Here is a 62,484-nt window from a genome sequence, read left to right as displayed (position 1 = left end):
CTATTTTGACAGAGAAACTTGCAGAGGCCAACAAGCTTGCCGACACTCTTGCTCAAAAACTGGAGCAAAGTGAAGCGGCCCGCAAGAAAGCCGAACTTGTTGCTAGCGAAGCCAAAGCAGAGGCTGATGAAGCCAAGGCAAAAGCTGCTAGTGTCGACGAGCTGCAGAAGAGACTTGAGGATGCTGAAGCTGCATTAAATGAGCACAAAACCGCACAGGCTGCTCGTGAATAGGGAATCCTCAAGCTCTTGAATTCGCAAAATCGGCGCTTCAAAGGTAATGATATCGATCCCTTCTATTTTTTATAGGACCTGCTTTTTCTTGCTTTTGACCAACGTTTATTTCCTGTGGCAGGCCAAACAAACCAAGAGTTTGATCTGGAGAATCCCGACAATGATCCTCTCCTTGACGCACTTTCTTATCTGGAGTTTCATGGATCCGAAATTCGTGAAGGCGTGGTGAATGCTGACGCGGGATTGTCAAAGCTATTCCCCTACTTCTTCCCGAAGAAAGAGGAGCCCAAGACTTTCCTTGCACTTGCCCAGAGCTTCAATCCATCAGAGGACCTTGGGCTGAAAATGCGCCAGGAGAACATGAAGATTGCTGTCGACAGCACTGTTGCCTTGGTCGCTGACAGCCAACAAACTGTTGACTGGATGAAGGTTGGCGACACCGATCAGATAGAGCAAACAAAATGGCGGTCTTTGATCAAGGCAGCCAAGCCCAATACGAAGAGAATTCTGGCCTATCTCGGGATCAAGCCATCTTCAACTCCTAGCTCATCGAGGCCGGAGGTCTAGTTGCATGCCTCTTTTTTTCTTTGCTTTCTCTCTCTCTTTTGTCCTTGTCGCCAATTTAGTTGTGGCGACAATTATCCTGGTAGTCCTTTTGGAGAACTTCATTTGTAATGTCTATGTAAATTTTTCTAGAAATCAATGAAATTTCTTCTGGCACTATCATTGATCCTGTCGCTTTCTTTTCCAGTTAATATTTGATAACTATTCGACCAATCCTTGCTCTGCCGATGCTTCACCTGCTTCTTCCTTCTCGAAGAAAATACTAGTCGATGATAATCTCCTCGAAGGTTCTTCAAGCAAACATTTGTCGGAAGATTTGCAAGAACTTCGACAACAACTTCAATCCATGAAGAAACAGACTCTGGCAATGATGGAACAATCTCGAAAAGCATCTGAAGGAGAGAAAATTGCTCTTCAACAGGCAAAGGAAGCCATCGCTGTGAAGGATGCTGCTATTGCTGAGGCTGCTGAAACTTCTTCTCGCGAGAATTATATGCTTCAGCTAATGACTGACGCTAGTTTGGATATGACAGGTATGTTTCCTGCTCATGACCGTGTTGGATGTTGTTCTTTTTTATTCGTTCCTTGATATTTTGTTTACTGTGCCAGGCTCGTTTCTGGATACTGCTGCCGAAGATCAACGTGTTGAAGCTCGAACATTTGTTTCTTTGAGGCGGCTGCGCAACATGGGTCTAACTTTTGGGTTACTCCTGAGCGTACTCGCCAAATCGTTAGATTTCAAGATCGCGCGGCTCAGGTCCGTGACTTCCTTGACTTCTGTACGAAAACTTTATTCTTAGTTTATGGGACCATGTTCCCTCGGAATAAGATGCCAGAGACCCTTCCAGCTTTAATGGAAAAATTTCGAGATGCTCCTCGAATCCATGGTTTTGTGCGGGCTCAACTTTCTGCTGGCGCTAGATTTGCCATGATGATGATAAAGATTTGTCATCCAAAATTGCCCATAGATCAAATTGTTCCTACTTGTCTGGCAAAAATGGCAAAGAAAAAGAGAAATATGGGCAAGATTGATGATTTGGTTACTCCTGTTGCCGAAGATATGATGGATGAACTTCTTCGGATGGATTCTGAATTCTTTGTGAAGGGAAGCTATGCTGAGCATAGTACTCGTCCTTCTACTGAGCGAATAACCATAGACCATGTGCTAGGTTTCCCTTGAATACTTTTTCCTCTTCTTGCTGTATTTCCATCATTGATACATTCTTGTTTATTTGTAAACACAATCTATATTGCAAAGCTGTTAACTCTGTATGCTTCCTATTTTAAATCACCGAGCCCCCGAGCCTTTGGCTGGAGTCTATACTGTTTCGAAGATTTTCCCTTCTGTTGTAATAAGACATCGGATTGCAAGCCCTCAAGTATCTTAATGTCGAAGTTCTATATTTTTGTTGCGAGGTTCTTGGACCAAAGCAATAAGATTTTTGACGTGTATACTATATTTATAATTGTTAGCTTCCGATTTTTATATTTGGCGAGGTATTTAATGTACCAAGGCGAAATATTTTGGTGAGTCTGGTTTGTCTATATTGTACGCATTTTGAGACTTGAAGGCGTTGAGCCCCGATCGTGTCGAAGAATAAGAAATATATCTCCACTATCTTTATTATATTGCAGCACCGCGAGTCCGCCTCATTAAAAACCTTTTCGGCCCCACTCGGTGCCCCGAAAAGGAAAAGAGTGCGTCTGAAAACTCGCGGGCGTTTCAGTACATTGTATTTTTCACAGAGAAGGACTATATTTCGATTCTAGGCGTAGAACACTTTGAGCTGTGCTACGTTCCGGGGGTTTTCTCTGAGCCCCGTCTTCTTGTCCTTGATCCTGTATGCGCCTCCGTCGATGACTTCCGTGACGACGTAAGTCCCCAACCATGGTGATTCGAGCTTCTCAGTACTTTTTTGATTTAACCGCAAGACCAAATCCCCGACCTGAAAGGACCTTGGCCTTAACCGTCGACTGTGGTAGTTTTTGAGGTCTTGCTGGTATTTGGTGACTCGTGAAAGTACTTCATCTCGAGCTTCGTCGAGTGCATCCATATCATCCTCCCGAGCTTTTTGTGATGTTTCTTCGTCATACTCCGTTACTCTTGGAGAATCATGCTCTATTTCAATTGGTAATACCGCTTCGGCTCCGTGGACGAGAAAAAACGGAGTTTCTTGTGTCGCCGTATTTGGTGTTGTTCGGATGCTCCACAAAACATTTGGCAATTCGTCTGGCCAAGTATGTCGAGCTTTTTCAAGTGGCCCTAGCAGGCGCTTCTTGAGGCCGTTGCAGATGATACCATTGGCTTTCTCGACTTGTCCGTTAGTTTGCGGGTGCCCAACTGACGCAAAGTGCAATTTAATGCCTACTTCTGCGCAGTATTCCTTGAATTCCTTGGATGTGAAGTTTGAACCATTATCTGTAACAATGCTATGAGGCACGCCAAACCGAAAAACGAGGCCTTTCACAAACTTTATTGCCGACGCTGCATCTGGTGAATTTATTGGCTTCGCTTCTACCCACTTGGTGAATTTGTCGACAGCGACCAGCAAGTACTCATACCCTCCAGGCGAAGCTTTGTGCAATTTGCTCACCATATCGAGTCCCCATTGGGCAAAGGGCCATGACAATGGTATTGGTGTTAGTTCTGCCGCTGGAGAGTGAGGTTTTGCGGCAAACCTTTGACACGCGTCGCAGGTTCGTACTATTTCCTTGGCGTCCTCGATTGATGTTAACCAATAGAATCCTGCCCGAAAAACCTTGGCTGCAATAGCTCGACTACTTGCGTGGTGGCCACATATTCCTTCATGTACATCCTTCAGAATTATTCTTCCTTCTTCGGGTGTGACACACCTTTGCAGGACGCCTGAAATACTTCGCTTGTATAATTCCTCTTTGATCACCGTGAAAGCTTTGGATCGTCGAATAACTCGCCTTGCCTCAACTGGATCGTCGGGTATTTCTTTCCTGAGGATATATGATATATATGCTTGCATCCAAGGAATTTCTACCATCATCACAAGCTCTTGGTCCTCTTCGTCCTCCGTGGTTTCTTTGAGGGGTGCCGAAGTTTTCTCTTCCTTTGCTTTTTTCTGCACCTTTTTCGGCTTCGTGGATCTCTCCGCTATTTCTTCCCAAAATACTCCTGGCGGGATTGGGAGGCACTGCGACCCGATGTTTGCGAGAACGTCGGCTTCATCATTGCTCAATCTACTGATGTGATTTACCTCGCATCCATCAAACAGCTTCTCGAGCTCATTGTACACCTCCTTGTATGCCATCATGCTATCATTGACTGCATCACATTGGTTCATAACTTGCTGAGCCAACAATTGTGAGTCACCAAAGATTTTTAGTCGAGTTGCACCGCAAGCTTTCGCCATCTTCATCCCATGTATGAGGGCTTCATATTCTGCTTCATTGTTGGATGCGTTAGGGAACGTCATCCGAAGGACGTATTTCAACTTGTCGCCTTCAGGTGATATAAGTACTACTCCTGCGCCAGCTCCTTCTACTCTCTTGGACCCATCGAAGTTCATGGTCCAAGTTCTCGACAAATCTGGGGGTCCCGTGTTTTGTAGCTCCATCCACTCTGCAATGAAATCTAGCAGAACTTGCGACTTGATTGCCTTTCTTTTTTCATACGTGATATCCCGAGGGGAAAGTTCTATTCCCCAAAGGGAGACACGCCCTGTAGCTTCTGGATTGTTCAGTATATTTGAAAGAGGTGCTTCGTTGACTACTATTATCGGGTGTGCCGAAAAATAGTGGTGCAACTTCCTTGCCGTTGCAATTACTCCATATGCTAGTTTCTGGTACTGCGGGTACCACTGTTTGGAAGGCGATAAAACTTCACTGATGAAATATACTGGCCTTTGCACTCCATGGAGTTTTCCTTCCTCTTCTCTTTCAACAACTAGCACCGTGCTAACCACTTGGGGCGTGGCTGCAATATACAACAGGAGAGGTTCCTTTTCCTTCGGCGCCACCAAAATTGGTGGTGTCGAGATTGTGCGCTTCAAATCCTCGAAAGCTCTGTCGGCCTCTTCGTTCCACTGGAATTTCTCTCCTTGCTTTATCAGAGCGTAAAATGGTAACGCTTTTTCTCCCAACTTGGCGACGAATCTGCTCAAAGCTGCGACTGCTTGATTAGCTGCTGTATTTCTTTCAACTTTGTTGGCTTTCTCATTGTTACGATAGCTTGTATTTTGTCGGGATTTGCTTCAATCCCTCTTGCTGAAACTAGAAACCCCAGAAGTTCTCCTGCTGGAACGCCAAAAGAACACTTCGTCGGGTTCAGCTTGAGGCAGAATTTGTCGAGGTTGTGAAAGGTTTCCTTGAGATCCTCGATCAGCGTTGCCCCCTTTTTTGACGTTATGACGACATCGTCGATGTATACTTGCACGTTTTTCCCAATCTGTGTCGCCAAACACTTCTGCATCATCCTCTGATATGTTGCTCCCGCGTTTTTTAGACCAAAGGGCATTGTTCTGTAGCAAAACACGCCGTAAGGTGTTATGAACGCTGTTTTGGCCTCATCATCTTCTTTTAGTCTGATCTGGTTATAACCAGAGTATGCATCCAAGAAGGAAAGACGTTCACATCCTGCCGTGGAGTCGATGATTTGATCGATCCTTGGGAGGGGAAAGTGATCCTTAGGACAATGTTTATTGAGACACGTAAAGTCGACGCACATGCGAAGGACTTTCGTGTGTTTCTTCGGCACCATCACTGGGTTAGCTACCCATGTGGCTTCTGTAGATATCTCTTTGATAAAACCAGCATCCTTAAGTCGATCTATTTACGATAGCATAGCTTTGCGGTTTGGTTCCGAAAAACGCCGCAAGGGTTGTTTGATTGGTCTCGCGAGAGGATCCAAGTTGAGGTGGTGCTCGGCAAGTTCCCTGGGTACTCCTGGCATGTCAGCTGGACACCATGCGAAGATTTTCCAGTTCTCATGGAGGAACTCGACGAGCGCGCTTTCCTATGCGAGGTTCATGTCGTTTGCGATGGACGTCGTCTTTTTCGGGTCTGTCGGGTGAATCTGCACCTCCTTAGAATTTTTCTCGGTGTTGAAAGTTGATTCTTTATTTGGCCTTCCAACGTCTGGCAGCACGTCGTAGTCAGTCATACTCCTTGACGCCAGGTACTCAGCTTGCATCCCGAAAGTTTCTGATATCCGATGAAAATCCTTATCGCACTTATCGGCTAAGGCGAAGCTTCCTTTGACTGTGATTGGTCCCTTCGGTCCAGGCATCCTCCACAACAGGTATGTATAGTGTGGCACCGCCATAAATCTAGCATATGCTGGTCGTCCCAACAGAGCGTGGTACTGCGACGGAAAATCCACAACTTCAAATTCCAGCTTCTCGATTCTATAATTCTCTCGGGTTCCAAACTGAACGTCGAGATTGATCTTCCCCAATGGATAACTTGGTTTCTCCGGTGTGATACCATGGAACCTCGTGTTTGTTGGCTTCAAGTTTGCTAGGGATATGTTCATCTTCCTCAATGTATCTGCATACATAAGGTTTAAGCTGCTGCCGCCGTCTGTGAACACTCGAGAGACATCAAATCCCGCAATAACTGCTGGTAAGATAAGTGCTGACTGCCCTGGTCGAGGAACTTGCTGCGGATGATCTGCTATGGTGAAGCCAATATCTTGCCCTGACCAATTAAGGTACTCAACTGTTGGTGGAGGCATTTTTTCTGCCATGAACACTTGTCGTGAGATTACTTTACGAGCTCTATTGGATGGCCTTCCCTTACGAATCATCGACACCGCTCCGTTGGAGTTAGGATCAACGTAAGGTGGTGGTGGAGGTGCTGCCGCTATTCTGAGCTGATGTCGATTGTCTTCTGTAATCGCGGGAGGAGGTGGCAAGTGAATCTCGCTCCTAGGTTCTCGAGGATTTCTCTGTGCTGCTCGAGCGTTAGCGTGCTCTGCCCACCTTAACATTGCCTGGAAATTGCGACAATCTTTCTGCAGATGTCCTGACTGTCTTTTTCCGTTGCTGTCGAGGAAAAAGTGCATCTGACACGGCTCGTTCATCATCTCTTCGAGAGACACGAAAGGCCTCGGGAACTAGGCCCGCTATTTTGCCTGTTGTTTCGAGAATCGTCTCTATTATCGCTTCGCTGCTCATTGCTTCTCTGATAATCATCTCTGTTGTTTCCTCCTGTGTTTGCCCGAAAACCTGCCGAAATTTGTCCTGGAGCGTCATAGTTCGGGTACTGTCGAGGAAATCGTCGCCTCGGTTGATAATTTCGACCACGGTCCTCCTCTGGCGACCTGTGCCGTTTGTTGTGGACAGCATCTTCTCCATCTGCCCATCTGTTTGCTATTTCCATTAACGCGGATACTGTCTTTGGGTTGGTCCTTCCCAAGTCTTCGACAAAATCTCCACGCCTGATTCCTGCGACAAACGCATCTATCGCTCTCTCGTCAGATATATTTTCTGCCGAGTTTTTGATGATGTTCCACCTTTGGATATATTTTCTCATTGGCTCGTCCGGCTTTTGTCGACATGCTCTCAACTCCTCCAACGACGCAGGTTTTTTGCATGTGGACCGGAAGTTCTTGACGAACACGTCCTCGAAGCTTTCCCAGCTGTCGATAGATCCTGGAGGGAGTTTCTTTATCCAAGATCGTGCGGCTCCACTCAAATGCACCTGGATGCTTTGCATAGTTGTTGCCCTGGTTCCTCCTGTGAGCTTCACCGTCTCGAGATAATCAACTAGCCAGTCCTCTGGATCTTGAAGGCCATCGAATTTCTTGAAGTTGTCAGGTAACTTGAATCCTGAAGGGACTCGAGTTTTTCGGACTCTCCTCGTGAAGCACGGCAAGCCACACATATCCTCGTCGTTAAGCTCTGGGGATTGCCGATGTTCCCTTCTGCTTTGCCGCACTCTGTCGACCCTTGCTTGTGCTGCTGTGTCTCTTGCTCCACTTGGTCCTTCAGGGGCTGCCGCTGCTGCTGTAGGTCGTGGACTATTTTGCCTTGCCGCTCCTTCGGGAGGCGTTGATACAAACGCTGTCCCCATGGCTCCAACTCCTGCTATCGCCATGTTGTACAATGTTTCCCTTGGATCTCCTGGAGGTGGTTTAGATGCGAGGATAAAAGCATGTGTCGCCATATACCCAGCCTCTGGTGTCTTAGGGATGATGTTTCCTCTTGTGTCTATTGACATAAAGGACATGTCGAGGTTTTGGATAAGGTGCTCTCTTTCTGCTTCGGGTATGTGTTGTAACCTTGATCTCGCTCTGTTCCGAGCCTCCCTGTGGTTATCACCCGAAGTTCTAGATTGTCGACTCAGATCTGCTCTTCTCCTGCTGGATGCAGAAGCTGCCTCCTTTCTTCTGTTTAACTCAGCTGTCTGTTTTTCCAATTCCCTTGCCGCTCGTGCGAGCCTATATTGATATGCTTGTAATTCCTCTGGCGTGGCTGTAGTAGCCATTGGTTCTGAGCCGTCCATAGCTCTCGCGGTTCTATCCCACGCTGCTTGCGGGAGTTGAACTTTGTGTCGCGGCTGTGGCCCGACGTATTTATTGCCTAAGCCTCGTCGCAGATCACAGGGATCGACGTATGGATTTCCCAGATCGTCGAAAGCCTCAGATGTTTCCTCTTGGTCATTGCTTGGCTCTCCAATGACATAAATCTGATGATATTTTGTGTTCAGATCTATGTTGGGTTTGGTGACACCATCATTGAGATTGGTGAAGACCTTGCCCACTGTAGTAGATTTATCGATGAAGTCGTAACTGTCGACACTGCTTGAGCCATCGCTTATATATGAGTCCGCAGATAACTCAAACGACATGTCGCTGAAGATCTTGGCGAGTTTCTCTCTTGCCCTGGTGCTGACGTAGCGTGTCGACGAAGTTTCTTCTTCTCCTGATTTGGTTGACGATGTATAGCTTGAAAAATCGGAATCGACCGCCGACGATCCCGACGAAATCGGAATTTCGACACGATACGATCCTTCCTTCTCGACGCGAAAACGAAACCTTCCGAACGTCATCTCCATAGGCTCCGCCAGATACGCATATGCATCCAAACGGGAGGGTGGGTGAGGAACAAAATCGACAGGACCAGCAGCGATCTGTTTACCTCGATCCATTGCGTTGCTTGCGGTTGATGATGTCGAAGATCTTGAACGTGCCATCGAGATCAGATCCTTACGCCTCTAGTCCCCACGGTCGGCGCCAATTGACAAGGTATTAACTTGTCAATGCCTATGGATTGTAGGCTAGGGTTTAGTTGGAAGTAGAGGGCAAGTAGATCTCGAAGGTTTCAGCCGAAAAGTACTCGACGATTATGAAAACTAGGGTTTGTAAACAATGATTCGATGATCTCTGCGTCCCTCGACTCCACCTTATATAGGAGGCGGAGCCGAGGGATTCGTGCTGTACAAGTTACAAAGTCCGGGAAGGTTTCTAACTCATCCCGCAAGATTACAAATAAGACTTTCTATTACAACTCTAGCTTTCCTTAATACTATCTTGGGCTTCCGAATCTTCTTATTCTTCGGGTAGTGGGCCTTCAGTAACCCCGGGTACTATCTTCGGCAGGCCCATTTGGGATGCCTATGTCACCAAGTTCCTCGATTAGTGGTGCCGGGGTGCACAACTCAAGCGGTTATGATGCTAGCAGATGCTGCCGATAAGGCACACCCATCGGCTTTTGGGATGCCATTGCCGGCGGACGAGTTTTCATGGACTTTCCAGCCCTCTAGGCTCTACGCTGCTCTAGCTATCCTAGCAAAATTGTTGATTCCAAACATAAAAGATGTGCCATGGTGGATCGTTCTGGTGTTTCTGCCATGGTGGATCGTTCTAGGAGTAAATTACATGGAACTACCATAATTGGGACAAATTTGACGGATCAGTATCGGTTTTGCTATTTTTTAGTCAGTAAAGCAGGCAGCAACAAATTGAGCAAAACCTTAGTTAACAGTGTTTAACCTTCACAGCCCCACCCTCAGTGATGACGTGGCTGTCCATCAGTGATGACGTGGCTTAACGGCCGTTACCGTAGCCCATTTCTTTTAAAGGAAGGTCTCATATGGCCCACATGTCAATCCCACTTTTTTATTCCCTATTCTTCTCATTCATCTATCTATCTCTTCCGGAACCGGCTTCCTCCCACCTACCACCGGTGATCGGCCATGCTCGTCTCTCCGCCGGAAGAAAATCTTACAAACCTTGGTGTACACTCCGTTCGTTAGACCTACTCGTGAGGCTGACATCTTGCAACGCAAATCTGAAAGCTAACATGTCACTTCTCCCCCAATTCCCAGATAGAATTAGCGCTATCTGTTGATCTTGTCTCAGAGATGATACTGATTTGAAAAAATTAGTAAAACCGGTACTAACCCGTTGAATTCGCCTAAATTGTGGTAGTTTGTTGTAATTTACTCATTGTTCAGGCGTTGGTGCTGCTGTGGCGTTGGACATCGAGACGTTGGCGACTGGTTTCCAAACCTGTCTCTTCAAGCATTATGTGCGCAAGATCAATGCTGCACCTCATGTTTTAGCTTTATAATTCTCAGGCTTCGCTTTGTAATATATCTTTATATAAAAAATGCTGTTCCGGACTGCATCCCGGAAGTGCTCTGTAATGATGTAGACTATGTCAAAGTTCTCTAAAAAAAAAGCCCCAAATGCTGTGGGGTCACGTCATCTAAGTCCGAAAAATTTTGTACTGGAACACAAAAGATCAACAAGTACAATGGGACATCCGAATGGGCAATTGGGCATTCATGTGCAAGCTAGATCAAATACAAATTCAGGGTCTCAGGGGAGAAATATAATGCATGGTGGTATTAATATAAATTTGTATTGATCACTTGAACTTCTTTTCAGAACATCACCAGAGTTCCACTAGATGAGAGCAGACGGTCATCATACATTTAGGGAGTATCCGCCTTTCCAGGCTTCTTCAAGTATGTTTTCTCATTATGGATATGTGAATCCATATCTTGTCCTTAGCGTATAACGTACCCACATCGTTCAGTTCAAAATTTGTGAATAGTACAAACAGATGTTGCAAGTTATTCACAGCTCTCAAGACACCCACAACACTCTACAACCTACAAACAAAATCGGCATTCCCATCAGGTATGGGAATTGTGGTACTTGGTTTGGCTCGGTCTTCCCCTTTCTTTTCTCTGTGTCGCATGCAAAACACAAGACGTTATTGTGTCGGCACCCCAATCTGCCGCAGAGCAGACTTAATGACATCTGTAGTGCAACCCTCGACTTCAATGATATTTGAGCTGTCCAGTGCCACAACATCCTGTAGGGGGTATCTCCTGACCGTGTGGATTCTGTTTGCCGCAATATTGAAGTCGCCCTTCAGGATTATGGTCCTGTGGAGACCCCCTAGCAGTTCTTCGTAATCTGAGTCACCACTTTCACCAACAAGGACTACAATATTCGGCAACTCTATTCCCCAGCGTATAAACAAGTACCTAGTTAAACAAGAAGTTTATCATCAGGACTAACAGTGTACTTTAGTTTACAGGCATGTTCAGGTGGCCATGTATTTATGGAGACAATATACAAACAAGTTTAAAAGATATAATCCGCATTTGCATTGCAAAGACCTACCATTTAGCGTTCTCCTAATATGAATACATGTTTGTCATATTAAGGATAAAAAAGCAATGCTATGCAGTCTAAAAGCTGGACGGCTTGTGTGGTGGCAAGGTAAACTGATAAATGAAGACAACAATCAGCTAAGAGAAGAACAAACCTTATTGCCTGAGAGCGAGACGCATGAATAGGAGTTACAGACAGCCTGGTAGCACTGTGGTTGTAAAGCGCATTACAACGGAGTGACTGGATTCTCATCAACTTCCTCAACTCCTTTAGGGGAGGTAGCTAGATAAGGGAGAAAGAATACCACATTAGAAATTGTGAAGGGAACTACCACAAACTGTTAAGCGCAAATAGGACGCAGCTTCCACAGAGTAAGAGATTTGGGGCAATGGAAGGCTTACATGATTTGGATTGACCACTTCAAATGCAAGACAATAGGTAGAAGAATGTTCAGAATCTTCAAATATCATTTGCCTTTCAATTCTTCCCTTTCTTTCTACCACTGAAGTAGCCCATTTCACTAGATACTTTCTTAGACCTTCTCCTCCCCAACGATACTCAATATGTGATTGGTGATTTTGATCTATTACATGTGTAACCTTTGAACTGCTTGGCGTATTACCAGAATATGAAGGATAATAAATGCTACTCCCACTATTGCAGATGAATGCGTCAAAGCCAGCAGGATGCATGCCTACAGATACTAGCAGTGAGCAAATCTCTGATAATGTAAGTGAAGTTGACAGCACGAAACCAGTTGAAGCCGGCGTGTTCTGTGTATGTGCAGCCTCAATAGCATTTCTGATTATCCGTACTAGATCTTCCTTGTTAACAGAGTCTACAGAAATAATAATTATATGCTTCCTTCCTGATATAGGTGCATTGCTCCTTTCCTCTTTGCTACCTATAGCAGGAGATCTTGCACCAAGAGTCAATATCCTTGACAAGTGATTCTTGCAATGTTCAGGCCATGAAAATTGGTGGATATTTTTTAGCCCATTTTCTCTGCATCTTGACCAGAGTTGCTTCTCAGAAAGAAGTTTATACAGTGCATCTGCAATGGCATTCTGATCATGTGGATCGACAAGGAGACCATTGTTGAGCACCTACATTGAAATCAACCAAAGAGCAGACACGATGATGCCCTCTTGAAATGAGTTTTTACATTAATAGCATGGCATAAGTTGTAAGGCACACATACCTGATTAATTTCAACAGGAGCTCCATTTTTTGTAGCAATAACAGGCAAACCATTCATAGCAGCCTGCTCATGGATATAAAATACCAGTTGTAATTAGGAAATTGAAAAGATAATTGCTGCAAATGGAAAATCAGAGTCTCAAATTCTACCTCTATCAAGGTAACACCAAATTGTTCAAAATAAGCCACATTTACAAAAGCACCCTGAAGAAGAAGAATAAATTATCAGCATCCATGTAAGCAGGACAAGAACAGTTAGGACCAATGAACTATAATATAGTATACCAAAAACAAATAAAACGCTTTCCCCTTATAAAATCAAGAATCAAATCTTCGTCTTATTTGAACATTTTACATTTATTTATATCTATGGATCTTCATTAAAGGGGGAAAAGAAGATAAATGAGTAAAATATTTATGTATATCTGTGGATGTTCATGACAGGGGTGAAAAGAAGATAATAAATGAGTAAAATATAAGTACGTCAACAAAAGGAGTCAAACCAAGGGAACATAAAAGAAACATGAGGAAGCTAGCACAGAGATAATTTATTCTTGTCACCTCATGAAAAACATACCTTTGTTCTTGTGGCCAAACGATAAATGTCAGGGACTTCAGAGTGTTTATGGTGCTTGGGGTATGCCACTTGACCATACAAATCGTATTCATCAATTAGTGTGAGCACTGATGTCAAGACAGAAGCACTCGTGTTATGCATCTTTGAAATAGCCTCACGGTTACCCATGATTAGTGTCTGCAATCCAAAATCAAAAGTTTAGACAACAAAAAGATAGCATCATTCCAGATACTACATATAAGAAAATAAATCACACAAAAGCACGATGGCCAAGCCTACTTACAAGATTCGCAAGCTCTCTTAGTGGGCGACATTCACCAAATGCTTTTACAAGTGATGTGATATTCTTTTCCGGATATGGACGGGCAACAGCCAGAATCATAGGCTTCCTAGGATTCGTAAAGAAGCGCATTATCTGCCATCAGTTGTACATGCAAGGATTATCAGTGCTTAAACTTATAAATATAGGCTTAACAGGGACAAGCAGGCAATTTTCATTAAACTAAATAAGCTATAAACTAGCAAGTGAATTCTTGTATGTAGAAATCTGAAGAAAATGCAGTGACCTGCGACCAGATAGGTGGATCCTCTGATGCTGGGCCATGGTTTTCTTCTTCACCGTCCATATCAAAATCATGAACGACATGGCCAAACTCAACACCAGGAGGAATTATCTGCAGTGCCAGGAATTGGAAAGTAATGGATGTCAAGGAAGTGTAATAGGTGATATGTGCAAACTACAGCCAGCAATATCTGCTTAAACTACAACATAATCTTGCCATAATTGGAAGCTACTACATCATGGGGTAAAGTGTGTATACTCACAACCATACGAGGCATATAACGGCCATAGCAGTTAGCACCACGCTTGACTCTTGCTCGAAGCTTCCTTGCAAGTATGACCTCAAAACCATCATATAAGTTCCACTGCTCTTCAATCTCTTGCCTAGTACTAGCAATAACAATTTCAGATGCATCAAGAGATAATTCCTCCGCCTCAATTCGGCGCATTATTTTGTATGTCATATTTATCTGCTCCCTTGATTGTCGCCCTTGTTTGAGAAGCCCTTCCAATTTATCTTTCCCGAGAAAATGTCCCGTGAATGCCATAGGCAGGTTAAGTGCTCCTGATAACAGGGCAGCAGCTACTCCAGCACTGGCATAATGCCCATGAATCACAGCTGGCCATACTGGATGCCCACAGCCAATTTCTTCACCAATGGTTTTTGACATCCGCAAAATATGGCTGAGTGCACCATCAACAAAATCTTGAATGAAAGGCCACATATGTTCTTTAGCTAAGTACTTGTCTTTTGGACCAAATGGTATCCGAATGATGTATCCACCACTGTTCACTCCCCTTTCATGCTTGGAATTTTTAAAGGTTGTCGAAACCAGCATTTCTTCCGGTTCACCATAACTACGATCGAAATTTGGTGCTACAATTTGTCTTGTGAGCAAATCAACCCGGTAAACGCCAGGAGATGAACTCAGTGCTTTAGCAAACTCAACCACATATTTGACCTAAAATGGTATATGAAATCAATGTTATGCGCCTTCTTACTCTTTGATTGATGGGAAATCTCAGAAGATAAATAAGAAAAGGGAAACATAGATCACTTAATGAAAATGGGATGAGGTTATATATGATGAGAAGGTTAATGCAAGTCTGAATGCTACCAAGAACCTACTTAAACACAACAGGAAAAGAAGGGAAACATCGAGGACCTTATCTACAACTGTAAAACAAGCAACAGATGTTATATAGAACCTATTTAAACACAAAGAACAAGAACGAATCCAAGGCCCAAAAGCAACTCTCCTTAAGATGCACACTAAAGTAAAATTTGAATTGTAAAATGCTAAGAACCTGTGTTATATCGATGTTTCATACTATGTTAAATTTGAGATGCCAGATATTAGAAGACAATGCAGTATACTGGATTGTTTTGTGCAATCATGCAAGCCAATCAATCCAATCATACTTATACTTATTGCTCCCTCCATCCCACGAAGGTTGTCTGAGATTTGTTAAAATTTGGATGTATATATACACAGAGTACTTAAGTGAACCAACATTACCTGGCCACCAGTATCTGAATCTCGGCCTAGCTCCATATTCTCACCACGGACAAGACCATGTAAGCTGCAGTGCAAAGCATTGATGATTAACAAGCAGTACAATCCAACACAAATCTTAGACACGTATGCCACTTCATTTGAAAACTGGCAAGCAATCATCCCACCAATTCTGAGTCCAAAGGATGGATTACAGAATTGTTAAGCTAGATTCATTCTGCCACAGGGTCTGTAGTGTTCTTAAAAGGCTTTTCCAACATGTGGATATGGTGCATTGATAAAGCATTAGTTCTTGCAAGCCTAACTCTAGAGTGAACTGCGTACAACAGTATTCTATAGAGGCAAATTTATAGATTAAAAGCCTGTAGAGTTGCAGAAAAGTCATTGATGGTATGGAGTTTTTAAACCAGAATCATTTGCAGAAACAAAAAAAATTTTTAATCCACTCTATCCTGAAAATGATGACGTGCAAAGTGTACAAAGCACCAAGTGCCAGAAATAGGAAGTGTCATCCCTGGAGACCAGATTAAGCATACCACACAACGTCAGGTTTGTGAATACCTGAAGTGGAGGAGACAGGAATGCAATGCACAGGCAGTACACCTCACCACCTTGATTTAAAGGTAACGTACAGAGGGTATCAAATATCAAAGAAAGATTTCCCTTTGTTTCTTTTCGTGTGATGGTGTTTGGGGACAGGAGTGGTGGCATTTGTGCCATCATAGTTCACCGAATGTCATAATGAAGAGGTATTGCTGTATAGGAATTTCTTTCAGATTATTGTTTTGCTACACGGTGAAAGACTACTTGGTGTGGGTTGTTTTGAAAGTATGAAATAAGAATGTTCTTTCTACTAACTTGTTGACGATCTTCTATCTGGCATATGTCTTACAGTATTAAGAGATTAAAATGTTACCTGCCCCTGCTGTTATGATGAACAACCAGAGAAATAACATTATTTCAAAATATCTAAGTACCTGATCAATACTATGTATAGCTTGTCAACTGAACTGGTCTTAGGTGAGCTCCCTGTGGTGCTGTCACCATATGCAACAGATGGATCACCAGCATCTTCTCCCTTTTCGCCATCAAAGAGATCTTCAGACATATCGGCCGTAGCATCAGTTCGTGTTTTCTCAGTTTCTGGATGCCGTTTCAACAAACGACAGGCTTCTTCTTTCTCTAACTGCATATGAAAACATGTACACGATAAACAGAGGCACGCTACATATATGGAGAATAGATACAGTCCAACATTGGTCTTTTAACAAAAAAAAATAGTGTTTTTTGATATAGAAACGCAATGAGGATGTAGTACAACTAAAAAGCACATTGAGTAGTTATTATTCGAAAAGTAGAAAAAATATGGAACTGAACTGAACTGGGAAACCAGCGGTATACTAAAACATTATGTGCAAAACTACCTACAGATGTGGGGGAAATATCATGGTATTTTATGTCATGGGAATAAACTAACACAAGAGCTTTAGGAATAAACAAAATAGATGTTGAAAAGGGATGTGCAGCATGTTGGCCTGTTGGGTCAACTAGTGTCTATTTGGCAACTCCCTCTGTTAACAGTAAGTCAGTAACTATGAAAATTGTGCAAGCCATTTCCGCATGTGCATGAATCTTATCAATCGACACCATACACAAACTAACTATGAGGCACGGGGCTATGGGCGACATTAAAAAACTAAGGACAATCAAATCATAGTGTAGCATCATAGCTGTAGAAAGGAATATGCTACAGAATATCTTAAAACAGCTCAAGCTTCAATCAGAAAACGTAGCAATCCTACCCACCATTTTTTTGCATGCTACCCACATTTCTAAGCAACTCCAACTGAATATCTTTGCAATTTCATCCAGAATGGCAACAACTCTAAACGCTGTAAAAGAAGGGCAAGTATCTCCTCTGAACAGATCTGACACCTTCTCAATATCACCTGCTACGCCACATCTTTTCATCATTTAGCTCCCCCTGAGCAAAACTAGACCGATCTAACTCGCTGTGGCTAGAGCTTCCATTCTTTGTGCAGAATCGTGGCAAGCAACCCAACCCCATAAAACCTCACAGAGAAAGCTACAAAACAAACAGGGGAGCAAACGGAGAGAGAGCAAACCTCCTTCTTCTTCCTGGCGAGGTTCCAGATCCTCCATGTCATGTTCTCCAGCCGCGTGTTCCTCTCCTGGGGACTCCGCATCGCGTTCGCCTGCGGACAGATCGACCAAGAAATCGTAAGCAGAAGGGGAGAAATCAAAAAAAGTGGGGCGAGGGATTTGGCGTTGGCGTCCAGCACGTACGCGGAGCCATGTCTTGTAGAGGTCGGTCTCGTCGTAGCCGGTGATGACCTCCTCGACGAAGTAGCGGGCCGGGGAGAAGTGGCCGCGCTCGCGGAGGAGCAGGGAGGGGCGGTCGCCGCCGATGGACGACTTGCCGGCGTCGAGGATGGCGTCGAGGTAGCTGTTGATCCAGTTGTCGTTGCCCACCATCGTCGCCGCCGCCGCCGCCGCCGCTCGACGGCGAGATCGGGGGATGGGAAGAGTGGAGGTGAAGCCAAAAGGAAGGAGGGATGGAGGGGGGAAGTGAGGAGAAATGGCCAAGCAAAGGAAAGCGTAGGATTTGCTTATTACTACCCAAAAAAAAATTAAGAGAAAGAAATAAAAGCTGCCTTGTAATAATGGAGCCAGACAGTCTGGTACATTTGGACTTTTGAAGCGGTGTACAGTAGTATAATGGCAGTATGAGATGCTACTTTTAAAATTTTGATTGATTCTGCATAGTTTCCTGAGTTAGAATATTGCATGGACATCAAACCTTCTTTGATCTATTTTTCTTAGAGTCAGTTTATCTGATAAACCAATACTAACTTTTATGGGAAATTCCACCTTTTATGCACTAAGTTCAATTTTTCTCCTAGAATATTTAAACCTGTCTTAAAAAATTAACTTATGAAATCATCATATTTTCAGTTTTGACTAATTTAAAGGTGGTTTTAGCATATGGGAAGCCCTGATGTATAAGTTACGTATATGTTGCCTCACCTAATGCTACTCGAGGTTGCTTTCCAACCACTTGCATCAGCCTCCTTGATATAATTAGCATTGTGTTTTCACATTCCATGACAACGACCAAGTATCATCGCTATCCCATCTCCATGAGCCATGAGGTCCAAGGAAATCCTACCCGCTTTAGCATTTACTCCAAATCATAAATACTTAGGTGGATTTTCTTTGATATTGTCTTGGTCGACAACTCATCATTGGCATTATCAACTATCGGTGGAAATCCATGAGTGCCCCCCCCCCCCCCCCGGCCGCCACACACACAAACACACAATTGATTTCGTAGTTTTGTATTAGTTACCACCTCTTTGTTCATGTCTCCAACGTTATGGCAAACACATTATTCACCTATGTCAAGCTAAAGGGGGGTTGTCAGTGTAGTGTCATGGACATATAGTAGAGAGCTAAGGGACAGTAAACAAAACAAAAAAAACTACAGGTAGACCATACTTTTTATCGAAGGAACATGCATGTCATCGGTTATTACATGTAGAAACGAACGACATATGGACGTCATGTGATTTTTAAGGCGTTAAAGCACCTCAAAGCATTTTAAGGCATTTTAGCCATGCTCTGACGCGAGGTGAATGTCTAAAGAGTGCTAAATTCCAAGGCGTTCAGACGTTGTATCGCCTAATCGCCGCCTTAGAAACACCCCATGATGTCATGTTAGGCAAGAAATGTTTTTAAATAATAAAGTGTAAAAATAGATATCTTTTGTAAGTTTAAAATTTGTTCACACGGTTCTATAGTTATGATACGAAGAGTGGACTTCATGGATAGTAAGTATAAGATGGAAATATAGGATCGCGAAGGGGGTAAGTGATGTATTTAAGTCAAGACCTTGAGTCTAGAAAAAACAACAACATATATATTTCATTGGGAGGGAAGATCAACACATGGGATGACAAAAGTCGACAAGTACATCGCTAGTCTTTTTTCGCGGGCATTGTATTGTGCATCCACCGATGATCTGATTTCACTACAATAACATGGTAAACTTGAGAGCTTAACTATATTTATGTTAATATAATGGCCAAGGCCACTTAGAAAATACTTGTTTCAAATATTGACGATACTTCGGTTAACATTTCATAAACAATGAAGTACACACTTGACTTATACTAAGAAATATGTAGCTATTATTTAAACTTCACTGAAAAATAACATGAAAGCCAAAACAATAACATCGTCGTGGCACATACATTCGTTCTTGGAGTGCATAAAAGTTTAACAACTACGACAAACAATATCACAGAGCATGGTGGTTGTAGCCTACATCCAACATATTTGGGTCAACGGTTATCTTCAGCATAGGGCATGGCACAACAACATTTTAAGCAATGCAAAATATTAGTACCTTGATGGAAACATATATGAGTTTTTCACATTATAATTTTCTGCGATATAGAGCTTTACTAAGTATGCTAATGTTATTTTTTCACAAATACTTTGAAGGAACTGATTAATACAAAACAGAGTCATAAAGGCCAAACAAGACAATGCATAGTTCATTTTTTCTAACAAGCTAAAGTGTTAGCTACGTCCGATAACCTCTCTCTCTCTTCCAAACCATGTGGTTCACTAGAACCCCATGTAGAAATTATGTAGCAACATTCACTTGCAAGAAGGTGATGTGCTCTACTTGCCAATTAACTGCTGCCATTAGTATAGGTCGAACAATAATTAATTAGTCACTTTTTAAGGGTCATTGTATGAGGAACCATTACTCGCACATGTGGAGGTCTCTCATATATTCAAGAAGTTGTGCTTCTTCTACACAAGATGCAATTGACAAGAACTTGTTCGAAGAGAGAAGAGCATGCCCGCTTCGTCCCCCGTCAGTGATCCCCACATTTGTAATATCATGGATGCACAATAGTTTGCATTTCTACCCAATTTGGTCTGACGGCCATTTGTGCACTCTATCGCTCCACCTACAATAAAATCGGGGGGTTGTGTATGCATATTATTGATGATCTAAAATGCATACATGAAACTTTGTAGTTTATTGCCACATATTCCTTCATATTTGCATTTCATATAAGGTTATATCAATGTTTTATATTGTTTTTGGGGATTTCCTAATGATCTCCATTATTTTGGTTATAACTTTGCATAATAGGAATCTCTTGTTTTTGTGTATTTTTTAACTTTTATGGACCTATACGCAATCAAATGGACCTAAGATTTTTCAAGAATCGGTATCTTACGAAAACTGATGATATGAAGCTTTAAATCGCATAGACGGAGCACGAAGGCCAAAAAGCCTACAGGTGGTGCGGCCCCCACCCCAGGCCGCGCCACCCGTAGGATTGGGTGCCTCGAATGTCCTCAGCTTTCCATCAAGAGCCCCAAATGATGGTCTTGACCTAAAAAACCCTATACAAAGAACCTCCGCCGCGTATTGGAGAGGAGGCGGAGCATAGATCAGAAACACCAAAATAGTTAGTATCGGCAAAGATTGGAGGGGGCCTCTGTTGGAGCCTCCGCCAGAGAGATCTCCTACCCTTTTAAGATCTACCTCAACACCACCATGATGACAAGGAAGTAGTCCACCTCTGGACTACGGGTTTGTGGCAGTAGCTTATTCTCTCGCTCTCTCTCTCTCTCTCTCTCTCTCTCTCTCTCTCTCTCTCTCTCTTGTTCTATCATTGTATTAGCACCATATGATATGAGCTTCCCAACATAATTATGGTCATCTATATAACCCTTTTGCGGTGGATCTCTTTTCTACGAGTTGATATTTGAGATTGGAATCCGCTCTTGTGTGAGATGTATAAGTAGATGCATATTATGTACTCCTTCTTAATTACTTTGTTTTGATCGAACTTTTATGAGAGAAGATTTGTGGGGAACATGTGTGACGAGGTTGTACCCTCCGCAATGTCCAAAGTTATGGACCTAGGTTTAGGGGAAGGCGACGATTAGAGATTCCGGGAGCGATAGTAGGTACGATGTACCCAGGTTCACCTCCCCTCCATGGAGGATCGCTACATCCTGCTAGAAAACTAGTATATATGATAGATGTGTTTACAGGGTGCCGCCGTTGGTGGAGTTGTGTCTAGACTAGTATTGCGTCTATGCTATGCGATGATCTAAGGGGCGCCCCTGCCCGGCCTTATATATGTGACCATGCTAAGAATATGCAAAAATCATAGAAGGGAAGGGAGAGGAAGCAAGCTCAAGAAGATCAACAATGGTGGTAAAAAACGTGTCTAAGAACCCTAAGAACAATGGAAAAGAAACCCCTTTTATAGTCCCTAAAAAATGTAACCGTTTGGGCCAAAATCGAGCCTGAACCTGGCAGAACCAGAATTTTCGGTATCCAACCCGGCATGCCGGGCCAGGTTTCGGGCTGCCTGGCAGCAGCACTCAGCATGCCGCCACACGCCAAAAACGCGATAACTTTTGCATCCGGACTCCGATTTCGATGACCTTGGGCTCGTTGGAATCACGACAACGAGCTCTAAAACATTATGCACAAAAACATCATAGTCCAACCATTGAGTAAGAAAAATAATATAAAAGATTTGGCATATCTATAAAACATCAAACCGGTAAAACCTTCAAACATGAAAACACGATAGAAGATGCATGCGGATTCCGTTTTCGATGAACTTGGGCTTGTTGAAAAGCTAGCTACAAGTTCAAGAACCTCACATAGAGAAACACCAAGAAGAAACAATATTTATGGAATGCAAAGCATGCAAAGGGTTGAGGTCCTAAGACGATGTGATCAAGTTACCCAACCGAAAGCCCCTCTTCATGGTGCGGCTATCTATCCTATAACTCGGTCTCCCAACAACCACCTTGAGACCGGTAAAAGGAAAACCTAGCAAGGCCATACCTTTATCTTGCGCATCCCGCTTGATCTTGATGATAACTCTTCAAGCTCCACTCAAACCGGAATGCCTCACTTCATCATTGTTGCTTCGTGAAGAATCACACATGCTCCCCCATACACCATGATGGGATAGCTCCATTGAAGCACATCTTCACATGTCCATTATCACCAAATGGACGGCAAGCTTCAAGCATATGATCCACTTGAGATGCTCAACTTGAACTTGCCCAACTCAAGCTTGATGATGATCACCACTTGATGTTATCCTCTCATGGGCTATATGAGATCTCACTTTTGATGCATGCCCATGGAATAGATACCTAACCCACATAGACAACACAAAGGCACATATATGATGGGTTAGTTCATGAAGTATAATTGACAAGGCTTACCATACCACATGACTTCACGTGGCACATTCTTCATGCTCCATGTGTTGACCAAACTTGAATCTATTCTTCACTCTTTGTATTGGTCAACCTTGTATCTTCTCATGCTCTATCATATTATCTTGAGGTGTATAAAGAACTCTTCATTTGTTTGCATGTTCTAAATCTTAGTCAATCCTAGCTCAACTCATGAGTCTATCATGACACCGACTTAGAGCCATATCTTGAATTCTTTACTTGGAATCAAGCACTCGAGATCTTGATCATTCATTGCTTAACACATAAGCTAGAGCATGGCTAATATTGAGTTCCACATAAGAACTCCATCTTTATTTCTTCTTCTTGATCATATCACATATATGTCTTTAAATCGATGATCTTGATGCCAATACTCAAGGTATATCTCTTATCTTCATGGCATCCATACTTGAAACCAACACATGGACTACAAGTATTACCTATGGAATATTCCTTCATATAAACTCAATGAAAACATTAGTCCATAGGGGTTGTCATTAATTACCAAAACCACACATAGGGACAATGTACCCTTATACTGATCAACATTGGAGAGATGCATGGTTGACCAAGATTTAGATCATGCAATCAAATATATAATTATTTATGTACCTTGAGATATTGTGATAGAGATTCAAAAGATACAAGGTTGACCAAGAGAAAGAAGGAAGATTGGATTCAAGTTGATCAACACATGAAACATAAAAGAATGTACTAGATGGGATCATGTGATCTTATGGTATGGTAAGATTTGTCAATTATGTCTTGTGAACTAACTCATTGTGTATTTCTATTTGTGTTGTATATATGGGTTAAGCATCTTTTCATGGGCTTGCATCAAAAGTAAGATATAATATAGTCCATGAGAGGATGTCATCAAGTCTTGCTCGTCATCAAGGTTGAGAAGGGCAAGTTCAAGATAAACATCTCGAGGAATCATATGCTTGAATCTTGTCGTTCATTTGTTGATAATGTACATGTGAAAAAAGCTCCTTAATGAAGCTATCACATAGTGAGATATGAGGGAGAAAGTTATGAGTCTTCACAAAGCAACATTAATCAAGTGATTCGGCTTGAATAAAGCATGCTTGAAGAATTGTCATCAAAGTCATGTGGGATGCGCAAGACCAAGGTATGACCTTGCTAGGTTTTACTTTTATCGGTTTCAAGGTGTTTGTTAGGAGACAAGGTTATTGATAGGTATCACACTATCAAAATGGGCTTTCAGTTGAGTAACTTGATCACATCGTCTTAGGAAGATCAATCCTTTGCATGCTTTGAATCTCCTTATTATTTTAGCTTCTTGGTTTTTTTATATGTGTGAGGTTCTTGAGTTCTTTTCTAGCTTTTCAGCAAGCCTAAGTTCATAAAAAAAATCAAAACTTGTATGCATTTTCTCTTACGTTTTTGAGTCTAGAGGTTTTACCGCTTCTTTCTTTTGGGAGGTTTTCCACATCCCACATTTGGTAGTTAATATATTGCTACTTATTGGTTTTTGTAGTCTATATTAGATAGATATTGTTCTTAGCTTTTCAAAATCCAAAGATTGCTAAAATCTGAGCCTGAAGGCAAAAGATATCACCTTTTTTCGTAAGCTCAATTTCTATCGATGGTGGATCCGGTCCAACCGAGTCGATGTCAAGATTTCCGGTCGTAACCTGGCCTGGCACCGACACTTACCAAAATGGTTTTGTTATGGGTCAAGACAACCAAGTTTTGGCTCCAAATGGTCATATTTGATTTTCCTATAAAATGGGCATCTTTCTTCCCCAACGTCAAGGGTTCTAGATCACATTTTTTTATCAATATTGTTGACCCTCTTGAGCTTGATTCCTCTCTCATCCCTCCTATGATTCTCGCATCTTTTCGTGGGCTATGAAAGAGGAGATCTAGATCTACAATCCTCACCAATCAATTTCTCCTCTAAGTGAGGGGAATCCATTAGATCTAGGTCTTGAAGTCATTGGTTGACCTTCACCATTGTTCTTCCTCTCTAGTTACTCCCCAGAATTTGTTACTTTGGTGGGATTTAAGAGAGAATAATTTGAGCACCTTTGGTGCTCTTAATTTGCATCCTTGCATAGTGTTTAGATCTTCATTACGATTGGCTCGAGTGAAAGACCGTGAGTTGTTAATCCTGGAGGGTGACCTCCTGTTTGGCATGGCAGTTGGTGATTCGGTGACCTCTTCATGGAAGATTCTGAAGAGGTTCGGGTTTTCTCTCAGTGGGATTTGTGAAGTGGTTGTGGAGCTTGCTATCTCTGGAGTGGAGGAAAAGCTAGCCACAATGAAAGGGCCCATATCTTTGTGAGGGGATTGGAGAAGAAGGTGAGCCTTTATGGCGCTATGTAACTCATGAGTCTATTATGACACTGACTTAGAGCCATGTATCAAATTCTTCTCTTAGATTCAAACTCTCAAGGTCAGGATCACCTATGACTTAACACATAAGTTAGAGCATGGATTATTTGAGTTCCCCACAAGAACTCTATCTCATCTTGAACCTGAACTTAATTTTTTCTTTGTTCATTATGTTAATAATGTCTCGAAGATACTCATCAAGACTCACTCTGTCCCCTTCATCATCTTCTTCAAGACATGCTTTCAATAGGCTCAACTCTCACATGGCCGTTCTTTGAATCACACCTTGATCATCTTGGCCATCACTTGGTGTTCTTTACTTTCTTCTTCTTTCAACACCTTCGTTTCTTCTTCTTGATCATATCAAAATTTTCTCTTTAAATCGATGATATTGATGCCAATAATTAAGATATATCTTTATCTACATAGCATCCATACTTGAATCTAACACAAGTTCTTCAAGCAATTCCTATGAAATATTTCTTCATATAAAACTCAATAAAAATATAAATGTGAAAAGAGTTCATCTCCCCATATTTTGTTGCGACGATTTGGTTCCTAACACAAGTTCATACAAAAATGTTTTAAAAAATCCCAACCACTAGCTCCAAGAAAACCTAGTTTAAACTTTAAACCCAACCATCCACCTGTCCACTAACTAATTCGCCTATTCTGATAGAACACATGGTAATGATTTTAAATCAGAAAAAAGCAGAATAATGCATACAAATATGTGGCAGAAGAATGGAAAATTATTAAATTGGGTAGAAGAGTTCCCTCTATTTTATCTCTAGAAACTAGCAATAGTAGGGGAAAATGGTCAAATGTGGCGTCGCCCTGCAAAAGATCCCCATCTCGCCTTCTTCGGTCGTTCCCTGCGGCTGCGCCCGTCTTCTTCCTCCTCCGGCCGAAAACAAGGAAATTAATTAAACACCAGAAATACCGAGTCAAAAACGGCCTTGCGTTGCGACAAGGTCCCTCGACCTCGAGCCGAGCCAACCTCCGCGTTCCCCCTCCGACCCAATCCCGAGGAGCCCGATCCCGCCATGGCGTCGGAGATTGAGGTGCTCGAGGACACCACCGCCGCCGCCGCCGCCGTCGTCACCGCCACCGCCACCGCCACCGGATTGGCCGAGGCGGACGCGGCGGAGGAGTCGCTCAAGGACGACGTGTACACGGGCGCCGCCTACGGGGACCTCGAGAAGCTGCACCGCCTCGTCGAGCGGGAGGGCCGCTCCGTCACGGACCCCGACGGCCTCGGCTACCACGCGCTCCAGTGGGCCGCCCTCAACAACCGCGTCGCCGCCGCCCAGTACATCCTCGAGGTCCGCCACGCCATTCCCCCGTGCTCCCCAATTCCGTAGCTTCTGGCTGCAGCTGGTACTACAATAGAGGAATGCTTGTTTGATTGTTTCGCAACCCAATTCAAATCGCTGGCCCATTGATGAGCTCCGAATTCCGTGGCCGAGCTGCAGTTTTGCTCCCGCTGAATGTTTTTTTTCTGATGTCCACACTGTTGTCCACTTGCTGCTGCAAATTTTGCAATTGCCATGGGGCTGCTGTGTGATTTTGGGTCGTGACTTGCAATGGCAGGAAAGTATAATACCATCCTTTTGTTGTCCCGGGATCAATGGGCATCTGGTATAGGTTTTGGGCTTTACTTTTATGCTATTTTGGTGTGTAGCTGGTGGATGTTATATAGTTGGTAGGTTGGTCTGAGCAGGGCCAGTCCAAGGCCTTCTGTTTCTAGTTTGATTAGGGCTTTTGCCTATGTGAACTACTGGGCGTATAAACTTTTCTGAGGTAATAATCCCACTGGACCAAACTGGATCATACCAGGTTGGTTGGCTCGTTTCAATTGTATGCTCTGCTGTTAAGGTTTAAGACAATGCAATCAACCCCTTTGACATCGGCATTCTCAACTTGACCTCCTGTATATCTGTGGGGTTAATCATGAATGAAAGTGCCAGCTTCAGGATGGTTAACCATAGTACCTCTACACTCATCTTTGCCTAATCTGTCACAATTTTGCTCTGCCCATCTTCACACTTGTACTCTTTTTTTTTTTTTTTTTTTGGTTTGTTATTGTGTGATGATGATGATGTGCTTGTTATCTGGACAGCACGGAGCAGATGTAAATGCTATAGACCATACAGGGCAAACAGCACTTCACTGGAGTGCAGTGCGTGGGCATATTCAAGTTGCTGAACTGCTTCTGAAAGAAGGAGCTAAGGTGGATGCTGCTGATTTATATGGATATCAGGTTTGTGTCTTTAACTTATCTATTATACACACAGCGCTTGTCGACTCTAACGCTCCTATACTTATCTAATATATATCGGTTAGCTCACCTGAGGTTGACATGCGTGCGTGTATGTGTTTTAGTCCTCTATAAGTTGACATAATAACCTCTATCTCTTACCATAGGAACCATTTGGCAGGATAGATGTACAAGTACCAACCATTTTTGTTCATATCAATTGTTATGGTTTTTTGACTTCTTTGTTGTTATGGTTTTTTGACTTCTTTGTGCAACCGATTTGTGCTCTTGTAGCATTCAATTTTGGTAACTCGGTTACATAACATTCCCCTTAATGCAAGTGCAATTTTGGAATAGAAACGACTGGTTTATATTAAACTTTAGATTGTGGTTTCGTCCAAATGCCAATCTGCAATATTGGTACTAACACTACTCATGTACGCTACTTAGGTATTTATAGCACATGGAATCTCCTGGTTTGACCATAAAAGCCTCAACAGAATAACAAGTCATTGTGTCAGTGTTAGCTTGTGGAATATTTTTCATGGTTCCTTAATCAATTTACTGTAATGTCGCAGACCACACATGTTGCAGCACAGTATGGTCAGACAGCATTTCTTTATCACATTATTGCAAAATGGAATGCTGATCCTGATGTCCCTGACAATGATGGCAGAAGTCCTCTTCACTGGTTTGTACTTTTCCTTTTTTTTTTTGACAAGTGCGCCCTTCTAAATATGTTCTCAAACATGACTGCATGCTGTCCCTAATGATGTGTCAATATATTCTTAAAATTTGTAGGGCTGCTTATAAGGGTTTTGCAGATTCCATACGTCTCCTTTTGTTTTTGGGCGCTTATAGGGGACGGCAAGATAAAGAAGGCATGTATTGAATTTCTTTACAGCCTTTCCTACGACCTGAATATGTATTACATCAACTTAACCTATTGGAGAAGTGTGAGTTCTCCTTACTATTGTTTCTTTGGGAGTGTGATATTCATTTCTGGTATAAAACGATTTCCGTAGGCTGCACTCCTTTACATTGGGCTGCCATTCGGGGGAATATGGAGTCATGCACTGTGCTAGTTCAGGTTGGTAAGAAGGAGGACCTTATGGTGCAAGACAATACTGGGTTAACTCCAGCCCAACTTGCTGCTGATAAGAATCACCGGCAAGTTGCATTTTACCTTGTGAGTATTATGAACTGATAAATACTTTTTTGTAAAGATACTCGAGTAACTTTCTAGCATCTCAAGAGTCAATCTATCTTATTTATACTCTAATAGGTTAGTCAGTTAAACTGAATGAAATGCGTTATGTATGGCTGCGTTTTGTTTGTGTAGTTGCACTTTGCACGTGTTCATCCTAGAGAATTATTTTACAGACCTGATTGCAAGTAGTTTCCAGTATTAGAGGAGTCAGTATGTTCCAAGGCCCCTGCTATTTTCCAATAGATTTTGTATAAGTTCCTGCTACCCAGCACTAATTCTTCCTTCTACTAAAAAAGTGGATATCTGTGTTTGTACTTTATAAGTTCCTGCTACCCAGTACACTGTTAGCAACACTGGCATGAATGGCTGAAGCAGAAAATGGTGACCACTACTCAAAGTGCTCATCTATACTGTATAGAGTATACTTTTACCTATTGCCAGTCTAGATTATCTGGACTAGAGACTTACAGTTGTAATTAGTACCCTGATTGTAAGATTTGTCCCAGTACAGTAGGCCAATGCTAAAGATCGACTAAGATGGCTTGCTTGGTTTTATGCAGGGGAATGCTAGAAAAGTGCATGAAAGAGGATGTGGTGGGAACAGTTATTATGTGAAGCTATCAAAATTAGGACTTGCCCCTGTTCTTTGGTGTATTATTATTGGCTTAATTGTTGCATATATACATTCAGTTATCGCAGGTATATTACTATCTTGACGCTCGCCAGGTTCATTAGTTATCTAGGATATGATAATCATTTGTTTCCTTTGCAGGACAATACAACACTAATATGACGTTATTACTTGGCTTATTTTCATGGTTGGGAGTTTTCCTTGCAATAGTTGGACTGGTTATGTTTTATAGATGTAGCAGGTAAATATTTGGTCATGGTACAGTAGCTAATAACTTGAAGGCTGATATAGGCAGAATGCTAATATATTAATAATTGCCACCTTGAAGTCATTTTTTTTTCGAAAAATTGAGTTCTCCTATATTGTTCTCACATCTAATACATAATAACTGTTTCCCGGGTTGCGTGGTTTGGAAAAGTTAGAAATAATTTCTTTATTGGAATACAGTGTTGGTACCATATGTGATTTTGACCATTTAAAATTCGTTTGGAATGAGTATGAACATACTTTTTGTTATGCAGGAAAGATCCTGGTTACATCAACAAGAACATAAGAGACACACAAAGTCAAAGAGATGATGTAAGCTTGAGAGATTTTGGAAGCCACTGTGGCGTCCTATCAATATGTTAATCTCCTACTTCCTTATAGATTCTCACATTTGAGAACTTGAAATATTGTTCTGTAGTAGAAAATGTGCAATGTTAATCTTGTGTTTTCTCCTCTAGGAACCTTTGTTAAAGAGGGGTCTAGATAATCCAGAACTTCTGGCTGGCAATTGGTCTCAACTGTGTATTACTTGCAAAGTAAGTTATTTCCCTTCTTCATTGTGCAATCAGTAATCTAGTTTTTAATATATATTTTGCCTCAAATAATCGCTATTTCTGTTTTTAATAGATTGTTAGACCCATACGCTCAAAACACTGCTCTACATGTGATCGATGTGTTGAGCAATTCGATCATCACTGCCCTTGGGTATCAAATTGCATAGGAAAGGTACTCATTCCGTCCCTTTTTGTATGTTAAACTTCCTTATTTGTAACCAAATACTACTTTTGTTCATAAATGTATGACTTTTTAGAAAGCGTTCAGTCAAACTTGTCACTGTTTTTTTAGATTGTTAAGGTGAAAATAGCACCATTAGATTTGTTATGAAAAATACTTATAACACATTTTTTGCAATTATTTTACTAATATATGCCTGCACAAACTAGTGGTTGAAGATGCTATTGGAGACCGTGTCATTGACTAAAACACAATGTATTTTTGAATGAATAATAATTTATGATTAGAAAGCTGAATGTTTCAACCAAACATCCTGATAACTAAACCTGGTATACACACCCAAGCTGAGGCCGAATAGCTGTTCTGTTCCTAGTTAAAGAATCACAATTTTGTTATTCGCTTTTGAATATTTGTGATATAAACTCTCAGTATTATAAGTTCTAAGCAACAAGTGGTTTCAATTGCAGAAGAACAAATGGGAGTTCTTTATGTTTCTTATCCTAGAAGTCTCTGCGATGATCATTACTGGTGTCACGGCCATCATAAGTATGTAGCCATCTTTTTTCTTTTGCCTTTACAGTTTGCAGCACAGAAGATTTCCTAACCTTTGTTATTTTCGCAACGGCAGGAATCGTAGGAGATCCAGCCTCTCCAGCATCATTTGGTGGATGGCTTGACTATTCAGCTACAAACCATCCTTGGGTGGTGTCTTTTCTTGTAATGGATCTTTTCCTTTTCTTTGGCGTTATAACTCTAACATTAGTTCAAGCGTCACAGGTAGGAACCATGCCAATGTTTATCTTTTCGTATCAATGATTATGGGTGTGTTTGGTTTGTGCCCAAGATTGCCCTACCAAAATATTGGCTAAATTTTGGTTGAACTATTCCTTACCCACAAGTTGGCCAACATTGGCTAAAAAAATGAACTAGAATTGGTAGTGGAACATTGGCAAGCCAAAAAATTGGCAACTATCCAAATAAGAACTTATCTTTTGGTTATGACCAAAAAATTGGTAGAGTATGCTTTGGTAGCAATCCAAGGCCTAGATTGAATCCATGTTAGCAGAAGCACTTCATACAAGTTAATGAGTACAAACAAATCTCTTCTGCTTTTTTCTTTTGCTTGTGAAATGTGCAACAATGTCCATCAAGTAAGGATGTGTTTCCTGCCATGGGCAACCAATTGTTTGATCATTTAGACTCCATTTAAGTATCTAACAATACCTTTTTGCATCCTTTTGTCACTGGCACAGCGTGGATGTAGTTTCTAAACCACGTGCCGCAATCTTTGACGAACATCTATGTGCCATTACATTGTTTTACCCATTTGTACATTGTTACATATTATTCTTCCTGTGCCAAGTGCCACCTGTACTTTGTTTGCATTTCCTATAGTCTAGCACTGAGATCAACACAGATGTATTCTGTTTATGCATATGCTTGTGCCTACATATGATTATAGAGGTTATAATTTCTGCGTATGATATGATTGATCATATTTTTCATTGTTACCGTGTTCCATTTTTCATACTCAAAATGATTGGTCTTATTTTTCTGTTTGCCTTCATCCCGCACTCTTCTCCATGTGTCGATCATTTCTTGCTTCCTGCTTTGCAGATATCCGGAAATATAACAACAAATGAGATGGCGAATGCCCTGAGGTACAGTTATCTCAGAGGCCCAGGTGGTCGGTTCAGAAATCCATTTGACCACGGGGTGCGTAGGAACTGTTCTGACTTCTTCCTGAAGGGGTACAATGAGGATATTGAGAAGGTAGAACAGACATTGCATCCTGATGAGGAAATGGCAACGATTCAAATGACAAGAAGTGCAGTCCCGCAGAATGGTGAGAGCATGCCACTTCATGGTAATGGCGCTGACCAATGTTGTGCTGATTCACAAGCCAACTCGAAATCTCATCGCCATGTCAGTTCATCTAAATGTTGCAATCACAGTAAGAAGGCTGACAAGACCCCTTTGGGCCTAGGGTTGGGCCTTGGACGTAACAACCCCGCTACCCGTTATGCACGGAATCTTCTCCCCTTGTGACTTATCTGGAGTGTGGTCTCTTATTCCCTTGTGATTCAGTACGATAAGGCAATTGCATTCTTAATTTAGCTGCATGTGTTACACAACCACAGAAATTTTGGCGGGCTATCTCTTCATCTGAAATTCTTCGCTTCAGTCTGGCTGTACTGATATCGTCTGGGTGGTCGATGGGTAGACGCAGAGTCACAGATTCACCGAGTACTAAACTGGCAAGAGTACAAAGGAGATTGAATCTGTATCAGAGCTCCACGCGACAGTAAAATTCTGATGGCACAAGATCTTTTTTTTTTGCGTGTGCAGAAGTGCATCAGTGTACAATGTCTGACATTTTGTGTGTACATGAAAGGTTGCTAGTTCAGATGCTGCTGATTCTAAAAAGAAGAAATTCAGATGCTGTCTTTTTCTGGAAAATACAGTTGTACATTGGAAGAGTTGTAAATGACAAAGTAACCTAATTCCGCCACATGATTTTTCCTTTTTTTTTTCATTTTTATTGTTGCTCTGCTGAGCGAAATATAGAGGTCTTATTGGACTCAAATTGCCGGCTTCGTAGTCATTATCAATTTTTCGTGTGAGTGCTATATAGGGACATTTGATGAGATGATATGATCTGTACTGCAATCACCCGTGATCTTCGTCCTTGTCTCTGAAGTAAACGGGTTTGGTTTGGATCGCAGGCAATTTGAGGCGAAAAATGTTACAATATGCTCTTGGCAAAAGTACCACAACTTATTACCATGCATAGTATGGTGTGCTACTGCCTCCCTTGCTCCCAAGTCTTGGAAGTCCAGCCGAAAAGTTGGGAAAAATTATAATCTTTTGAGTGAATTTATATGAAGTACTGTAGAATATTTCACCATCGTGTAGGGTTTTATCCTTGAAACCCCAATCCCACGTATTGAGAATATTCCACTTCCCAAAGCATCCATAATTCCCTTTGCTTGGAAAATTCTCCAAAACTTCCCAGAGAACTACTCTATACATGTATAATCCACTTATTCAAAAATATCGCATTGTCCAATGCAATATTTCCAGAAAAAAATATTTGTTTCCTATCCTTTTTGAAAATGTATTTCTATATATGCCTCTACACCTCTAAATATCATCAAAAAATTTGGAGACGGTCCTTATCTCAATATATTTACCCTATAAATGTTTTGACCCCGCTTGAACATCCTAGCCCTATGTTTCTTGCACAACGGGCCATTTTTGTACCTTCGATACAAACCTCCACCTACATCATTCCAAAAAGCACCAACTCTTGCTACAATGTTCATCACCCCCATGTTGACATCCAATGCAAAGGTCAACCCGACATGGCATAGTGAAAACACAATTGGCATTGACCAAATACTTGTGGCCATTTTTGCACTTAAGTTCAAATTATCACCTACAGTTGTCCAAATATCACCAAACATGGTAGACCCACTCCCCACATCTATCTTACCATGTGGTAGAAACCTTTGGATTAATCAGGATTGAGGAATATCTTTGGAGAAACTTTGCATTACCAAGTTTGTGTGATCCAATCAGCATGGTCTACCTTGGGTTAAAGCTGATATGAGTCATATAAACAAATTGACTTCCTCATTTCAAGCCTAGTGACTGTTCGTTCTGGTGGAGGGACTGTCTAAAGCTTTTGCCTATGTATCAAAACATTTGCCTCCTGCCAAGTTAAACAAGGCAATACAACTTTATTTTGGAAAGATGCTTGGGCAGATTTTGATCCTCAAACACTATGGCCTCATGCGTTCTCTTTTGTGCTGGATGAAAATATTTCTGTGCAACAAATGATTAAATAGAGGAGCATCTCTTCCACTTGCCACTTTCAGAGCAAGGCTTTCAGGAACTAGCTGAATTGCAACAAGTTATGCAGGCTACAGAAACTGATGTATGTAAATATTTTCAAGGGCCTGTTATCATAAGCATAGCGAGCACACTCATGAGCTACAAAGTTGGCAAATGGGCCAGCAAAACTGAAATAAAAAACTCAAAAGAAGAAACTAACTCATGTATTTCACTAAAAATTGGAGCGATCAAAGAGCGCTAACTCTTCCTCTCCTTCCAAAGCCGCGCCAACTCCTCCGAATCCGACTCGCATGTGATTCTTGTAAAACCCCTTCGCTTGGAGAAGCTGATCGCATCCCTGAAAGCCAAAGCTTCAATGGATAGTGGATCCACAATATCTTGGTAGATTTGACGCCAAGCACCTCTGAAAGGCTGAAACCAGCTTCATCTCTTGCCACACCACCTCCAGCAGCAAAACCTTGCTCGCTTCTAACAGCTCCATCAGAATTGAGCTTAATCACTCCTGGCGCTGGTCCATGCCAGGTACATGATGGCCGGCTAACATTATCCTTCCTTTCCTTCTTATTCTTGAAATAGCCCATCGTTTCAGCAATAGCTTCAACAATTTTACTAGGGACACACCCCATATCATCATGTGTCCATCGGTTTCTCGAATCCCAAATGGCTGACATGATCGATATCACTCTTCTCACCCCCTCTGATTAAACATGGGATCACATAGAATGTCCATCATCCATGTATCCGGGTGAAACCTTGGTACCTTCAGATGCAAGATTTCTCAGTTAGCCATCCAAAATTTAGTTGCATGCCCGCATTCCATCATTGCATGAAATAACATCTCCGGAGCTGTGTTACAAACTGAACAAGTACTATTCACTCTAACATGCCACCTAGTCAGAGTTGCGTAATCAGGCACAATGCCTTTGAGAACTCGCCACCAAAAAACTCGTCCTCTCGGTAGAACATCCAGCTTTCATAATCTCATCCATTTATCCTCCTCCACTGGGTAACCACCAACATTATCATTGGTTTCCCTCATAGCTTCTTTCTCTGACAAAAGAGCTCGATATGCCGATCGCACTGAGTACATGCCACTCATTTCGTAATGCCACATGATACAATCTTCGCCATCACTACAACGAAGGGGTATCTGTAATATTGCATCAGCATCTGGCGCCACAAAAATTGATCGAACCAGTTCTGATCGCCATTGGTATGAAATTCGGTCAATGAGTTCAGAAACCCACTCTTCATCTGTGTTGATTACATCGGGCGCCTCACACACAAGCTTGGTATCCACTTCTCCTGCCAAGTTGACATCGTGGAATCATCTCCAATGCGTTTGATTAAGCCAATATTCAGATCTTGTTGTCTTGCTAGTATTTCTCTCCACGTATTGGATGTTATACTTGGCGGACTAACAGTCATAAAATCCCCATTATGGTAATACATGCTCCGAAGAGCTTGAGCACACAAAGATTATGGCTGTTTTAACAACCTCCATCCCCGCTTTCCCAAAAGTGAGAAATTGAACAATTCAAGGTCACGGAAACCCATACCACTACAACTTGTCCCACGCTAGCCAATGCATTGCCTTCTTGTCCAAAGATCCACTCCACCAGCACCTTGCCACGAGAGAAATGATTTTCTGACAAGATCCTTTTGAAAGCTGAAAACAACTCATTCTATAAGTGGACATGGCTTGGAGAACCGGCTTGATCATAACTTCATTTCCCGCATCTGACATTACCTTGTCCCATCCCGTGACTTTGCTCCTGATGCGGTCACATAAATGTGGCAAGTATTTCCCATTTACTTTGACTGAGAAACGAACAGAAAAGACACATTTCATAATGAGATTAATCATGTTTTCTGGGAAACCGAGATCGCGCATCATTGCTGCAATAAAATGCCAATGGACTCTGTCATAGACTTTCATCATGTCGACCTTTTTTTTCGATAAGGGGCGATTTTATTACTTAAAAGATTTAAGCTTACACCCGTCCCCTGCATTACTCAGATGCACACATCCGCACACGAACCAACATACACATACAGTTACAAAAGCGTAAAAACAACTAGAAACGAGTAGACTACAAGCTACAACATTGAGGCTAGTGAGGTGGAGCAATCCTCAAATTATGCTGACACCCATGTTGGGTAAAAAATTCTTTCATTATATCTTTCAACCATGTAGATACCTCTGTAAAGAGGCTGCGATCCTCCATACGCCGAAGAGGCGACCATGAACGGAGCAAAGCACTGCACCCTGTAGATGACCTGCATAAGAGAAACATTTTTATTATTAAAAATCTTATCATTTCTACATAGCTAAAGCGAACAAATAACGGCAAGTGCTCCCACCCGAATAAGTAATTTGAATCTACGATCCACCCCATTTAGCCAATTACCAAATATATTGGCAACTCCCGCGGCGGGTATAAGATAGAATCTATTTGGATGATTGACCATATAGATCTAGCGAATTGATATTGGAAGAACAACTCTTTTATTGTCTCATCGTGGTGATAAAAAATACACGTCTTACTTCGCTACCATTTCCGCCTAGCAAGGTTGTCCTTAGTAGGGATGACCCCTCTAGGAAGATACCATGCAAAAACCTTAGTCTTTAAAGGTATCTTCATTTTACATATCATCTTATTATTTACTACTGGCACAGTAGGTTGAATCAATGCTTTATACATGGGAATTTTCTATTCTCAATAAGATTCCAACTGAACATATTTGGAACTCATTTGGACCGTGCGTCAATTGGACGAAATCCAAGCGCCGAAGCAAGGCATTCCAAGATGCAAGTCGTGGGCCAAAAATTGTTCGTGTGAACGTCACATTCGGTGGTGAAGATTCCAACACCTTAGCTAAGGTATCATTTTTGTGACGTCCAATGTTGTATAAATCCGAATATTGTTCTCGGATGATGGTATTGCCTAACCATATATCCTCCCAGAACCGTATCTTAGATCCATCTTTAATAGAGAAGGAACCATATGGGAAAAATATTATTTATTGCCATAAGTCCAGCCCAAATCGCCAGGTTTCCAAATAACTTAGGAGAGCGCACTTGAGCCAATGTACTTTCTCTTGAGGATGTCTTGCCAAACACCATCTTCGGTAAGAAGCTTATACAACTATTTACCAAGGAGAGCTATGTTCTTGACCTCGAGGTCATGAACACTTAGCCCTTCTTGATCTTTCAGCCGTCAAACAACGCTCCATTTGGTAAGCCGATATTTTTTCTTCTCACTATCTCCTTGCCAAAAGAATCTTGATTGGTCTAATCTATGTAAGATCCCTTTAGGTAATTGAAAGAATGAACTCATATATAATATTATATTTGTTAGTACTGAGTTATTGAGCTTCTACCTAGAGATAGTAGTTTCCCTTTCCAACTTTTTTCAGTCTCTCCTCATCAACTTGTTTCCATTCTGCTAAGGCGAGCCTCCGGTAATGAACGAGAATGCCCAAATAGTAAATTCGAAATTGGCCAATCCCACAGCCGACTAGTTCAACATATAGGTTTGCCCCGTCTTGAGCTTCACCGAAGCAGAACAACTCACTTTTATGAAAATTAATCTTTAGACCAGATAATTGCCCGAAAGCTAATAATATTAATTCCAGGTTTCTTGCTTTCTCAATGTCATGTTTCACAAGTAGAATTATATCATCAGCGTATTAAAGTACGGAAAGACTACCATCCACCAGATGAGGAACCATTCCTTCAATTTGCCCATCAGCTTTTGCACGTTCAATAATTATGGCTAACATATCAACTACTATATTGAATAGCATTGGTGATAATGGATCGACTTGTTTTAAACTTTTTTTCGTAATAGGGGTTATCCGTGATCAAACGTCCAGAGATAAAAGCACTTTGTTACTAAGTAATAGTTTCCTCTAGAACCGGCCTCAGACGTAGATCTATTGTCTAAGTACAAAGTTCTTTTTGACGGAAGTCTTAGTACAAAGTTTACAAATCACAGTGCACAAGAAAATTGGCCGGTACTGTTTAATAGATAACTGCCGGGACAACAACCGGTTTAACTAGCTCTCAATGACGTTGGAACTTGGAAGAACCCTGCGGTAGAACCATCAACCATCAATGCCTTGGAAGGATGCATTTGGAACAGGCGACAGCGCCCAGGTCCCTGCCCACCGCCGAGAAAGTGGAGAGAGTGGGCGATGACGGCGAGGAGCGGCGGGGCACCGCTCGTGACGGCCGGGAACCGCCGCCGCAGTGCGCGGTCCGGTCGATTTGGGGAGGCGGCGCGCGGTGGAACCAAAGCTCGACACCTCCTGAACAGCTTCGCCGCAGGTGAATTCCGTCTCTGCGTCATTTTATTCTCTGCAATGCTCCAACATCGAGCCTTACCTGCATGATCCGGGAGCTCCCCGCTCGGATTCGGGAGGGAGCTGGGCTAATTGGTTGATCTGCCTGTTGGAATCCTTTGGGGTTGCGTTGTTGGAGTCCTTTGGGGGTAGCGTTGATTTGGTCGCAGAGACCTTCTCTGAATCCGGCCGAAAACTTCCTCTCTTTCCATCATCTGCTGCTAGCTTCTCGGTGTCAGCCTCGGCGCCGATACAAGATTCTGTAAGCCTTCCCCGGGCAGGTGCGCGGTGCAGCAGAGTTGGACTAGAGATCCACATTTGATCGATCGATGCAGTTAAATAACTTAAGATACTGCCCATGAAGACTAGAGACTATCATCACGAGAGTAAAGCCCAAATTTCAGGAGGTGTTGTCTTGCCGAGCGACAAAAAGTTTCGAGCGATTCTGTTCTTGGCCTAAACCAACCAAATCCGCCGTAGGACGTCCTGTTGTCCATCATGACCTGCCGCTTCGCCCTCTCCAAGGTCTCTATCTCTTTCTCTCGAGTAAATTACATATACATACCACTTTTGGGGCAACGGTTACGAGTAGGTACCAACTCTAGTAATTTTTTCAAGTAAGTGCAACTTCTGGGGCAGGTCGTAACAAATTGAGCAACTCTTGTGTTGACACTCATTTAACTGCGCGGGCCTACATGTCAGAGCAAACGGCCGTCAGCCAGCCGTTAGGGCATAGCCATTAGACATGTCTGGTACTCCTGGTCGTCGCACATCTCACCCATTCTCCCGCCGGTGACCACCACTACCATCGAAATAAAGCAACGAGCCGCCGCCCGTCGCTGGCGGTAACACCCAGTCCGCTCGTCGCTTTGAGAAGTTTGGCAGCAACAGCCAACAGCACGCTGTGCTCGCTGCCCGCACCCCGCATACGGCGAGGGGGAGAACGCCGCCGCTGCAGATCCAGGCCGCCGGAGGTCTGTAGCCCGTCTTGTGGAGAGGAGCTAGCAGCAGAAGAGGGGACCGGCACGCGGTGGATCTCGTAGAGGTCAAAGTATGGGAGTGGCCGGTGAGCACATGAGTACATGCATAGCTAGCAACAACACACCGATGCATGCCTTTCTTGCTAGCTGCCTAGAACACGCGCGGATGGCAAGCCCGCGCAAGCGCACACACGCTCACTTTTGCAGCGGCAGCATTAGCGCGCACATACAGGCAGCAGCACCACGCGCGAGCTCGCGATCGAGCATGGCAACGGCGGCCATTGCCTCCCATGCTAAGCAAACGTGCCGATCCCCACTGTAGCGTACAGCTAGCTCGCGCCATCATGTCATTCCAGTTCTAGCCAAGCGCGCCACCTGCCTGGACCGTACGTGCATCCGCTGACACGCAAGTATCCGCGCGCACGCGTCAGCCTGCCCGAGAGCGCGAGGTGGCCGGCCGGCGGCAGCTTCCGACGGCCGCGCGCACGAAGAGGAGGTGCACGACAGCTTCGTCCCGTGGCGGCGGCTCTGCGATCTGGCACGAGACGAACACGGCACCACTGCACGAGCGCTGTGCCGCTAGCTTGCGCCTTCCGGCGACCGGCCTTGAGCAGCACAAACCTGCACTCCCGCACCGGTCAACCGTCCCTGGCGAGCATCTTGGCCGGCAGCGCGGTGAGCATCACAAACCTGCACTCCCGCTCGGGCCAAACGGCAGGCCGACGGACGGTTGCTATGACAAGTGGGCCTGTGTGATTAATTCACTGTTAACTCCAAAGTTGCTCAATTTGTTACGACCTGCCCCAGAAGTTGCACTTACTTGAAAAAATTACCAGAGTTGGTACCTACTCGCAACCGTTGCCCCAAAAGTGGTACCTATATGTAATTTACTCCTTTCTCTCGCATTTCCCCCATCCTGTCTTTGCCTTGTTCCTCACTGCAAACGAACAAAAAAAATTCTTTCTTCTTCATACCTGATGCTTATCGATGCTGCACCTGCAACTGCAACTCTGCAAGGGCACTGTCAGATTGATGCCGCTTATCCCCTTGCCAATTTTGAGGCTTGAATACCACCATAAGCTTCAGCTGGATTAATCTTTGTGCGTGTTTGTGTCACAGGCTGCGAGTCATCTTGCAAAACATGGAATTTACAGTAAGGTAGCGGAGGCTTCTGTTCCTTCTGCTGCAAAAGCAACTACTGGTGCAGGTACATCTTGCTCTCCTGCACCACACGGATGAACGACACGTTTAATTGATGCACATATGTCGCAACTGCCAACTAGTGCTATTTTCAAATAAGAATTAGAGCAAGAACGAAAAGATTAGCATGCCCCCCTGTGCAAGTATGACATGAACAGAGAAAAAAGAACTTGTAGTATTAGCCCAACTTAATTGTGCCAAACATCCTGTTTTTGATCATATATACGAACATCTTATTAATTATATTCTACGCCTTGTTGGTTGAGACTTACCATTGAGGAGCTTCTTAAATTTCTTTTATAAACTGATCGGCTCTGTTAATGCTTCATACAGGTAGCGGTCTTCCAGCTATACGACAGAAATACCGGTCGAGCTTTGTTCGGGGCCTACGCTCTGACGCTAGAGAGTTTAATAGCAGCGATCCAGAAAGCATTATATACAACTTTGAGAGGCAGCCTTCATTGTATTCCAAACCTTCAGCTCTCTCGGAGTATGTAAAAGCTGTTGTCAGTCGTGAAATGCAAACGCGAGGTAACCGTGTTTCTTCTCATGCCCTTCTATTACTACCAACCGTTATTTTTTGCCATGCTAAACAAGGTAGTACTATTTGTTTACGACTCATTTCTACGTGGATGGATATTGTATGCAGGAGGAATTGGTAATTCAGCAAGGGTGGAAGGAATTAGCGGTAGTGGTAGTCAGCTCTTGTCAAAAGATGGTGTTCACGGTACAGCTCGTACACCGTTGCACATGGTTACAGTGGAGAAAGGTAGAATATGGAAACAGCTTTGGGCTACCTTCCGGGCCATTGCAGTTACTGGCCTTATAATTTATGGAGGTAAAGCTCTGGTTGACAAAATGGCTGACCACGGCCTTGTAATCTTTGCCGGTAAGGCGCCGCATGAGTTTGAGGAACTAGAAGATGAAGAATCTAGTGATTCAAAAGAAGATGGCAATTCAAAAGAAGATGTCAAGTTCAATAAAAAATTAGGTAAGTTTGATGCTCTGAAAGAAGTACACTCAACCACGAAATTTAGCGATGTAAAGGGGGTCGATGAAGCCAAAGCTGACCTTGAAGACATAGTTCATTACCTACGAAATCCCAAGGTGAGTGCAACATTGCCATCAACCTTGCAGATCTTCCGGTTTTCAGCAATTCTTGTTGTTAACCTAGTTTCACATTGTTTGCAGCGATTTACACGCCTCGGTGGCAAGCTTCCAAAGGGTGTTTTGCTTGTGGGCCCACCTGGCACAGGGAAGACCATGTTGGCAAGAGCTGTGGCCGGGGAAGCCGGCGTCCCTTTCTTTGCGTGCAGTGGCAGTGATTTTGATGAGGTGTATGCTGGTCTTGGGGCTAAGAGAGTGAGGGAGCTCTTTCTTGCAGCAAAGAAGAGAACTCCTTGCATAATATTCATTGATGAAGTTGATGCTGTCGGTGCGCGCAGAAATGCATTCGATCCAGCGTGGCAAAGGCAGACCCTGAACCAGCTGCTTTCTGAGATGGATGGCTTCAAGCAGAATGATGGGATTATCGTTATCGCGGCGACCAACTTCCCGCAGTCGCTTGATAAAGCCCTTGTCAGGCCTGGGCGTCTTGACCGTCAAATTCATGTTCCTATTCCAGACGTTGAGGGCCGACGGCAGATCCTCGAGTCTTATATGTCAAAGGTACATCTCCTCTACCCTGAAGTATATAGCGCCTTTGACTTGACTCTTTTTGGTCTTTAATGCAAGACTTAAACTTTGACCTTTTCTGTGAATTTTTCCTTGCAGGTGTTGAAAGCCAAGGGTGTGGATGCAATGACAATTGCGAAGGGGACACCTGGGTTCTCAGGTGCAGACCTCGCAAACCTGGTGAATGACGCCGCTCTCAAAGCTGCCAAGGAAGGGGCAAAATCTGTTACGATGCATCACGTAGAGTATGCCAAGGACAGGATCATGATGGGCAGTGAGCGCAAGTCAGTTGTATTATCTGATCGTTGCAGGAAGAATACAGCGTATCATGAGGGAGGGCATGCTCTCGTTGCTATCCACACAGACGGCGCTGACCCTGTCCACAAGGCCACCATTGTTCCCAGGGACAATTCTCTTGGCATGGTAACACAGCTGCCAGTGCAAGACAGCATAGAGAACCTCACGAGGAAGCAGATGCTGGCGAGGCTGGATGTCCTCATGGGAGGAACTGTGGCCGAGGAGCTTATATTTGGAGAAACCGAGGTCACCACCGGCGCCTCTTCTGATCTAAGCACGGCGACTCAGTTGGCGACAGTCATGGTTACCAAGTATGGTATGAGCAAACGGGTTGGTCATGTTTCGTATGACAATGATGAAGGTGGGCCGACAGCCATGAGCGGGCGAACATCAGGTGTGGTTGACGAGGAGGTGAAAGAACTATTAGATAATGCTTACAAGAACGCGAAGACGATCCTGACGACTCACAATAAGAAGCTCCATGTGCTAGCCAACGCCCTCCTCAAGCATGGCACTCTTAGCGGTGACCAGGTCACGAAACTTGCCAAGTAAAGTGGTGTTTTAACAATAGTGTAGTCAGCTATATCAGGAGTTATTTTTTTTCACTAGTAACCTTGCACGTGCAATGCACGTCTCAACTCTCAACTAATATAATTATAGTTAAACATAGTAGCAAAGGTAAATTTCAAACGGGTGCATGCCATCAAACAACATACTCCCTCCCATCCAAAAAAAATGTGTCGGATCCCTTAGTACAATTGCACTTTACAAAATAATCCTTAGTATAATTCAAAACCGATGAACCCCCTCCCTAGATCTGGATCGGCCGCTGGCTCGCTCGGCTAACTAGCGTCTCGCTCGCAGCTCGCTTGATATCAAACCCGTCCAGAGGACACTAGTAGAAAAAGTCACATCAGTCCGGGTTGTGTTGCGAACCGGGATTAAAGTGTCTTCACATGGGTTGTGTTGCGAACCGGGATTAAAGTGTCTTCACATGGTTAGGCTTAAGCGTTTGGGTTGGAAGGGCTTTAGTCCCGGTTGGTAATACCAACCGCCGGCACTAAAGAGTTCCACATGTGGAGCGCAGGAGCCCTTTCTTCTTTGTTTTCCTTTTCATTTTCATTTTGTGTTTATCATTCAATTCCTTTTCATTTAGTGTTTTCATTTTTTACTTTGTGTTTTTCATTTAACTCGACGCTACTACATAAAACAATGAAGGAACCATTACACAACATCGTTATGAATATAGACATCGTCATGAATGCATTCATGCATATAGAATATAATTTCTCTTACGATCTCTATCGTTTAAATATAAATCCCCAATGGTATTCTCCCTTTGGAGATATGACCTCCTTAAGAATCCCACCAATTCCTTTTGAATTGCTCATACGTGATCCTTTGATAGGAGACCGTCCCGCATCCATTCGATCTAATTTAAAGAAAAAAGATCAATATATATGAATGAAACTCAACATAATTGATGGTAATAAAATAAGATTGTGAATATTGTTTACGTACATGAAGTTGTTGTAGAATTTTTTCCCGCTCACATGTTGTCTAGCGAATGAACTCGTGAACGTAGTATCAACATAAATTATTCCCGTCTTCCTGCCACAAACACTTTACGAGAATAGAGTTTAATCAAAATAGTAACCAAGCATGATAATGGTATTGAAACAAGAATCAATGATATGCGCGGACCTAGCTATAGTACTACTTACATTGAGATCTCGAAATTCGAGCTCCTGCCTTGATGAACCCTTGATGAACCGTTTCCAACCCTGCCCGGCAAATACAATTAGTAAAGAAATTATTAATTACTTGATATCAGGAAATGAACAGAAGATGTCGATAAAGGCGATACTGATTGAAATGACCTCTGGAGCATTTCAATCAGGTCCGCCCACATCTCATGGTCTTTACGTTTCGAGTCCATGACAAGTGCTATTACTCGGTCAACTTGAATGATTACCAGAATAGAGTGGAACCTGCACATGCATAACTCATCAATTACACTTAACATTGAGTAAGCGAAATCGAATGTGTACAAGACAATAACACTCACTTGAAGTTGTAAGAAAAAATTATTTCTGTTTTGGTTTGTTGTTTCTTTAAAAACCTTAGCAAGTAATCCTCTGTGCTCTTGGCGTATTCGTTTACCGTAACTTCATAAATGGTATTTGGGTCAATCGATCCAAGGTCATATATTTGTCCTCTTTTGCATTCGAGAATCTTAATCCTGCATAATAGCGTACAAAAAATATATAGTGATGATAATTATTCATGCAATGACCGAGCCGAGCTAGAGACTTAATTGCAGAAATAAATCACTTACCAACAATAACAACTGACGAGAGATTTGGCGATGGAGTCTTGATTGAATAATTGAAATAATTCTTCAAAGTCAATATGTATCTCATTGTTTCCACGAAAGTAATGCTCCTCTCTAACTGCTGCGATGAGCATGATGCCCCCTTCCGCCGAGGGTTGCATGTACCCCTCATGCAATCTTCACATTTGTGTTTGTAGATGTTGGACCTACTCAGGTCTGAGGAGAGGCTTCCCGTGCTCGTATATGTATGCTAATTTAGTCATGGGAAAGTCTTCCTTGCTTGTGAATTGAGCAATCGTACCAAGATGTTTAGCCGCTTGTGCGGCTAGTCGTGTCGTCTCTGGATGATCTGTGTTTGTGCTACCGCAACAACCTGACATGCTCTTTGTTTCTGAACAAACGTTTCAACTGTGGTATTATAGGAGCATACTACATCACCTTGGCAGAACCCTCTTCCCGGGGCGCTCACCCTCAACATCATCAGGGCTATCTCGTCTGATCTTATACCGCAATGCAGTGCATAGCGGGCATGCATCCAAATTCTCGTACTCCTCACCGGGTAGAGGATGTAGTTATTAGGCATGCACTAATATCATAGAGGGCAGACATCCTTCTTTGCTTCGTACGTATTAGCAGACAATTCGTTACCCTTTGGAAGATGTTGCTTCATTATTTTCAGCAACTTTTCAAATCTCTTATCAGTCACACCGTTCTCTGCCTTCTATTGCAACAATTTCAATGTGCTACCCAACTTTTTTTATGACATCTTCGCAATTTGGGCACAATAATCTTTTGTGATCCTCGAACATCTGCTCGAACTTCAGCCTCTCCTTTTCAGTTTTGCAGTCTCTCTTTGCATCAGCAATGACCCAACCAAGATCATCAGCGGGCTCATCTAATGCCTCTTGAGCTTCAGCTTCCCCCGTTGAAGTGTATTCAGGGAATATATGATAGTTGTCATCATCCTGTTCTTCTTCATTGTCTTCCATCATAACCCCTCTTTCTTCGTGCTTGGTCCAACAATTATAGTTAGGCATGAGACCGGACCGAATCAGGTGGATGTGAAGGGTTCTCGAGGAAAAATAATGCTTCTTATCAACACATGGAACCTTAGTGTGAAGATCTGGCAGGAGACAAGCCCTATTGAGTGTGTCCAGTCGCACCTCAAGATTTTGTCTTTCCATGAGGTACAAGGGAATCGTGAAGAGTTTGATTTTCTCGTGTTCATCGCGGAGAACGCAAAGAATCTAGAGAGAATGTTCATCGTGATGAAAAATGACCTAACTTACCATGAGAGCCAAGTGGTGGTTGCTGGACTGGGGGCTCTTTATTCTGCTAATTGGGCTAACAGAGACTGCAAAGTGCAGTTAAAGGGCAGTTGCTATCCTATTGGAGGTGGTTCTTGGAGCCTCGAAGCGGGATCAGATTTGTCAGTTGATGATCCTTTTGAGGCCTTCCCTGAAGACTAGGAGTTGTCGTCTATTGTGTTGCAGTATCCAATCTAGGCACCGGTTTGGGTATTGGAATGTGTTTTCAGAAAATTTGACAGAGTTGCATTTTGGTGGCGAAGTTAATTGGATAGGGTTCTACTTCTAGTAGCTGCTTCATTTGCTAAATCTATATGTACCATGGAGAGTCTGCATGTAGTTGCTGCTATATGAATGACGACTGCACTACTAGGAATTAATTTATAGCCGCACTTCTTACAGCCGGCGAGTACGATTTAAAGATGCCGCGGTAAGGCCTTCCAGGGTAGCCTCACCTTACCGCCGGCGAGCTTGCACCAAAGGTGTCGGGGATACCTACATTGTCGCTGGCGAATCGAGCACGTAGACGCCGGCAATGTGTTGGGCCGCGAGGCCACCGTTGGGCCTCGCTTTACCGCTGGCGAATGCGGCCTGTAGGCGCCGATGGTAAACGTCTTTACCGTTGGCGAATTCAGCATGTAGGCGGCGGGGGTAATGGGAGGCAGGGTGGGCCATCCAGGCAGGTTTACCGTCGGCGCCGACTGATAGCTTTTGCCGGGGGTAAAGTGGCCACCCGGGCCCCCGCGTGCAGAAAATACGTCTAGAAAAATAAACAAAAATGATAAAAACTTCAAATTTCAAAATCCTTTGAATGCATGTACCTAACGCAACCAACTTATAGGAAAAAAGTTAAAAAATTGAATTTTGATATTTTCTACGAAAAAAGGTTGCTGCAAATTAAGAAGGCTTTAACTTTTGCGTACTAACTCAGAAAAAACATACTAATATATTAAAATGATCCTGGGAAAAAGTTACATCCGAATTCACCGGGATTTACCTGGTTAGCCAATTTTTAGATTTTTAAAATTCCAAATAGAAATATGAAGGCAGGAAGATTTTAGATTTCGTCAAAAAAATAATAAAAGTGTTTTTTTTGAAATTTTAGAATTTCTTTTGTCGTCAGTTTTTAATTATTTCGAATGTTTCACATAATTTTGGAATTTTGGAATTTTTTAAGTTATTGAATTTTCAAAGTTTATTGAATTTTTTAAATTTATTCAATTTTTAAATTGTTTTTAGTTAATAATTGAATTATGCATGCAGATTATTTGAAATTCATTATTGCTTAATATTACTTAATCATTGTTGCTTATTTTTAAATTTTTTTGAAATTCAAAAAATAAAATCATGTGTTATCAAAGTCTAAGGGTTAATACAATTCATAGCATACTATTATCAAGGAGTTGCGAGAATGAAGAAGTTAAGCGTGCTAAGGGTGGAGCAGTGTGAGGATGGGTGATCGATCGAGAAGTTTAACCATGAGTATGTACTTTAACATGAGAACAGGAATGTGATTAGATATTAGAGTGGAAACTGTCAAACAAATAACCGAGAATAGAGAAATTAAAAAATCGAAAAAATAAAATTCGAAAAAAATAAGATCCAAATTTTTTATTTTCAAAATATCTCGCGTTACCCCTAGCGAATAGGCTTGGCGCCGACGGTAACAAAAAAGCATCGCGGTACCAAATACCGCTGGCGAATTGGAGACGGCGCCGGCGATAAGTGCCAGTTACTGCCGGCGAATTAGAAGGCGCTGGGGATAAGGCCTTACCACCGGCGAGGTAGTCGCCCGCGAATACTAAGGCGCCGGGCGGTAGGGGTTTCTGGTGCGCCGGCGGTAAGTGATTTTCTAGTAGTGGCTGATATCAACTATTTCATGTGGTTCCAGTGATGTTATATTATGAAATTTGTGCAAAGTAAACTACATAGGTCTAGTCGGGTGGTACTAGCAGGGAATATGAGTATTTCGGAACTAGTCGTATTTTGCTTACTAAAATACCAATATGGCAATGTGCTCCACAATGTTTCAAGATATAACCAAGTTAGTCACAATGCACTAGACAATTTTTTTTTTGTTGAGAAAAGATAGACAGATATTTCTTACGCTATTATGTTGGACATGCCGCGTCGTTTTGGACGTAGGTGCATCAATATTACTGCAGACGCTTAGGCCTGTTTGGTAACCTCGAGATTCCTTGGCTCGCATCGAGCCAGCAATTTTTGACCTATTTGATTGACTAGGATCCCCCATATTGTTGCATCGAACTGTTCTTAAAGCAGATCCGGGCCAGGCATGGAGGAACATCTGAATCTGCCGTTTCCAACGAGCCGCCCAAATCTCGCACGGAACTGGTGAAAAAGGGAATCTTCGGCGCACGAGCGCGCGAGGAGGGAGATGGTGCGAGCTGCGGCGCGTATCGGCGAAAACGAAAAGGGGGCGGGAAGGAATCCATCACCTCCCGCCGCGCCCCATCGTCTATTTGTACCCTCCCCTCCTCCACTCTCCCCCAAAATTTTGAGCTCTACCTCCCGTCGGCAAGCAGGTAAGCGGCGCACAGATCTCGGGTTAGCGACGACTGTGGCGACGACTGCACCTCGGTGGCTTCATCTAATTCCTGGTGCAGCACTTCTTCACCACCGATGATGATTGTAAGGATTCCCTCACCCCGGTTGCTCGGTTATGCTTAGATCTTGGTTAGGAGTAGTCAGACGATCTTGGCTAAGGTTTGATCTTGTTGCAGGGGTTAGTCCCAAATATGCTGAGTTATCATGATCTTAGTGGGGTGCCACATTTGCCATTCCTTGTTTGTCCCAAATATGCTGAGTTATCATAATCTTGCTAGCGTTTGTGTCGTCCACAGTTGCCATGTATTGCTTGTCTGATTTAGCATGATGTTGGTATGATTTGTATTGTCCACTTTAGCCATGTCTTCGTTCCCAAGTAGATTCACGTTCTCTATACTACGATGTGTAGGACTCCTTATGTGATGACTTTACCTAGGCTCTTGTCTACGCTGGGGACTCTCAAATCCCTTCGCAAGTTGCCGATTCATAGGCCCCTATGAGTCCAAAGGTGGAGATCACCCCTGTGCCGACTGGCAATGGGCCTGTGGTTGACCTGGTGGCTCAGGTAGCGGCAGAGGCGGCGGCGAGGATGGCCTCCACAAAGAAGAGCAAGAAACCACACTAACGCGGACAAGGCCTTGAAGGCCTCACGGAAGGCGAACGCGACCATGAAATTTCTCCCTTCATGTTCAGCTTCATGTTGGAGAAGATGTCCGCTTTGATCGAGAGCGGAGTGAGAACATAAAGGATTCAAGGAAGTCCATCTAACTGGTGTGGCAAAGGCCCTGGTTGAACACTGTGGTGCATACGTTAGCTCCACTCAGGTATACAACCACCCGAGGAAGTGGCGGCAGAGGTGTGATACGTCCAAAACGTATCCACTATCACGAACACTTTTGCTATTGTTTTGCCTCTAATTTGTATATTTTGGATACAACTAACACAGACTAACGCTGTTTTCAGCAGAATTGCCCTGGTGTCTTATTTTTGTGCAGAAAATCAACTTTCAGGAAAATCCCCGGAAATAATTGCAATGGGCCTATTTTCACAGAAGACTTACGGAGCCAGAATACGAGACGGGGGGAGGGGGGGCACGAGGCGCGCACACCATGTGGCGGCGCGGTGGGCCCTTGGGCCGCGCCGCCCTATGGTGGCGCCGCCTCGGCCAGCCCCCGACGCTCCCCTCTGGACTACTTAAAGCCCTTGACCTAAAAACGCACGGGGGTTCGACCAATTTGCCAGAAGACATCCAGAACTCCGCCGCCATCGAAAACTCTATTTCGGGATCAGAAACTCCGTTCTGGCACCCTGCCGGGACGGGGAATTGGAGGAGATCATCGCCATCATCACCACCGACGTCTCTCCATCAACCATCCATGCTTCCCCCATCCATGTGTGAGTAAATACCTCATTGTAGGCTGAAGGAGATGGTAGGGATTGGATGAGATTGTTCATGTAATAGCCATAAGATTGTTATGGCATAGTGCCTAGTATCCGTAGTTGGTACTTTTATGATATTTTTGCAACTTATTATGTTTCATGCTTGTCACTAGGGCCCGAGTGCCATGATTTCAGATCTGAACATGTTATTGATTCATGATGATATTCATTGTTTTATGATCTTACCTGCAAGTTGTATACACATATTGCTGTCCAGAACCCGAGGCCCCAAAGTGACAGAAATTGGGACAACCGGAGGGGAAGGCGGTGATATGAGAATCACATGTGTTCACGGAGTGTTAATGCTTTGCTTCGGTACTCTATTAAAAGGAGTATCTTAATTACCAGTAGTTTCCCTAGAGGCCCGGCTTCCACCGGTTGGTAGGACAATATATGTTGTGCAAGTTTCTCATTGCGAGCACGTACGACTATATACGGAACACATGCCTATGGTTATTTAGTACTTGGATACTGTTTTATTATTATCTGCAAGTGCCATGCCTTGATTATTACATGAGTTCTCTTATCCATGCAGCGCCCGTTCATCCATCCCTATGCCTACAATATGTTAATCCTACTGTTTACTATAATCACTATTGCTGTCTTTATTACACTGCAGCTTATATTTCACTACTGCTACTGCTATAAAACTGTTGCTACTGATAAACTATTGCGAGCAAGTCTGTTTCCAGGTGCAGCTGAATTGACAACTCCGCTGTTAAGGCTTACAAATATTCTTTGGCCCCCTTGTGTCGAATCAATAAACTGGGTTTTACTTCCCTCGAAGACTGTTGCGATCCCCTATACTTGTGGGTCATCAAGACTATTTTGTGGTGCCGTTGCCGGGGAGCATAGCTTTATTTGCAAGTTCACCTGAATTGATATTGTTCGCTGCAAATTGCTGTCTACTGTTGGCTTCTTTTCCTGTAGACAGTGTTGGGCCTCCAAGAGCAGATGTTTGTAGAACAGCAGTAAGTTTTCCCTTAAGTGGATCACCCAAGGTTTTATCGAACTCAGGGAGGAAGAGGTCAAAGATATCCCTCTCAAGCAACCCTGCAATTACGATACAAGAAGTCTCTTGTGTCCCCAACACACCTAATACACTTGTCAGATGTATAGGTGCACTAGTTCGGCGAAGAGATAGTAAAATACAAGTGGTATGAATGAATATGAGTGGCAATAGCAATCTGAATAAAAGATGGCAGCAAGCAAACATGTAGCAGAACTTGTTGGAAACGGTGTTTCAATGCTTAGAAACAAGGCCTAGGGATCATACTTTCACTAGTGAACACTCTCAACATTGCAATCATAAAGGAATATAAATAAGCACTTCACTATGCTATTCTGAATTACTCTCTGGCAAGATAACGAACTCTAATTCATCATGTAGGCAAACCTTAAAGATGCATTCCCAAGTACTAATAAACACCCCACGCTGTCACTGTGAGCATTCATAGGAGGTACTAACACACCACAATTTCATAGAGACATCCAACTCAAATCATAACTCAGTGAATAAGTATTCTGTGAAATATAGCCTAAGAGACCCACACGGTGCACACACTGTCACCTTTACACACGTGGGACAAGGAGTCTCCGGAGATCACATAAGTAAAATCCACTTGAATAGCATAACGACATCTAGATTACAAAGCTCATCATATGGATCTCAATCATGTAAGGTAGCTCATGAGATCATTGTATTGAAGTACATGGAGAGAGATTAACCACATAGCTACCGGTACATCCCTTGGCCTCGATGGAGAACTACTCCCTCCTCATGGGAGACAACAGCGGTGATGAAGATGGCAGTGGTGTCGATGGAGATGCCTTCCGGGGGCAATTCCCCGTCCCGGCGGCGTGCCGGAACAGAGACTTCTGTCCCCCGAATCTTGGCTTCGCGATGGCGGCGGCTCTGGAAGGTTTCTCGTACCATGGCTTATTCCTCCAAAGTTTTTAGGTCAGGAAGGCTTTTATAGGCGGAGAGTCGGAGTCGGAGGGGCTACGGGGCAGCCACACAATAGGGGGGCGCGCCCCCCTGGGCCGCGCCGCCACCATGTGTGGTGGCCCTGGGCCTCTCCTCTGGCCCCTCTTCGGTGCTCTGGAAGCTTCCTTGAAATATAAGATACTGGGCGTTGATTTCGTCCAATTCCGGGAATATTTCCTTACTAGGATTTCTGAAACCAAAAACAGCAGAAAACAGGAACTGGCACTTCGGCATCTTGTTAATAGGTTAGTTCCGGAAAACGCATAAAAACGATATAAAGTGTGAACAAAACATGTAGGTATTGTCATAAAACAAGCATGGAACATCAGAAATTATAGATACGTTGGAGACGTATCAGCATCCCCAAGCTTAGTTCCTACTCGTCCTCGAGTAGGTAAACGATAACAAAGATGATTTCTGAAGTGACATGCTACTAACATAATCTTGATCATACTATTGTAAAGCATATGAGATGAATGAAGTGATTCAAAGCAATGGTAAAGACAATGATTTAAACAACTGAATCATATAGCAAAGACTTTTCATGAATAGTACTTTCAAGACAAGCATCAATAAGTCTTGCATAAGAGTTAACTCATAAAGCAATAGATTCATAATAAAGGCATTGAAACAACACAAAGGAAGATTTAAGTTTCAGCAGTTGCTTTCAACTTTCAACATGTATATCTCATGGATAATTGTCAACGCAAAGTAAAATAATAAGTGCAGTAAGCAAGTATGTAGGAATCAATGCACAGTTAACACAAGTGTTTGCTTCTTAAGATGGAAGGAAATGGGTAAACTGACTCAACATAAAAGTAGAAGAATGGCCCTTCGCAGAGGGAAGCATGGATTACTATATTTGTGCTAGAGCTTTTATTTTGAAAACAAGAAACAATTTTGTCAACGGTAGTAATAAAGCATATGTGTTATGTATAAGACATCCTATAAGTTGCAAGCCTCATTCATAGTATACCAATATTGCTCGCACCTTGTCCTAATTAGCTTGGATTTACATGGATTATCATTGCATAACATATGTTTTAAGCAAGTGTCACAAAGGGGTACCTCTATGTCGCCTGTACAAAGGTCTAAGGAGAAAGCTCGCATTGGATTTCTCACTTTTGATTATTCTCAACTTAGACATCCATACCGGGACAACATAGACAACAGATAATGGACTCCTCTTTAATGCATAAGCATTCAACAAAAGATAATATTCTCATAAGAGATTGAGGATTGTTGTCCAAACTGAAACTTCCACCATGGATCATGGCTTTAGTTAGCGGCCCAATGTTCTTCTCTAACAATATGCATACTCAAACCATTCAACTCATGATAAATCACCCTTACTTCAGACAAGATGAACATGCATAGCAACTCACATGATATTCAACAAAAGGTAGTTGATGGCGTCCCCAGGAGCATGGTTATCGCACAACAAGCAACTTAATAAGAAATAAGATACATAAGTACATATTCAATACCATAATAGTTTTTAGGCTATTTTTCCCATGAGCTATATATTGCAAAGACAAAGAACGGAATTTTAAAGGTAGCACTCAAGCAATTTACTTTGGAATGGCAGAAAATACCATGTAGTAGGTAGGTATGGTGGACACAAATGGTATAGTTTTTGGCTCAAGGATTGGATGCACGAGAAGTAATCCCTCTCAATACAAGGCTTAGGCTAGCAAGGTTGTTCGAAGCAAACACAAGTATGAACCAGTACAGCAAAACTCACATAAGAACATATTGCAAGCATTATAAGACTCTACATTGTCTTCCTTGTTGTTCAAACCCTTACTAGAAAATATCTAGACCTTAGAGAGACCAATCATGCAAACCAACTTTTAGCAAGCTCTATGTATTTCTTCACTAATAGGTGCAAAGCATATGATGCAAGAGCTTAAACATGAGCACAACAGTTGCCAAGTATCAAATTATTCAAGACATTATACCAATTACCACATGTAACATTTCCCGTTTCCAACCATATAACAATTAACGAAGCAGTTTCAACCTTCGCCATGAACATTATGAGTAAAGCCAAGAACATATGTGTTCATATGAACTAGCGGAGCGTGTCTCTCTCCCACACAAGCATTTATTCAGAGAATGAAAATAACAAAATGAAAATAAAAGCACACAGACGCTCCAAGTAAAGTACATAAGATGTGATAGAATAAAAATATAGTTTCAAGAGAAGAAACCTGATAAATTGTTGATGAAGAAGGGGATGCCTTGGGCATCCCCAAGCTTAGATGCTTGAGTCTTCTTGAAATATGCAGGGATGAACCACGGGGGCATCCCCAAGCTTAGAGCTTTCACTCTCCTTGATCATATATCATCCTCCTCTCTTGACCCTTGAAAATTTCCTCCACACCGAACTCGAAACAAACTTATTAGAGGGTTAGTGCATAATCAAAAATTCACATGTTCAGAGGTGATATAATCATTCTTAACACTTCTGGACATTGCACAAAGCTTCTGAAAGTTAATGGAACAAAGAAATCCATTCAACACAGCAAAAGAGGCAATCCGAAATAAAAGGCAGAATCTGTCAAAACAGAACAGTCCGTAAAGACGAATTTTTTAGAGGCACCAGACTTGCTCAGATGAAAATGCTAAAATTGAATGAAAGTTGCGTACATATCTGAGGATCACTCACGTAATTTGGCAAATTTTTCTGAGTTACCTACAGAGAATACTGCTCAAATTTGTGACAGCAAGAAATCTGTTTCTGCGCAGTAATCCAAATCTAGTATCAACCTTACTATCAAAGACTTTACTTGACACTACAATGCAATAAAATAATAATAAGGAGAAGTTTCTACAGTAGTAACAACTTTCAAGACTCAAATATAAAACAAAAGTACTGTAGTAAAATAAAAACATGGGTTATCTCCCAAGAAGTGCTTTCTTTATAGCCATTAAGATGGGCTCAGTAATTTCAATGATGCACTCGCAAGAAATAGTAGTTGAAGCAAAAGAGAGCATCAAGAAGCAAATTCAAAACAAATTTAAGCCTAACCCACTTCCTATGAAAATGAATCTTGTAAATAAACAAGTCATGTAGGCATAATGCAATAAGCATAGGAAAACTAGACAAGCTCAACTTCAAGATTTTTAGCATATAGAGAGGTGTTTTAGTAACATGAAAACTTCTACAACCATATTTTCCTCACTCATAATGATTTTCAGTAGCATCATGAACAAACTCAACAATATAACTATCAAATGAAACATTCTTACCATGAGTCTCATGCATAAAATTATTACTACTCCCAACATAAGCATAGTCATTCTTATTAATTGTAGTGGGAGCAAATTCAACAAGGTAGCTATCATTATTATTCTCTTCAAGTGTAGGAGGCATAGCATAATCATAATAAAATTTATCCTCCATAGTAGGCGGCACCAAAAGACCACTATCATTATAATCATCATAAATAGGAGGCAAAGTATCATCAAAGAAAATTTTCTCCTCCATGCTTGGGGGACTAAAAATATCATGCTCATCAAAACCAGCTTCCCCAAGCTTAGAACTTTCCATAGCATTAGCAACAGTGGTGTTCAAAGCATTCATACTAATAACATTGCCATTATCATGCAAATAAGGTTCCATAGGTTTTTTAATTTTTGCAACACACCATTTATGTCTTAACTCAGGAAATAGATTAAAAAGCTCACAGCTGTTTTCCATTATGCCTTACTAGTGTTTAACAAGAAACAAAAAGATGCAATTGCAGGATCTAAAGGAAATAGCTTCGAGCACTTACCCAGGAAATAGCTTAGTTGCCGGGATCCGGAGTGTGAGTGCCTTTTACCTTTCCTCCCCAGCAACGGCGCCAGAAAATAGCTTGTTGTCTACTGTTGGCTTCTTTTCCTGTAGACAATGTTGGGCCTCCAAGAGCAGAGGTTTGTAGAACAGCAGCAAGTTTTCCCTTAAGTGGATCACCCAAGGTTTTATCGAACTCAGGGAGGAAGAGGTCAAAGATATCCCTCTCAAGCAACCCAGCAATTACGATACAAGAAGTCTCTTGTGTCCCCAACACACCTAATAAACTTGTCAGATGTATAGGTGCACTAGTTCGGCGAAGAGATAGTGAAATACAAGTGGTATGAATGAATATGAGTGGCAATAGCAATCTGAATAAAAGATGGCAGCAAGCAAACATGTAGCAGAACTTGTTGGAAACGGTATTTCAATGCTTAGAAACAAGGCCTAGGGATCATACTTTCACTAGTGGACACTCTCAACATTGCAATCATAAAAGAATATAAATAAGCACTTCACTATGCTATTCTGAATTACTCTCTGGCAAGATAACGAACTCTAATTCATCATGTAGGCAAACCTTAAAGATGTATTCCCAAGTACTAATAAACACCCCACGCTGTCACTGTGAGCATTCATAGGAGGTACTAACACACCACAATTTCATAGAGACATCCAACTCAAATCATAACTCAGTGAATAAGTATTCTGTGAAATATAGCCTAAGAGACCCACACGGTGCACACACTGTCACCTTTACACACGTGGGACAAGGAGTCTCCGGAGATCACATAAGTAAAATCCACTTGAATAGCATAACGATATCTAGATTACAAAGCTCATCATATGGATCTCAATCATGTAAGGCAGCTCATGAGATCATTGTATTGAAGTACATGGAGAGAGATTGACCACATAGCTACCGGTACATCCCTTAGCCTCGATGGAGAACTACTCCCTCCTCATGGGAGACAGCAGCGGTGATGAAGATGGCAGTGGTGTCGATGGAGATGCCTTCCGGGGGCAATTCCTCGTCCCGGCGGCGTGCAGGAACAGAGACTTCTGTCCCCCGAATCTTGGCTTCGCGATGGCGGCGGCTCTGGAAGGTTTCTCGTACCGTGGCTTATTCCTCCAAAGTTTTTAGGTCAGGAAGGCTTTTATAGGCGGAGAGTCGGAGTCGGAGGGGCTACGAGGCAGCCACACAACAGGGGGGCGCGCCCCCCTGGGCCGCGCCGCCACCATGTGTGGTGGCCCTGGGCCTCTCCTCTGGCCCCTCTTCGGTGCTCTGGAAGCTTCCTTGAAATATAAGATACTGGGCGTTGATTTCGTCCAATTCCGAGAATATTTCCTTACTAGGATTTCTGAAACCAAAAACAGCAGAAAACAGAACTGGCACTTCGGCATCTTGTTAATAGGTTAGTTCCGAAAAACGCATAAAAATGATATAAAGTGTGAACAAAACATGTAGGTATTGTCATAAAACAAGCATGGAACATCAGAAATTATAGATACGTTGGAGACGTATCACAAATCCTTCATCATGGGTAAACCTCGCGATGCTAAAGTCACCATATTACTATCCACTACAAGAAAAGGTACAACTCTGAGTACCTCTACTGCTCTTGATTCACCATCTGTGATAAGTCAACTTGTTTCACCACCACAAGCTTCACGTGCTGGTACTTCTGCTGAATCTGAAAATTCCTCTTATAATTTTAATGATGCTTCTACTGTTCTTGATGATAATGGTTCATTAGGCCCTTTTCTAGATGCTACAATTGCTAGGTCTAGACAAATTGAAAATACTGAAATTCCTAATGAAAATACTGTTACACCTGTTAATTCACCTGAGTCTGTTGAATACTCTAGTGATGATCTTGATGAAGATTATGTGGAACTTGATGATGATTTTATTGATAAATGTAATGCTACTACTGATGCAAGTAACATTAAAAAGCTTATTGCACAACGTGATGTTAGATATAAACTGTCTCCTGATCCTAAATTTGCCACATCTCCTATAAACATTAAGGATAAGGATTATGATTTTTCTCTTGATTTTTCTCATATATCTATTGTTGAGAAAACACATTTTTGTGGTACTGAAAAAGAAAGTGCGAATGAGTTTTCTACTTTGAGTAGCTTGTTTTCTGATGATATGAAGAATCGTACTTATTTTGTTGCTAAAAATTTTCCTTTCTCATTAAAGGATGATGCTAAAACTTGGTATAATAGTTTGCCTCCTAATTCTATTGAGAGTCCAAATGGTTTGTTTGATGTTTTCTTTCGGAAGTATTTTCCTGCTAGTGCTCAACATATTGCTTTGCAGAAAATTTATAGTTTTGACCAGGAAGATGGAGAGAAATTGCCTGAAGCTTGGGCAAGGTTTTCCTCTCTTCTTAGAGCTCGGCCTGGACATGATTTGGAAAAGCATGACTTACTTGATATATTTTATAGTGGACTAACCATTGAGTCTAGGGCATACCTGGATAGTTGTGCTGGTTGTGTTTTCAGGAAAAGAACTCTAGACGAAGCTGAAGAATTAATGGCTAGAATAAGCCAAAATCATGATGATTGGACTACAGCTGAACCAACCCCAACACCAATATTGAATAAGATGGGTATGATTAAATTAAATGATGAAGATATGAAGGAAGCCAAGAAATCTCTTAAAGAGAAAGGTATTAAATCTGAAGATGTGAAGAATTTACCCCCCATAGAAGATTTATGCAAGATAACTCCCCCTTCATCCACGATCGAGGTACATTCTCTTCAACGCTTTGATAAAGAAGATATTCCTTACTCAAAACCTCTTGATCAATGTTTAGATGAGTTTTATAATTATGTTGTTAAGCAAGATAATTTTAATATGAGAGTAGAGAATCATTTAATGGAAAATTCTCAAGCTATTAGTAAATTGCATGATATTGTGGAGAGAACCTCCAATGATGTTAAGATGCTTTTTAAACATTTTCATATGGTTCGAACTCAAATTGATCAACTCACTAAAGTGCAAAATGACTTGTTATAAAATACTTCTAAAGAAAAACATGCTTATGAAGTAACAACTAGAGGTGATGTTTCTACTCAGGATCCTCTATATCCTGAGGGGAATCCCAAAAGAGTTGAACAAGATTCTCAACGAACTAAAGAAATTAGTGCTCCTTCTAAGAAAAAGAAGAAGAAACATAAAACTGTTGTAGAATCCTCTGAGCCTGTTAATGATCCCAATAGTATTTCTATTTACGATCTTTGGCCGAAAGTGGTAATGAACATGATAAAGATAATGATAAGAATAATCTTTCTGATAAAGAAGAGGTTGAAGATGAACCTGAAAAGCATGCTAAAAATAAAAAGTACACTAAAGAAGATTTCATTGCAAAGAAACATGGTAATGAAAGAGAACCTTGGGTTCAAAAGCAAATGCCTTTTCCTGTTAAGAAACTTAAATCAAAGGAGGAAGAACACTATAATAAATTTTGTGATTGGATGAAACCTTTGTTCTTGCAAATCCCTTTGACCGATGCTATTAAATTGCCTCCTTATTCAAAGTATATGAAAGATATTGTCTCTAACAAAATGAAAATTCCTAATGAGGAGATTTCCACTATGCTTGCTAATTACTCTTTCAATGGCAAGGTTCCAAAGAAGCTGGGAGACCCAGGTATACCGACTATTCCTTGTTACATCAAGAATAATTATGTTAGAACTGCTCTATGTGATTTGCGAGCAGGAGTTAGTATTATGCCTTTTTCTCTTTACAAGAGACTTTATTTAGATAAGTTGATACCAACTGATATATCTTTGCAAATGGCTGATAAATCTACTGCTATTCCTGTTGGTATATGTGAGGATGTTCCTGTTCAAGTTACTAATGATTGCTTAATATTAACTAATTTTGTTGTGTTGGAAATGCCTGAAGATGATAATATGTCTATTATTCTTGGAAGACCTTTTCTTAACACTACAGGGGCTGTTATTGATTGCAATAAAGGAAAAGTTACTTTCAATGTTGATGACAAGGACCATACTGTTTATTTTCCCAAGAAGATTGATAAATTATATGGAGTTAATACAATTTCTAATTTGAGAACTATCAAAGTGGGAGTTATTGATTGTCCTATATATGAGCCTAAAGAAGGATATCAAAATATTATGATTGGATCCATATCAATACAATATAAGGTAACATGATTGATTTGAGGTTTATTTCTTCTTATGTCATGTAAAATTTATTTGGTGGCAAGACTTGATCAACCTTGTTAACAAGTACATTTTATATGCATGGAAGAGCTAAACAACATTTCTTTCTTTCTCCACACTTGTTTACTTTCTGTAGTACTAATTGTTTTGCAAGATGCTTTAGTTGTTTAGAAGTTTGAAAATCTTTTTCTGCCCTGTAATAGTTATTTTAACACCCATAAATGTGCAATTTACGAAGTTTTCAAAAATTTACAAAAATTATATCACTGGTCCTATTTTTCAAAATGCAACCTGGGAGTGCCTGGGGCTGACCAGTGGGGCACCCCAGGGCTGCACCCCATGTGCTGGCGCGGCCAGCAAGGGGGGCGCGCCACCCTGTGGTGAGGGCCCCACCTGGCCCTCCACTTACTCATCCACCTACCACTCCACTCTCTTCCATGGGAAAACACACCACCATTGTTCAAACCCGAGTTTCTTGCTGTTCTTGCTCGAGATTTTCGATCTCCTTGCTCAGCCCATCTTTGCTGCTGAAATTTGGGGCATTTGTTCTCCAGTATGTGACTCCTCCGATTATCCAGATAGAATTTTGTTTGGTTGAGTATATCTTGAGTATTTTGCTGCTGTAGGTGACATGTTAAGTGAGTTTGCATGCTTGTTCTAAGTTGTAAAAATTAGTTTTGATGCATGTTTAGTACTCTACCAAGTTCCTATAGTAGTTTCCCTCATTTATATGTCTCGAAATCAACTTTTATAATGATTGTTGAAAAATTTCAGAAAAGGAAAATGCATAAACACACCTTTGGAGAAGTGTTCGAGAGGGATACGACAAGAGCGGCAAGGCCTTCAAGGGCAGCCACTCGAGTTAGGCGATCCTATGATGAGGATGTCAATGCACCTAGCTTTGAAGCTGAAGAGGATAATGAAGTTCCTAATGCTTCATCCTTTCCATGCTTTGACTTTTTGCGTAATGCAGGGCTACTTGATGACTTCTTGTTTCTCATCAATAGTGTGGGCTTATCTACATATATGGAAGATGAGAGTGATCAATTTTACAGGCTAACTAAAATCTTTGTTGAAAGCTTTAAATTCAGCAACTCACCCTTCACACCATCAGTTAAATTTAGGATTTATGACATGCCTATTACTATGAACTTGAGGGATTTTTGTGCTGCATTGGATATTACTCCTATAGGTACAACAAAGAAGATCGAGAACCGCCCCAAAGCTTTGACGGAACTCTATCGAGAAGTTACCAACGATGATAGCTGATCCGTCTCAAATGTATCTATAATTTCTTATGTTCCATGCTACTTTTATGACAATACTCACATTTTTTATACACACTTTACATCATTATTATGCATTTTCCGGCACTAACCTATTGACAAGATGCCGAAGCGCTAGTTCCTGTTTTGTGCTGTTTTTGGTTTCAGAAATCCTACAAAGGAAATATTCTCGGAATTGGACGAAATCAACGCCCAGGGTCTTATTTTTCCACGGAGCTTCCAGAAGACCGAAGAGGATACGAAGTGGGGCCACAAGGCACCCAAACCATAGGGCGGCACGGCCAAGGAGGGGCCCGCGCCGGCCTATGGTGTGGGGCCCCTGTGCCTCCACCGACCCTGCCCTTCCGCCTACTTAAACTCTCCGTCGCGAAAACCCTATTACCGAGAGCCACGATACGGAAAAAGTTCCAGAGACGCCACCGCCGCCAATCCCATCTCGGGGGATTCCGGAGATCGCCTCCGGCACCCTGCCGGAGAGGGGAACCATCACCCGGAGGACTCTACATCACCATGATCGCCTCCGGACTGATGTGTGAGTAGTTCATCCTTGGACTATGGGTCCATAGCAGTAGCTAGATGGTTGTCTTCTCCTCATTGTGCTATCATGTTAGATCTTGTGAGCTGCCTATCATGATCAAGATCATCTATTTGTAATGCTACATGTTGTGTTTGTTGGGATCCGATGAATATGGAATACTATGTCAAGTTGATTATCAATCTTTCATATATTTGTTGTTTATGATCTTGCATGCTCTCCGTTTCTAGTAGAGGCTCTAGCCAAGTTGATACTTGTGACTCCAAGAGGGAGTATTTATGCTCGATAGTGGGTTCATGCCTCCATTGAATCTGAGACAGTGACAGAAAGTTCTAAGGTTGTGGATGTGCTGTTGCCACTAGGGATAAAACATCGATGCTTTGTCTAAGGATATTTGTGTTGATTACATTACACACCATACTTAATGCAATTGTCTGTTGTTTGCAACTTAATACTGGAAGGGGTGCGGATGCTAACCCGAAGGTGGACTTTTTAGGCATAGATGCATGCTGGATAGCGGTCTATGTACTTTGTCGTAATGCCCTAAGTAAATCTCATATTAGTCATCATGATATGTATGTGCATTGTTATGCCCTCTCTATTTGTCAATTGCCCAACTGTAATTTGTTCACCCAACATGCTA

General features: G+C 42.3%; 3 protein-coding genes across 3 annotated transcripts; 2 read left to right on the top strand and 1 right to left on the bottom strand.

Moving 5' to 3' along the window:
- Nucleotides 1-10,617: 10,617 nt before the first annotated feature.
- Nucleotides 10,618-17,868, bottom strand: LOC127308129 (probable sucrose-phosphate synthase 2). Its single transcript, XM_051338903.2, has 13 exons — nucleotides 17,564-17,868; nucleotides 17,383-17,472; nucleotides 16,234-16,442; nucleotides 15,260-15,323; nucleotides 14,003-14,701; nucleotides 13,744-13,851; nucleotides 13,461-13,592; nucleotides 13,178-13,354; nucleotides 12,751-12,804; nucleotides 12,602-12,664; nucleotides 11,802-12,506; nucleotides 11,555-11,682; nucleotides 10,618-11,270 (listed from the first exon to the last, which is right to left on the bottom strand). The coding sequence occupies exons 1-13, from the start codon at nucleotides 17,750-17,752 to the stop codon at nucleotides 10,994-10,996; spliced, it is 2,895 nt and encodes a 964-aa protein (XP_051194863.1). The 5' UTR covers nucleotides 17,753-17,868; the 3' UTR covers nucleotides 10,618-10,993.
- Nucleotides 17,869-25,838: 7,970 nt separating this feature from the next.
- Nucleotides 25,839-32,630, top strand: LOC127308128 (protein S-acyltransferase 24). The gene is made up of 13 exons (XM_051338902.2): nucleotides 25,839-26,265; nucleotides 27,063-27,203; nucleotides 27,779-27,891; nucleotides 28,002-28,081; nucleotides 28,226-28,389; nucleotides 28,971-29,109; nucleotides 29,183-29,282; nucleotides 29,563-29,620; nucleotides 29,767-29,844; nucleotides 29,936-30,034; nucleotides 30,511-30,589; nucleotides 30,672-30,820; nucleotides 31,661-32,630. Exons 1-13 carry the CDS (start codon nucleotides 25,987-25,989, stop codon nucleotides 32,090-32,092), a joined length of 1,911 nt encoding a protein of 636 aa, XP_051194862.1. The 5' UTR covers nucleotides 25,839-25,986; the 3' UTR covers nucleotides 32,093-32,630.
- Nucleotides 32,631-37,987: 5,357 nt separating this feature from the next.
- On the top strand, nucleotides 37,988-43,004 carry LOC127308126 (ATP-dependent zinc metalloprotease FTSH 5, mitochondrial). Its single transcript, XM_051338901.2, has 6 exons — nucleotides 37,988-38,234; nucleotides 40,348-40,435; nucleotides 40,762-40,959; nucleotides 41,078-41,535; nucleotides 41,620-42,096; nucleotides 42,202-43,004. Exons 3-6 carry the CDS (start codon nucleotides 40,947-40,949, stop codon nucleotides 42,949-42,951), a joined length of 1,698 nt encoding a protein of 565 aa, XP_051194861.1. The 5' UTR covers nucleotides 37,988-38,234; nucleotides 40,348-40,435; nucleotides 40,762-40,946; the 3' UTR covers nucleotides 42,952-43,004.
- Nucleotides 43,005-62,484: the final 19,480 nt, after the last annotated feature.

The sequence above is a fragment of the Lolium perenne genome, chromosome 6, assembly GCF_019359855.2.
Source record: "Lolium perenne isolate Kyuss_39 chromosome 6, Kyuss_2.0, whole genome shotgun sequence".
In the NCBI taxonomy this organism is placed as follows: domain Eukaryota; kingdom Viridiplantae; phylum Streptophyta; class Magnoliopsida; order Poales; family Poaceae; genus Lolium; species Lolium perenne.
The sequence above is the reverse complement of the archived record's forward strand: the minus strand, read 5'-3'. Positions and strand labels throughout refer to the sequence as shown.

Coding starts and splice junctions, on each gene's coding strand:
- LOC127308128 (XM_051338902.2), top strand. CDS start 25,987: ATGGCGTCGGAGATTGAGGTGCTCGAGGACACCACCGCCGCCGCCGCC. Junction 27,204..27,778: donor CTGATTTATATGGATATCAG/GTTTGTGTCTTT, acceptor GTAATGTCGCAG/ACCACACATGTTGCAGCACA. Junction 29,845..29,935: donor AACTGTGTATTACTTGCAAA/GTAAGTTATTTC, acceptor TGTTTTTAATAG/ATTGTTAGACCCATACGCTC.
- LOC127308126 (XM_051338901.2), top strand. Junction 41,536..41,619: donor ATTACCTACGAAATCCCAAG/GTGAGTGCAACA, acceptor CATTGTTTGCAG/CGATTTACACGCCTCGGTGG. Junction 42,097..42,201: donor TCGAGTCTTATATGTCAAAG/GTACATCTCCTC, acceptor TTTTCCTTGCAG/GTGTTGAAAGCCAAGGGTGT.
- LOC127308129 (XM_051338903.2), bottom strand. CDS start 17,752: ATGGTGGGCAACGACAACTGGATCAACAGCTACCTCGACGCCATCCTC. Junction 13,355..13,460: donor TAAGAGAGCTTGCGAATCTT/GTAAGTAGGCTT, acceptor TTTGGATTGCAG/ACACTAATCATGGGTAACCG. Junction 12,665..12,750: donor TTGGTGTTACCTTGATAGAG/GTAGAATTTGAG, acceptor ATCCATGAGCAG/GCTGCTATGAATGGTTTGCC.